This window comes from Bombina bombina, chromosome 5 (assembly GCF_027579735.1).
Source record: "Bombina bombina isolate aBomBom1 chromosome 5, aBomBom1.pri, whole genome shotgun sequence".
In the NCBI taxonomy this organism is placed as follows: Eukaryota; Metazoa; Chordata; class Amphibia; order Anura; family Bombinatoridae; genus Bombina; species Bombina bombina.
The window spans coordinates 673,247,509-673,319,597 of record NC_069503.1 but is presented as its reverse complement, the minus strand read 5'-3'; positions in this window follow the sequence as shown (position 1 = coordinate 673,319,597).

Below are 72,089 nucleotides of genomic sequence, written 5' to 3'. Positions count from 1 at the left end.
ATCTATCTAAAAATACAATTAAATTAACTAAACTAAATTACAAAAAAAAACAAACACTAAATTACAAAAAATAAAAAAAAGGATTACAAGATATTTAAGCTAATTACACCTATTCTAAGCCCCCTAATAAAATAATAAACCCCCAAAATAAAAAAAATTCCCTGCCCTATTCTAAATTAAACAAATTTCAAAGCTCTTTACCTTACCAGCCCTTAAAAGGGCCTTTTGTGGGGCATGCCCCAAAGAATTCAGCTCTTTTGCATACAACAAATACAATCCCCCCCCCATTACAACCCACCACCCACATACCCCTATTCTAAAACCACCCAAACCCCCCTTAAAAAAGCCTAACACTACCCCCCCTGAAGATCTCCCTACCTTGTCTTCACCACACCGGGCCGAACTCCTGATCCGATCCGGGCGATGTCTTCCTCCAAGCGGCAAAGAAGAATTCTTCCTCCGGCGATGTCTTCCTCCAAGCGGCAAAGAAGAATTCTTCCTCCGGCGATGTCTTCCTCCAAGCGGCAGCAAAGTCTTCATTCTTCCGGCGGCATCTTCAATCTTCTTTCTTCGCTCCGCCGCCGCGGAGCATCCATCCCGGACGACTGCTGAACTTGGAATGAGGTACCTTTAAATGACGTCATCCAAGATGGCGTCCGCCGAATTCCGATTGGCTGATAGGATTCTATCAGCCAATCGGAATTAAGTTAGAAAAATCTGATTGGCTGATTGAATCAGCCAATCAGATTCAAGTTCAATCCGATTGGCTGATCCGAACAGCCAATCAGATTGAGCTCACATTCTATTGGCTGATCGGAACAGCCAATAGAATGCGAGCTCAATCTGATTGGCTGATTGGATCAGCCAATCGGATTGAACTTGAATCTGATTGGCTGATTCAATCAGCCAATCAGATTTTTCTAACTTAATTCCGATTGGCTCATAGAATCCTATCAGCCAATCGGAATTCGGCGGACGCCATCTTGGATGACGTCATTTAAAGGTACCTCATTCCAAGTTCAGCAGTCGTCCGGGATGGATGCTCCGCGGCGGCGGAGCGAAGAAAGAAGATTGAAGATGCCGCCGGAAGAATGAAGACTTTGCTGCCGCTTGGAGGAAGACATCGCCGGAGGAAGAATTCTTCTTTGCCGCTTGGAGGAAGACATCGCCCGGATCGGATCAGGAGTTCGGCCCGGTGTGGTGAAGACAAGGTAGGGAGATCTTCAGGGGGGTAGTGTTAGGCTTTTTTAAGGGGGGTTTGGGTGGTTTTAGAATAGGGGTATGTGGGTGGTGGGTTGTAATGGGGGGGGGATTGTATTTGTTGTATGCAAAAGAGCTGAATTCTTTGGGGCATGCCCCACAAAAGGCCCTTTTAAGGGCTGGTAAGGTAAAGAGCTTTGAAATTTGTTTAATTTAGAATAGGGCAGGGAATTTTTTTTATTTTGGGGGTTTATTATTTTATTAGGGGGCTTAGAATAGGTGTAATTAGCTTAAATATCTTGTAATCTTTTTTTTATTTTTTGTAATTTAGTGTTTGTTTTTTTTTGTAATTTAGTTTAGTTAATTTAATTGTATTTTTAGATAGATGTTTGTAGTTTAGTAAATTTATTGATAGTGTAGGTGTATTTGTAACTTAGGTTAGGATTTATTTTACAGGTAATTGGGTAATTATTTTAACTAGGTAGATATTAAATAGTTAATACCTATTTAATATCTATTATACCTAGTTAAAATAATTAACAATTTACCTGTAAAATAAATATTAACCCTAACATAGCTACAATGTAATTATTAATTATATTGTAGCTATCTTAGGGTTTATTTTATAGGTAAGTATTTAGTTTTAAATAGGAATATTTTAGTTTATAAATGAATTAGATTAATTTAATATAAATTTAGTTAGGGGTGTTAGGGTTAGATAGAGTTAATATAGTTAATATAAATACTATAGTAACTATATTAACTATATTAACCCTAATATAATTAGGGTTAATATAGTTAATATATATAATGTAATAACTATATTAACTATAATATACTTAGGGTTAATATAGATAATATAGCTGGCGGCGGGGTAGGTAGATTAAATTAGGGGTTAATCATTTTAATAGAGATGGCGGCGGTGTAAGGGGCTTACATTAGGGGTTAATAATTTTAATATAGATGGCGGCGGTGTTAGGGGCTCACTTTAGGGGGTTATAGATATAATATAGCTGGCGGCGGGGTACTGGAGCGGCGGTTTAGGGGTTAATAACTTTATTAGGTTGCGGCGGGGTACGGGAGCGGCGGTTTAGGGGTTAATAGCTTTTTTATTGTTAGGATAGTGAGGGGGGATAGCGGATAGAGGGTTAGACAGTGCGGGCTATGTTAGGGAGGCGTGTTAGACAGTGCGGGCTATGTTAGGGAGGCGTGTTAGACAGTGCGGGTGTTTTAGACTTTAGTCAGGTTTTATAGGCGCCGGCAGTTTCTAACGTGCCGCAAGTCACTGGCGACGCCAGAAATTTGTACTTACGCAGATTTCTGGACATCGCTGGTTTATCCGACTTACGGCACGTTAGCATCTGACGGCGACCTATATGGGATAGCTCGAGTTGCGAGCTGAAACTGTGGGCAACGCCGGTTCCCTCGCTTGCGCCGCAAACTGCGATCTATATCGGATCGCGCCCCATTTGTATTTAGCTAGCCTTCAGTAGAGCATTGCAAGAGAACAATTACATTTTTCTTGCTTTTTGTCATAACTTTTGTGTCATAACTTTTATATATTCCACAGTAAAATCCTGAAAAAAACTTATTTGATCAACTTAATCAAAGTTTGGCTAAACAGAAGTTGATTTTTTTTCAAATGATAATTCATTACAACTTGTATACATTAGTGTATTGCAAATCTTATAAAACAGGGTGGATAATTAATTAAATTATCGATGATGACTCCCTGATGTGTATGAATGCAGTTTTTTTCAATTAATCAAATATTTCCCTTTTGGTTCTATTAAGAAGCATCACATTACTGTAATAAAATAAAATTATTGAGATTGCTCATTATAGTTTACATAAGAAATGAAAAATACAACATAATGTATGAGAGTATAAATATTTATTGAAAGAAAACAACAGCAAACAAAATCCCAGATATTGCTTTCTATTACAAATACTACCCCTGGTATGAGTCCTATTATGGTATGGGAGGCGCAAAGATGCTATAGAATGGAGTTTATTAACCAAAAGCACATTTGTTAAACAAGCGTAATGCAAATACACTGACCTTTCATCTCAGTATACGGATTTAGACTAAAAACCAATGTAGAAATCTCTCAACAATTAGAAGCAACTAGAACCCTCCAAGGCCTCCTACACTAGGATTGCCAAAAACAAGGTTTTAGATTGGGACAAACATATTTCTATGAGGGAAATAGAGCCAGGAGAATGCTAGCGTATGCATTACAACACAAAAAGTTCAAATCATATGTCTATAAACTTACCAACCCAAAAAAACACCATAGTCCATACTACCTCTAAAATAGCAAATTTATTCCATCAACATTTCACTCATCTCTATAACATTCATCCCCCAGACCCTATGCACATCAGAAATGCTACAAATATACTCAAAAAGATCCCCCTCTTAAAATACCTTTGGAGATAGCTAATCACTTAGGCAGACCAATTACATCTTCTGAAATACTAACCTGTATTAAAGACCTTCCTCTTAGTAAAAGCCAAGGACTGGATGGATACACTGCCTGGTACTACCACACATTTTCTTTAGAACTGGTCACACATCTCACCACACTATTCTCCTCCACTGATATTAATAATCCATTCCCTTCCAGCATGCTTAAAGCCTATATTATCGTTCTACCAAAGCTAGGCCACCCCCAATATTTCACCCTATCTTATTTTTGAATGTGGAATTAAGATTTACTCAAAGATATTGGTGTTCCATATAAATGCAATGTTACCAATGTTAATACATACAAACCAGGTTGGTATTACACCATGTAGGAAAACAAGACAATACATATAAAGCCTATATGCTATTTAAATATGCCAACTCTTTTAAGATACTTACAATATTCTTATCCACAGAGACAGAGAAGGCATTTGACAGGTTAAACTGATACTTCCTTAAAGCAGCCCTGATTCAGTTTGGGCTTGGAGACACTGTAATTGACAAAATATTTGCCCTTTATAATTACCCTTCAGCTAAAATTAAAGTTAATAATACCTTGTCACATTCATTCTAGATATCTAACGTAACATGACAAGGCTGTCCCCTTTCACCTCTCCTGTTTGTACTGGTTATGGAGGTACTTGCCATCAAAGTTTGTAATAATGACAACATTCATGGTATAAATATTGGCTCACAGACTTACAAATTAATGCATTATGCAGATAATACTTCTCTCTGTTTTTTAACTGAAATTACTCAGATCATTGATGGTTATGGAGCATATTCTAATTATAAAATTATATATAGAAAATCTGACTTTCTATCAATAGCCTTATATGCTTAAGATTCACAACAAATACAGAACCGAACCACTTCCTTTTTAAACTTTAACTTAACTCCATCAAATATTTAAGGATTCATTTTACATCAGATAAACTGTTGCTATTTTTGCTTGATTACCAACATTTATTACAAACTATCCAGCATGATTTACAAACTTGGCATCATAAACATCTGTCATAGATAGGAAGGATACATTCTGTAAAGATGATGATCCTTCCGTGGATTTAAATCCTCCTGATTCCCCTGACCCTGACATTTCATAAACAATTAATGAACACTAATAATACATTTATATAGCGCACCAAATCACCTAGAGTAGCTCAAAACAAACTATATAGAACAAAAGTGGTTTGGGAGTGCCTAATCTTATTATCTATAGGATAACATCTTTTATTCAATGTATAATTGACTAGAGGAAGCACTCTACAGATAAAGAATGGGTTTTCCTAGAACATCTTTTCACTGATTGCACCCAATTAGGAAGCTTATGTTGGCTCCCTGATTTTCCTTGATACCTTAGCAACAAACATATACAATACACGATAATAGGCTACATTACGAGTGGCACGCTAACTGTTGCATGCAAGCTATAAAGGGATTTATCATGGCTCTTTGCAAGCATCAGAAGTACTACAAGTTGAAAGTAATGCATTCTCTTGAGCACAATTACATTTAATGCGCGTTGGGTTAGCGTGACTTCAGAGCCCTGGTTTTTCACTTACATTTGGTAAGAGTGAGCTATATTTTTGCATTTGTTACTCAACCATCAATCCTCTTGATTACATTCCTTCATACTGACAAATGGCCAACTAACTTGGGCCTTTTCATTGGAGAGAAAGAATAGACAAATATATTCCAATCTTTGGCCAGATCCTCCATTTTATCACGTATTGTAGAAACTAACTTTAAATTATTAACTAGGTGGTATCTGTCACCAAGTCATCTTCATTTGCTGTATCCAGAAGCTTCTAATTTATTTTGAAAAGAATGTGGAGAAGTAGAAACCCTAGCACGTATCTGGTGGACATGCCCCTTATCTGTTCCTATTGGGTTAGCATTGCTAAAGAAATGGAAAAGTTGCTCTCTCATAAAATACCTTTAGATCCTCTCACATTTTTGTTTCACTCCTGCATCCATATTTAATATAAGCTTTGTATAAACCTATTCCACATATGCTTAAACAGTGTAATGCTCGTGAAATATTCCTCTATCAAACCAAGCTTGGACAGTAGTCTTCTTATCCCGGCTTCAAGTGGAGTGATAGGGAATATCCCAGAGCAGAGAAAGTTTGTAAAATGAGGTATGCAGTACTCACAGTAGGCAGGGCAGTCCTTAGCAGCAATAGGAAGGAAATCCAGCATAATAGCAATTCAGGGGAAAACCAATAGAAGGACCGGAACAAGCAGGAGTCAGCAACAAAGGGAAATCCAACAGTATAAGGGTTTAGGCAGGCAGAGTGGTCAGACAAGCAGAGTTTAGCAACAGTATATCAATCCAGCAATTTAGGGGTTAACAGGCAGAGTGGTCAGACAAGCAGAGTTCAGCAACAGTATATCAATCCAGCAGTTTAGCAACAATAACACCCAGGAGCACACTAAGTAACACCTATACTTGGGCAGTGATAGGTGGAAAGTGAAGAAGTTACATAGGCGCAGGATTCGCGCCACAGGAGATCCTGACCGGCTTCAGATGGAGAAGACGTGCATCGATGACGTCACTGCCGCACACACACAGGAGCCAGTTCAAGATGCTTACACTATCTCCCTTGAAAGAGATCAATAAATGATACAAAACCGTGTACCCGACTATGACTCCATTAAGTTTTATGGGTAGAATATGTAAATCCCACTACCCCCTAATATCAGGTATTTTAATTGTGCCTTATATTACTTGGTACTAATCTTCCATCATCTCTTTCTTTTTTCTCTTTTAAAAATGGGGACTGCTTGCATTTGTGTGATGGGGAGACCTAGCCTTTTCACTGGTGAGTTTGTAGAATAGCTTTTTAGCTAATAACCTGTGTGCAATGTGGGCAGATATTATTTGTGCATTGTTTTAGCGTGTTTTTTTTATTCCATATACCTTTCTCTTTAATTTTTAATTTTAATTTTTTTTGTTTTGCTAATATCTTTGTTATCGATGTCTTTGATATCATTATCCAAGGCATTTTCTACTTTATTATTAATTGTTAAAACTTTTCTTTCAATAATATAAATATATATATATATATATATATATATATATATATATATATATATATATATATATATATATATATATATATATATATATATAAATAACACAACATGGAAGGGAACTGCACTCCAAGACCGGATCAGGTACACATCCTGTGACTCAGTAACATCCAGCCCTGGGTGCTAAATAGCACTCCAAAAAAGCTGTGATGTCACCAGAGCCACAGGCAGTTAACCCCAGTCCGGAATGGGTGCAAGAACCAAGGGAGATTACAAATAAAAAGTAATACAACACATAGAAACACCCAGCACTCACCAACTAGCTCACAGCTAAGATAAAATCACAACTGGAAAGGTTAGTCACCGCATCTGGCCAAATGGGAAAGCTCAGGCACCACGTCAAGGTCCTTTCCTTAGCCTGAGTCCCTAACACAGGCACACCATCATGCGAGCTCACAAAGCTAAACAAACTGAGAACAAAGAAGGGGTGCACAGGTGGCTGTAATCACCCATAGAAAATACAAAACATGGAAGGGAACTGCACTCCAAGACCGGATCAGGTACACATCCTGTGACTCAGTAACATCCAGCCCTGGGTGCTAAATAGCACTCCAAAAAAGCTGTGATGTCACCAGAGCCACAGGCAGTTAACCCCAGTCCGGAATGGGTGCAAGAACCAAGGGAGATTACAAATACAAAAAAAAGTAATACAACACATAGAAACACCCAGCACTCACCAACTAGCTCACAGCTAAGATAAAATCACAACTGGAAAGTGTGATGATAGCAGGATGTGATGTCACTAGCATGTGGGCGGGGCTTAGGTCCGGTGTCTGTGTCGCAGTTAGTTTAGTACAATCAACCTGTCTGGATGTGTATTGCTATGCTCTGTAATAAAATAGAGTTGTACCATCATTGCTGTGTCCTGCATATGTCCTGCATCTCATGACATGGTGTCAGAAGTTCTGGACTGCGCTTCTGTTCCTGATCGATTGCAATGTCAAAGTTTACCCCACCTGAGCCTTTTGACTTTTCTCAGCCTGCAGCTTGGCCCACATGGCGTCAGCGGTTTCAGCGCTTCAGGATTGCATCCAAACTGAACAAGGAGAGTGGTGAAGTACAAGTTAATTCTCTTTTATACTCCATGGGGAAAGATGTAGAGCCAGTGTTCAATGCTTTTACTTTTCAAGAAGGGGAAGAAGTTAACTTTGATATAGTTATGGATAAACTCAGTGCCCACTTTGTGCCCAAAAGAAATGTGATTCATGAGAGAGCTTGTTTCCACAAACGTAATCAGCGTGTGGGAGAATCTGTGGAGTCATTTGTGCGCAGCCTGTATGAATTAGCTGAATTCTGTGAGTTTGGTGTTGCTAAAGAAGAGCAAATCAGAGACAGAATAGTTATTGGAATTGCAGATGCTGAAGTCTCCCTGAAGCTGCAGTTAGAACCTGATTTAACGTTAGAAGGGGCTATTAGGATGGCCCGCCAGAGTGAACTGGTGAAAAAGCAAAGTGCTGATCTGAGGTCTGAGAGTATTGTGGATGAAGTGCAACAGTCTAGAAAAATTACTAGTGAAAGGCACAGTGTGAGCGGTAGATCAAAAGTATTGGAAAGGCCTAGAAGTGGATGGGCGCAACATGGCCGATGCACACGGTGCTACCGGGCTCATGATCAGAGTGCTATATGCCCGGCCAGAGATAAAAGATGCAGAAAATGTAACAGAATAGGCCATTTTGAAGTGGTGTGTAAAACTGAATACATTAAGGAGATGCAGGTGGACAGTGACCAGGAGGGTCAGGAAGTGTCTTTTGTGGGGTCTGTTGTGGAACGGACAAGCTCAGAGGAAGATTGGAAAGTTACTTTTACTGTAATGGGAGCCAAAGTTGATTTTAAGATTGACACAGGAGCTGATATCACTGTAATGTCTTTTGCTGAATTTATGAAACTGCCTAGACAGCCCCAGCTGGCGAAGGTTACTACAAATGTTCATAGTCCTGGTGGCCGCATTGATTGTGTGGGGAAATTTCTTGCCAGCTGTGAGTACAAACAAAAAAAGTTCACCATGTGGGTGCATGTGATCCGAGGTCAGTGTGTTAACAGTTTATTGAGCAGAAAAGCAGCCTGTGACTTGGGCCTCGTGGCCAGAGTGAATGAGATCTCTGAAGATATGTTTGGCGAGTTGGGCCTACTGAGCTGCAAACCTGTCCGTATAGCACTTAAAAGTGACGCAGTCCCGTACAGTATTTCTACTCCTCGTAGAATTCCGTTCCCGCTCATGCCTCAAGTGGAGAAAGAGCTCATGCGCATGAAGTCTATGGGGGTTATTGAAGAGGTTGTTGAAGCAACTGATTGGTGTGCCCCCATTGTTCCTGTTGCAAAGAAAAACGGAAAGGTGCGCATCTGTGTGGACCTGAAAAGGTTGAATGAGGCAGTGAAGAGGGAGAGATTTGTGCTGCCGACATTGGAAGATATAGCCCCGAAGTTGGCTGGGGCGAAGTTCTTTTCCACATTAGACGCTTCTAGCGGCTTTTGGCAGATCCCCCTGGATCCAAAGTGCCGCAAACTGACTACCTTCATCACTCCGGTAGGTCGGTTCTGCTTCTGCAGACTTCCCTTTGGGATATCCTCCGCTCCTGAGATCTTTCAGAGGGAAATGAGTTCTCTCCTGAGTGGCCACGTGGGCACAGCAGTCGTCATGGACGACATTCTAGTGTATGGGTCTACAGTGGAAGAGCATGATCAGCGTTTGAGTTGTGTGCTGCAGGCTATCAAAGAGTCTGGGCTGAAGCTGAATAAAGAAAAATGTCATTTTAGGAAAACTGAATTATGCTACTTTGGGCATATCATCAACGGGGATGGCATCAAGCCGGACCCCGAGAAAATTCGGGCTATCGAACAGATGAAAAGCCCTTCGGATGTACATGAGCTGAGACAGATATTGGGCCTTGTAAATTACGTGGGCAAGTTTCTTCCAGATTTATCTACAGTTTTGCACCCTATCACAGAGTTGCTTAAGAAAGATGTTGCCTGGGTCTGGGGACCCTCACAAGAAAAAGCGTTCCTGCATGCTAAGTCCCTGCTGGGGTCTGCCCCAGTGCTGGGGTTCTACGACCCTTCAAAAAAGACTGTGGTTAGTGCTGATGCAAGCAGTTATGGGTTGGGGGCTGCACTCCTGCAGCCGAATGACAACAAACTACAGCCCATCGCCTACTGTTCCCGCACACTGACGGCTGCGGAGTCTAAATACGCTCAAATTGAGAAAGAGTGCCTGGCTGCAGTTTGGGCCTGTGAGCGCTTTCAGCGTTATCTAGTGGGTTTGGAGAAATTTAGTCTGGAAACTGACCACAAACCGCTAGTCCCTCTTATCAATTCTTATGACATCGACAAAACACCCTTGAGATGCCAGAGACTTTTAATGAGACTACTCAGGTTCAATGTTCAGGCAGTGCATGTGCCGGGGAAGCAGCTGGTTGTGGCAGATACACTGTCCAGGCTCCCGCTGGCTGCTGCTGAAGAATCCTCCACAGAATCGGATGTAAAAGTGTATGTTGATTCAGTTCTGGCCTCTAAGTCCATTTCTTCAAGGAAACTGGAAGAGATAAAGAAAGAGACATATTTGGACACAGATCTGCAAGAAGTTATAAGGTACATAAGAGATGGCTGGCCCGAGAGCCGGGCAGCCTGGATGTCTTTAAATGCTTACCAGCCAGAGAGGTCGCAGCTCACGGAGCTGGAGGGGTTGGTGCTGTTCCAAGACCATATTGTAATTCCTGTCAGCATGAGGAAGGAGATGTTAAACAGGATTCACGATGGCCACTTAGGCATTACAAAGTGCAGAGAAAGAGCAGCTACAGCTGTGTGGTGGCCTGGGATCAGCTCCGACATTGCAAATCACGTGTCTAAATGTGCCTTTTGCCGGGAACGCCGGCCTACTCAGAGAAGGGAGCCCTTAATGTCTACTCCGCTGCCTGCGGGGCCGTGGCAGAAAATAGCTGCTGATTTGTGCGAACTGCACGGGAAAAAGTTTCTTGTTGTTATCGACTACTATTCCAGGTATTTGGAAATAGCACCCCTGAATGATATCACAAGTCAGGCCGTTATCATTCGCCTGAAGAGCTTGTTCGCCCGCTGGGGCATTCCAATGGAGCTGGTGAGTGATAATGGCATGCAGTTCGCTTCTACAGAGTTCAGTGCTTTCAGCAGGGAATATGATTTTGTACATTCCACGTCAAGTCCACATTATCCGCAGGCCAACGGAATGGCTGAAAGGGCAGTTCAAACAACAAAATTCATTCTAAAGCAATCTGAACCGTACCTAGCCCTCTTGTCATACAGGGCGACGCCCATTCAAGCCACCGGGTTTAGCCCGGCACAGCTGATGCTAGGACGCCAGATTCGCACCACTTTACCCTCAGTGGGTGTCTTCAAGCCGCCTGGCCCTGTTCCTTGGGACGAAGTCCTTAGGAGGGATGAAGAGGCCAAAAAGGGTTATCGTTTCTTCTACGACAGGAGACATTCTGTCAGGCCTTTACAGGAACTGAAAGCGGGCCAAAGTGTCAGAATTAAACTGGATGATGAGAAGAAATGGAAGACGCCTGCTACGGTAGTGGGCCGCTCTCCAGAACCAAGGTCTTACACAGTCCTTACAGAGGGAGGGACGGTTACACGCCGTAACCGAAGACATCTTCAGCCTGTACCTGAGAGTCTGGAACCGGATACCTCAATACCACCGCCGGTGGGATCCCCTGTTCTAAGAGAGGTGCCTTCCCCTCAGCAAGATCATAGCGGGGATATATCTTTGCCTCCAGCAGACTCTTGTTCACCATCTTCTGTATCAGAGGACAGTTCATGCAAAGTTACATCAAGCGGAAGAGTGGTGAGGCTTCCGGCCCGATACAGGGACTGACTTTAGCTAGAACAGTGACCGGAAGTATGGGCAGAATAATCCCATGGTCACTGTGGACTAGGGTAGTCTACCCCGATGTCCAAGTCAGGATGTAATTTATTTGTTCATGTTTTCTAATCTATCTGTTTTTATAATGTTCTAAAACAAAATGTTGTTGTATACCCTGTTGGTGTACCTTGTTAGTTAATATATGCGAATGTATGCTTTGTCTTTGAAAAAGGGGAAGATGTGATGATAGCAGGATGTGATGTCACTAGCATGTGGGCGGGGCTTAGGTCCGGTGTCTGTGTCGCAGTTAGTTTAGTACAATCAACCTGTCTGGATGTGTATTGCTATGCTCTGTAATAAAATAGAGTTGTACCATCATTGCTGTGTCCTGCATATGTCCTGCATCTCATGACAGAAAGGTTAGTCACCGCATCTGGCCAAATGGGAAAGCTCAGGCACCACGTCAAGGTCCTTTCCTTAGCCTGAGTCCCTAACACAGGCACACCATCATGCGAGCTCACAAAGCTAAACAAACTGAGAACAAAGAAGGGGTGCACAGGTGGCTGTAATCACCCATAGAAAATACAAAACATGGAAGGGAACTGCACTCCAAGTACCATCCGGTTTAGGAATTAACACAATTGGACTGCTCCAATCACTGTATGATTCTTTAATCACCCCAAGTTTTAACATTTTTCCACCTCCAATTTAGTAGCCTACCTACGGGCTTCAGGAACTCTATAGGGTTTAAGGGGAAAAAAAATCCCTGGTTCTGTAACTATGGAAAAAACTCTGTTCCTTCTAATAAAGTCCTTGACCTCTTGCTTTTGATGCACAGATAGGGTTTCAGAAACATTTACCTCTGGCTCAGTAACAGGTATCTCTGTTGTATTTACTGCACACAAACCTCCCTATCCTTCCAGGGCTTCAGTAAATGAATGTGATATATCTGCTATGGTTTTCCTCTCCCTGGCTGACTCACCTTATAGTTTACATCACCCACCTTTTCAATTATCTCATATGGGCCGTGCCAAGTAGCCAAAAATCTACTACTACTGTAGGGACTAAAACTAGTACCCTGTCACCAGGCTGAAACACTCTAACCCTGTGCTTCTAGGGCTTTTCCCATATGATCCCTAACTATGGGCTTGACAGCCTCCATTTGATCCTGCATTTAAGATATATGCTCAATAACACTTCTATAGGGTGTAGCTTCCTGTTCCCATGTCTCTAACAATATCAAGTAACCCACGTGGATGTCGACCATACAAATGTTCAAAAGGTGAAAACCCTGTTGAGGCCTGAGGAACTTCCCTGATAGAAAACATTAAATATGGCAATAAAAGGTCCCAATTTTTTCCATCCACATCAATTGCCTTCCGTAACATACTCTTTAGGGTCTTATTGAACCTCTCTACTAGCCCATCAGTTTGAAGGTGATATACTGAAGTTTTCAGATGCTTAATATGGAGCAGTTTACACAATTCTTTTGTAACCTTAGACATAAAAGGAGTCCCTTGATCTGTCAAAATTTCATTTGGTATACCCACTCTACTAAACATAAGCATAATTTCCTTAGCTATGAATTTTGCAGAACTATTACGTAGAGCTACTGCCTACGGATAGCGGGTTGCATAATCCAGGACAACCAGAATAAACTGGTGTCCTCTGGATGACTTCACCAGTGGACCTATTAAGTCCATGGCAATTCTTTTGAATGGCACATCAATGATTGGTAAAGGCACTAATGGACTAGGAAAATCCTTAGTGGGAGCAGTTAGCTGTCACTTGGGACATGAAGAGCAATAATTATTAACAACCTTAAACACACCTGGCCAGTAAAACCTTCTAAGGACACTTTCTTTAGTCTTATCCATTCACAGGTTCCCCCCTAGTATGTGACTATGTGCAAGATTTAACACTGTATTACAAAAAACTTGAGGTACCAATAACTGTTTTAAAATATCTGTGCCCTTTTTGTCTACTCTGTATAGCAGGTTATTATTTACTTCAAAGTGAGGATAAGGTAATGTATTTTCTGGCTTTGAAATAACACCATTTACAACCCGGATATAATTTCTTGCTTCAGCCAAAGTAGATCCTCCCATTGGGCACTTTTAAAATTACCACAATTAACCTCCAAATCTAATAAATCATTGTTGCTTTCTGTACTAAAACCTGGTTCGTTATTTCTGGAGAGGCTGGTCTCCTATCAACACAGGCATAGTACAATAAGTTTTACCTTTAGTGTTTTCTTCCAAATCAATTTCAGAAAAAGGAAACACAAAATCCTCAATTGTTTCATTCCCTTTGGACTCCTTAGCTGAATTTACTATTAAAGCCCATAATTCAAAAAACTTAGGAAAATCTCTTTCTATCACCACCTCATGAGCTAATTTGTGTACTACACCTTCCCAATGTTTTAAAGAACCACATTGTGTTTTGAAATTTACATCAGCTGTAGCATATTCACGTTTATCACCATGAACACAAAGAATACCCATTTTATGCATTTGATCTATAGTCACATCAGCTACTATACATTTTGACACTAATGTAACCATACTACATGAATCAAGTAATGCTTTACATATTCTATCATTTACAGTCACCAAACACATGTGAGAGACATCATTATTATCAGGATGAATACAGTTAGACACAAATGAGTGCGACCCTGTATTATCACTTTTACTATAGTTCATCAGTTAATCTTTAAGGTCCCAGTCTCTGGCAACATGACCAACCTCATTACACTTAAAACATTTAATACTAGACATGTGCAGCCACGAAAAATTTTGTTCAGTTCGGATCGATTCGGTCAGATTCGAATTTCGGTTCGGATTGATTCAAATTCGGAAGAAATCGAATGAATTTGTTTCGGATTCATTCGGATTCTTTCGGATTCGTGTGAAATTCGGTTCGGTTTGATTCGGTTCGATTCGGTTCGAATTGATTTGGATTTTCGGAATTTCGGCACTGTTAAGTGGGATGTGCTGTGTATTACACTAGTATACTGTACAATACTAGTGTAATACATGGCCATCCGAATCCATCCGAATCCATCCGAATAAATTCAAATCGATTCGGATTTATTTGGTAGATTCGGCACTGTCGCAATTCGGAAATTCGAATCGATCCGAATTCCGAATTTGACAAAATTCGTCCGAATTTCGATTCAGACCGAACCGAATCGCACATGTCTATTTAATACTATAATTAGATTTCCTTACAGGTTGGTTATATTTAAATGTTCCTCTATCTCCCAGAGGAGTGTCCCTTGTATCTTGTAAATATAACTGCTGGTTTCTCACCCCCTTCCCCCTTAAACAGTCTTACCAGTTCTTGTAGAGTTCTGGAAAATAGGAGAGGAGGGTAAATCTGCTGTAGGTAGATGCAAAACTTCTCCTGCCGCAATATACCTTTCCACTAAAGCAATCAGTTGGTCTGCAGTTTGAGGGTCACCCTGACTGACTCATCAACGCAGGGAAGCAGGTAATCCTTGTTGAAAGTGATCCATCACAAATAACTCCACAATCTTATTAGTGGAGTTAACCACTGGTTAAGGTCTTGCAGCCTTATCAGATGCATATCTCCAAGAGTGGAATCTTTGAGCACGTACTGCAGATGTCACTCCTAGGTGTGCCAGGATCTCAGCCTTCAGATTGTCATAGTCACTGGCTTGCTCCGGCTCTAGGTCAAAGAAGGCCTTTTGAGGTTCTTCACTTAAAAAAGGTGCAAGTATGCTCACCCACTCATCTGCTGGCCATCCTTCTCTTTCCGCTGTTCTCTCAAAGACAAGATACGCCTCAACATCGTCCGTTGCAGACATCTTTTGAATATAGTGACTAGCTTGTATAACTTTAGAGCCTTGACAGCCACCAGCAGTATCAGAGTTCAGTCTCTCAGAATCTCTTGCCGCAAGGTGCATGTGGCGTTCTGCTGTTCCTCACAAACCTTCCTGAATGATTCTGCTTGAAATGTGATCATCTGTTGCACCAGCACTTCAGTACTCTATTTCTGGGTTATTTCCATAATCATAGCATTCTCCGTCTGTGCCAACACCAACTGCTGCAGAGCTGCACTGTTTGCAGCAGCTTTTCTATTGGCATCCTGTTGCACAGTGGTAGACAGAATCAGTGCTTTAATAACTTCCTCCATGTTGCTTGCAAATTATAAAACCCACAGACATAAAATGTGGCGGCCCGCCTTCTCCACCATATGTAACAAGAATCCTTGGCAACCACTGTCTTCTAGGGTTAAATGCAATAGAGGACAATCCAGTTAAAGTTTTCAAAACTTTATTTTCTTCCAAAATAGCAAGGGGACTTTAACAGCAGCATACAGTTTGTTCGCAGGTAAGACAAAAGGACAAGCTTCTCTGCACAGCTTCCAAAATAGCAAATATCTGTCTGCATTGTCTGCAGCAATACAAATGTCCTTTACAGAATGTAACAACAAACAGAAATCCAGCAAAATGTTTAGTACATAATATTTTTCACAACACATCATATCAGGCCTCCTGCCTGGCTGTAATCTACTTAGCTAGAGAAATGCTTCCCTTTTAAACCCTAGGAGCAGTAATCATGAGCCACACCTGAGTTTAATTGCCTTAAACAGCTGTAAGGTATTCACAACTAAAAAACACTAATCACTTCCCTGGGGTATCTTAGCAAAATTGTAAAGTGAAATGTATACACTATATAATGATAACGGGAAAACACTTGCACTCAGTGGTCTTTCAGGTTAAATCTTTTACCAGTGAATGCAAGTTTTTACCATTTGTCATTATTATTTCCACTAGCACTATGGCAGTCATTGGATGGAGTGAGAGTGCACATCCCAGCTATATCTACAGTTGTGCTCATGAGTTTACATACCCTGGCAGAATTTATGATTTCTTGGCCATTTTTCAGAGATTATGAATGATAACACAAAAACTTTTCTTTCACTCATGGTTAGTGTTTGGCTGAAGCCATTTATTATCAATCAACTGTGTTTACTCTTTTTAAATCATAATGACAACAGAAACTACCCAAATGACCCTGATCAAAAGTTTACATACCCTGGTGATTTTGGCCTGATAACATGCACACAAGTTGACACAAAGGGGTTTGAATGACTATTAAAGGTAACCATCCTCATCTGTGATCCGTTTGCTTGTAATTTGTGTGTCTGTATAAAAGGTCAATGAGTTTCTGGACTCCTGACAGACCCTTGCATCTTTCATCCAGTGCTGCACTGACGATTATGGATTCTGAGTCATGGGGAAAGCAAAAGAATTGTCAAAGGATCTGCGGGAAAAGGTAGTTGAACTGTATAAAACAGGAAAGGGATATCAAAAGATATCCAAGGAATTGAGAATGCAAATCAGCAGTGTTCATACTCTAATCAAGAAGTGGAAAATGAGGGGTTCTGTTGAAAGCAAACCACGGTCAGGTAGACCAACTAAAATTTCAGCCACAACTGCCAGGAAAATTGTTTGGGATGCAAAGGCAAACCGACAAATAACTTCAGGTGAAATACAGGACTCTCTGAAAACATGTGGTGTGGCTGTTTCAAGCTGCAGAATAAGGAAGCACTTGAAGAAAGATGGGCTGCATGGTCGAGTTGCCAGAAGAAAGCCATTACTACGCAAATGCCACAAAGTATCCCGATTACAATACGCCAAACAGCACAGAGACAAGCCTCAAACCTTCTGGCACAAAGTCATTTGGAGTGATGAGACCAAAATTGAGCTTTTTGGTCTCAAACATAAACAATACATTTGGAGAGGAGTTAACAAGGCCTATGATGAAAGGTACACCATTCCTACTGTGAAACACGGAGGAGGATCGCTGATGTTTTCGGGATGTGTGAGCTACAAAGGCACAGGAAATTTGGTCAGAATTGATGGCAAGATGAATGCAGTATGTTATCAAACAGAGCACCTCATTTTCCACTTCTTGATTAGAGTTTGAACACTGCTGATTTGCATTCTCAATTCCTTGGATATCTTTTTATATCCCTTTTCTGTTTTATACAGTTCAACTACCTTTTCCCGCAGATCCTTTGACAATTCTTTTTGCTTTCCCCATGACTCCGATTCCAGAAACTTCAGTGTAGCACTGGATGAAAGATGCAAGGGTCTGTCAGGAGTTCAGAAACTCATTGATCTTTTATACACACACACTAATTACAAGCAAACAGATCACAGGTGAGGATGGTTACCTTTAATAGCCATTCAAACCCCTTTGTGTCAACCCCTTTGTGTCAACTCAATATATATATATATACTATCTATCTATCTATCTATCTATCTATCTATCTATCTATCTATATATATATATATATATATATATATATACATATACATTAGTTTTATAAAGAAAGAGCAAATCCTAGGAAAAATATATACCTGGATTAAAGACAGGGAATTCAGCACTCTTTTAAGGAATTTTATTTAGCTCATAAAAGTATTAACACGGTGTATCCAAAAAAGAACTTGGATTGCTGGAAGAGAGGGTGATCTCTGACACCCTCTAACTACATCACTAGGTATATGTGACAATAAATTTGTAACACAAAAGAATACTCAAATAGTATATATAGTCAACATGAAAAGATAGAATTACATAGAAAAAAATCTACATTCAAACCTGACCGGTCAGGGGACAGTGTTCATGTCTGTACAGTAAAGTTGCATGCAAGATAGTTTTGTTTCTACATCGATAAACAGCAAATAAAGTATTGTATAGAAAAACACTTCTTATACCATTACAATGCAAGCATAGGCATCTCAAAATATATACATGGATTCAATGAAAATATATTGATGGGGACAGTGACCGAACTACTACACCCTGCTGCGTACGGCACCTTAATATATAAGGCTTAATGCCAGGCAGGTTTTAGATATGGGATCTAAGTAGTTCCAGGTAATGTACCCCAGAATATGTACATATATTTAGTTCCAGTCACGTGACAAACAAGGCTAAAGGCAGCGTTAGAAATAAAGTTACTCAGCAGAAAAGGTGAGTTTGTGATCACGTAAGTTTCTGTAGGTCGTTATGTTAGATGTTAAAGTCCTTTGGATTAATCATGCAAGCAGGCAGTGTATTAGCCATAAAGCAAGAAAAAGCATGATGCGCAGTGCAGGATAGCAAATGTGTAATTAGTATGCCTCAAGCATTTGTCAAAGATTGCAGTTTCCTTTCACAGTTAAGGACTTGTGATAAGCCCCCTCGACAGGGTAGCAATATCCAGTTCAGTGACGTGTATGCCTATCAATCAGGCAACAGTTATAACAATATACGACCTGTCTCCGTATATATCTTCAAGCTGGTACTTTGTATTTGAGCCTTAGTGACCTCCGAGAAACTCCGTGATTGGAATCCATCAAGCGCCAATGCTTGCGATGTGTCTGTTCTTTGGCATGAACACAGACCACATGTTCCGGATCGGCTTGACCAATGCCGACACGCGTTTCACCCGCTAGGTGTGTCGGGCTTCATCAGGGCGTGATGACGTGAGGAGCATTTCATCTCCCTTTTAAACTTGCTGGGTTATACGCCCCTACTGGGGAATGCCAAGAATCAAATATTACCTCTATGAGAAAGAAAGTTAAAAAGGTACAGACTACCTCGGACATACCTTAGCCAAAATAGGCTCATATTGAAGAAATCTGATATTTAGCTTAAAGTGTTTAAGCAAAAAAAAATATACATATAAGAATTTGTCAAGGTTTAAATCATGGATATATATACATATTAGTAAAGACAAAAAAATGGAAAATAGATTTACTTGTTAACCTAAACTGCCCTAATCTCATATATCATTGGAACATTCTAATGCATAAGATATTATTATTATAGGTTAGATACAAGTCTGAGCAATGGTAGATTTGTTTTGGATCACTATTAGAACGATATCTATGTCTATAAGAAGCAAGCCATATCTAATCTATCATTCAACCCTTTAGGTATCTGGGTTTCTAGAATCAAAATCCACCTGCATTCTTTTTGAAGGAGGGCATTATCATTGTCACCCCCCCTATTGTTTGTGATGCCCCTGTCAATGCCAATAAAGGAGAGAGAGTCAGAATTGCAAGCATGAGCATCTTCAAAATGCCTTGCCACATTGCTTTTGGGATTTTTATTTTTGATATCATCCCGATGCTCTGTTATCTGGTCTTTTATAGCTCTCCTGGTTTTACCCACGTAAAAACGTGGGCAACTGCAGGAGAGAAGATATATGACACCTTCAGTACTGCATGTTATGTGATGTTTTAATTTGTATATTTTCCCTGTGTGGGTAGAAAATACTTTGGTTTTCACCATATATTTACACGCCACACATTTTCCACATGGATGGTTTCCAGTGGATCTATGTTTTGTTAGCCAGTCAGTTTGTTTTTTGGGTGAAACATACTGGCTTCTCACAAATTTATCTTTGAGGTTAGGTGCCCTTCTGGCGGTGATATTAGGGTGGTTTCCCACCTCCCTAGATACCCCTTTATCACTTGTTAAGACATGCCAGTTATTTTTAAGTATCATCCTCAAGGCTGTCCAATGACAGTTATAGTCTGCAATCAATCTTATAGGACCTTGTAAAGTTTTTTCCTTGGGCATTAGAAGATGCTCACGATTCAAGTGAGCTGCTTCATTCAAGGCCCTTTTAACAACCCTCTTTGAGTATCCTCTGTCTACAAATCGTTTTTGCATTTCTGCAGCATGTTCATAGTATTTTGTTTTGGTTGAACAGTTTCGACGCAGTCTGATGAACTGTCCCTTAGGTATCCCCTTTTTGAGGTGGTCTGGATGATGTCTGGTTGCCAGTAGCAAACTGTTCGTTGCCGTAGTTTTTTGGAAATTCTCAGTTTCTATAGAACCCTGTTTGAGGTTAATTTTTATATCCAAAAAGGATATTTCCTCCTTACTGCTCTGCAGAGTGAGAAAGATATTTCTATCATTTTGATTCAGAGTTTCTACAAAGTCAAGAAGACTTTGTTCAGAGCCCTCCCATATGAGGAAAATGTCATCCACATATCTAAGCCATATGTGGATGTTTTCCTCAAAGGAAGGGCTCTGATAAACATCCTCCATCTCCCATGCTCCCAGATGTAGGCACGCATAGGTGGGGGCACATGTTGCCCCCATGGCCATCCCTTGCTGCTGTACATATACTTTGTTGTCGAAGAGAAACACATTATTTGTCAGTATAAACTCCAACAACTCCATTACGAAGTCAGTATGTTGTTGTGTATGTATTCCTCTCATCATCAAAAAATGTTTATATGCTTTCATGCCAACCTTATGTGGGATTGATGAATACAATCCCTCCACGTCCAGACATGCCATTATTGCTCCTGGGGGGACTGATAGACTGTCAATTTTTCTTAGGAAATCGGCTGTGTCCAGGATGTACCATGGCAGCGTACTTAAAAAAGGCCTAAGGAAATGATCTACATAGTTGCCTAAATTTTCCGTTAAGCTGCCAATTCCTGCAATTATAGGATGGCCTGGCGGATGGTTTGCATTTTTGTGTATCTTGGGGATACAATAAAAGACAGGCGTAATTGGATACTCAGGGTAAAGATTCTTCTGCTCCGAGATTGTAATGAGGCCATTACTCTTAGCCTTTTTTAAGATATTAAATAGTGTATATTGCAGGGAAGACGTCGGATTATATGTCAATGATTTGTAGTGCTTTTTATTCAAAAGCTGACGTTTTACTTCGAGGACATACATGTTTTCATCCCAGAGGACAAGGTTACCACCCTTGTCCACCGGCTTAATTATGAACCCTTTAGCATTCATAAGCTCATTAAGTGCTTTACGTTCAGGTTTTGATAGATTATCGTCTACTATTCCTGTAAAGGATAGTTGATTAACCTCCTTCTCAACCTGTTTAACGAATATATTGACCGCTGGCACCATTGAAAGTTGTGGCATATACTTTGATTTTGCCTTGAAGTTGGAGGTAATTTTTTTGAGACACGGATCTAACTGTGTGGGAGCGTACTGACTTCCCTCATTCTCTTCTAGAAGGCTTTGTAAGTTTTCTATCATGGACTTGTCTTCCATAGTGATGGTAACATTGTCCACTAAATGTTTACTTTTGCCCTTCATTATCTGCGAAAGTACTATTCGTCGGGCAAATAAATGGAGATCTTTTATAAAGTTAAACTTGTCAAGGGAGTTCGTTGGACAGAAGGAAAGACCTTTCTTAAGCACCTCTATGTGTGCAAGATTCAACTTAAACGAAGATAAGTTTATTATCTGAGGTCTGCCCCTCGAGAAATTCCCCTGGTTTTGTTCTTGTCTCCGTTGTCTGGAGGGATATCTCCTCTCTTGTGAGTCTGAATTTTTCCCTCCTCCGCCTTCTCTTCCTACCTCCTCTCCTCCTTCCCCTAAAAAAGTATGTGGTTTTTCAGTAGTTTGTCTATGATGTTCTGATTCTACATCTGAAGCGTCAGTCATACATGCCTCTTACCGACAGGTAATTGTATACTTTGTTGTTCTTGTAATCATCATTATCTCTAGAAAGCTTTCTACCTTTTCTCAGTTTGATGTCGTTTTGTAATCTAGCAATTTGTTCCTTAATTTCCTCATTAAGTTTTGCAAAATTAGAGTTACTGGAAAAAGTGTTAACTACTTTAAGGCACTCTTCTGCCTGTGTGATCGTCTTATCCAGTCTCTCTTTATTTCGCTTGACCATTTTTCCCATCAAAATGATGGAGCATTGAGTTAGACTGGAATTCCAGTCCTCCATAAATGCGTCTCCTCCTTCATCTTCCCTTAAATTTGTCCCAGGGTCTAGTCTCAGACGTAGCCCCCTTGGTATAATATTGTTTTTTATATAGTTCTCTAGGCTTGATGTCTCAGCCCTGAGCTTAACTTGTTTGACCAGAAGTTTTTTTATAATTTTTAAAAGCACCATATATGTTAATCGGTGCACTGTTCTCAATCTGAGTCTCCTCCAGGCTTGACATAGACAGTGACACTGTTAATTCAGCTTCCCAATTCTCATTAGACAATGTAAATGCCATATTAAAAACGTATTAGAATATAGGGCGCAAGTGTCAAAGATTCATCTATCTCTTGCAGCCACCAAGCACAGGATACACCCAAGGGTTTTAAACTCTTGAAAAAACAATTTTTTGCACTAGGGGATCACCACTCCGAAAACCTATAATGTGGTCCTAAGGCCAGGTGAAATAGGTATATATATTGAAAAAATAGAGGAGTAATACAGAGGGGACGCAACTGCTTTGAGCTAAAAAATGAGCAACCTACCAGTTCTTAATCATATGCTGGTTTAGGTATGTATTGAAACTGTGATGTAGACCCTTAAATAAGATACATGAGTTTTATAAAGAAAGAGCAAATCCTAGGAAAAATATATACCTGGATTAAAGACAGGGAATTCAGCACTCTTTTAAAGAATTTTATTTAGCTCATAAAAGTATTAACACGGTGTATCCAAAAAAGAACTTGGATTGCTGGAAGAGAGGGTGATCTCTGACACCCTCTAACTACATCACTAGGTATATGTGACAATAAATTTGTAACACAAAAGAATACTCAAATAGTATATATAGTCAACATGAAAAGATAGAATTACATAGAAAAAAATCTACATTCAAACCTGACCGGTCAGGGGACAGTGTTCATGTCTGTACAGTAAAGTTGCATGCAAGATAGTTTTGTTTCTACATCGATAAACAGCAAATAAAGTATTGTATATAAAAACACTTCTTATACCATTACAATGCAAGCATAGGCATCTCAAAATATATACATGGATTCAATGAAAATATATTGATGGGGGACAGTGACCGAACTACTACACCCTGCTGCGTACGGCACCTTAATATATAAGGCTTAATGCCGGGCAGGTTTTAGATATGGGATCTAAGTAGTTCCAGGTAATGTACCCCAGAATATGTACATATATTTAGTTCCAGTCACGTGACAAACAAGGCTAAAGGCAGCGTTAGAAATAAAGTTACTCAGCAGAAAAGGTGAGTTTGTGATCACGTAAGTTTCTGTAGGTCGTTATGTTAGATGTTAAAGTCCTTTGGATTAATCATGCAAGCAGGCAGTGTATTAGCCATAAAGCAAGAAAAAGCATGATGCGCAGTGCAGGATAGCAAATGTGTAATTAGTATGCCTCAAGCATTTGTCAAAGATTGCAGTTTCCTTTCACAGTTAAGGACTTGTGATAAGCCCCCTCGACAGGGTAGCAATATCCAGTTCAGTGACGTGTATGCCTATCAATCAGGCAACAGTTATAACAATATACGACCTCACCGGTCTTTAGTTCCGCGGTTGCTGGTCTTCAGTTCGGCGGTCCTGGATGAAAATAGAAGAGGTCGCTGCAATGGAAGAAGATGTCGCCGCTTGGAAGAAGACTTCATCGCCGGACTTCAGGAATCGTGAATACCTATCTGGGGGTTAGGGCTGAATGCCCTTTTAAGGGTAATGCCTTTACAAATAGCTTAGGTTTATTAGTGTCAGTTTTTTTTTTATTTTGGGGGTTTGGTGGATGGGGGGGTTACTGTTAGGGGGAATTAGTATTTTTTAAAGGTAAAAGAGCTTTTTAACTTAGGGCAATGCCCTACAAAAATCCCTTTTAAGGGCTATTGGTAGTTTAGTATTAGATTAGGGAGTGTTTTTATTTTGGGGGGGCTTTTTTATTTTAATAGGGATTAGGTTGAATTTTTTTATTTTTGATAATTTTGTTTATTATTTTCTGTAATGTTAGACTTCTAATTTTTGGTAATTTTAGATTTAATTTAATCTTTTTTTTTTTTTTAAGTACTGTTAGGATTTTTATTTTAATTGTAATTTAGTATTTTATGTAATTTGGGGTTAATTTAGGGGGTGTTAGGTTAGGGAGCTTAGTGATTAAATTAGTTATTTGCATTGTGGGGGGTTGGGTAGTTTAGGAGTTAATAGATTAATTAGGTTTATTGTGATACAGGGGTTTGGAGGTTTAGGGGTTAATAAGTTAATTAGTTACTTTGTGATGTTGGAGTTTGGCGGTTTAGGGGTTGATAAGTTAGTTACTTTGCAATGTGGAGGTTTGGCGGTTTAGGGGTTAATAAGTTAATTAGTTACTTTGTAATGTGAGGGTTTGCTGGTTTAGGGGTTAATAAATTAATTAGTTACTTTGCAATGTGTTTTTTTTTCCGCGATTTAGGGGTTAATAAGTTAGTTACTTTACGATGTGGGGATTTGGCGTTTTAGATAGGTTAGGTATATTAGGTAGTTTGCGATTTTAGGGTTGGCAGATTTTGGGGTTAATACTTTTATTAGGTAGATCGCGATGTGGGTGAATGGGGTATTAGGTGTTAAAAATGTAATTAGGCATATTGCATTGTGGGAGGTTGTCGGTTTAGGGGTTAATACTTTTATTATTAGTTGCGATGTGGGGGGTTTGCCGATATGGGTTTTTTTTACGTGTCGGGTTTATTTTTGAGAGGCAGGTTAGACTTTTACGGGAGATTTAACTTTTTTTTTTTTTTCTTAGGCGCCGGCAGTTTTCTAAAGTGCCGTACGTTACTGGTGACTCCAGGAAATGTGTATTTACGCACATTTCTGAACATTGCTAGTTTATCAGACTTACGGTACTTTATGAACTGTTAGCGGGGTTTATGTGATTCCCCGATGTGCGAGGTGAAATTATGGGTGGCGCGGGTTTCAGCAGTAACGCTGAAGCCTGCACCGCATATGTAATCTCATACAAATGATACAATGTACAGATATTGTAAGATGGTAAAAAAACAATAATCTCCTTAGTGTTTAGACGGATGCCTTCTTTCAATCTCTCCCCAGGGACTATGATAATTACAGAGTTTTGATAGTAGATGGCGCAGATCTTAGTATTCAATTTAGGATATGTAGATATCTTTAAACCTTCTGGTGGCAAGAAGAAACAGGCTTGATGTGCATATAAAAGCCAATTAATAAGAGTGCAATATACTCACTCCATAAGTTGCATGGTATCCACTCGTCTGAAGAAAACCCCACAAATATGTTGGTTGTGGCTTGGTAAATGAAATGAAATGTATGTAAAAATTGCTTGAGTAAAACAAGTAGTAACTTACTCCATCATATATCGAATTCCGCCAATGTCACAGCATAAAGGCAAAGTGATACTTCAATGTTGATAAAAATGCTTTAATAGCTCAACGCGTTTCAACGTATGAAAACGTTTTTTACTTGCTCTTGAAAAAGATGTTTGCATACGTTGAAACGCGTTGAGCTATTAAAGCATTATATGCACATCAAGCCTGTTTCTTCTTGCCACCAGAAGGCATATGTAATCTTGTCCCAAATGTTAGGTTTTTGTTTTTTTAGCAAAGTGGGTTTGATTTGGGGCTCGTGCTAATTTAGGGGCTTATAGTGGCATTTTTGTCTGACAGTTTAAGGGTTAGTAGTTATTAGTTTTTTTTTAAAGAATGATAGAGGTTTGTGATATGGGTTGTGGCAGTTTATGTATCAATAGTACAATGAGGAAAGATGTTAGAGAATTAATGTTGGCTTTTCTTTATGTTTGCACTTTTTTGTGCTAGCCAAATTAATCCCACACATGAAATTATCACAAGATGCAAAAAAATAAATAACTCACTAAATCAAGCAAGCAAACAAAAAACTTGCAATCTGAGTGCAAAAATGAAATCATATGTATTTTAGGTGAACAGTATGAGCAATCCATACTACTTGCATTTTTGTACTTCACATAATATTAATCGTGAAAATAAAAAGCAATAAAATGCACACTGATGAAAAATATTGTGTTTTCAGCACTTTTTGAGTACAGCCCTTGAGCAACAAAGGACTGGATTACAAGTGGAGTGCTGTATCCGCAAACAGGCAAGTTTGCCCGTTTGCGGGCACATGATAAATAACCAGCCATTACAAGTGGCTGGTTATTGCTACCACAAGCTCGCTCGCTCTGAAAATTCAGAAAAGTCAGAGATCTGGTTAATTTACTAATAGCCCCCGGAATTCAGAATACTGTTATTTATTAAAAAAATTAAATATCAGCATTTTTCATTTTTAATAAAGTACCTGCATGAAGCAGTTAAAAGGGGCTAAATTTGTCGGGTGTGGGGTGTGATAAGTGCCTTTACATAACATTCTATGGGAACTGTGTGTTCTCTGTAAATCTATATGTCTATGCTTATTGCTTATATACTGTACATATATATTTATGTCTTAATATGTGTATATGAACACATATATATGTGCCGGCCATTGCTGTGAGACTTACCCCCTGTGCTGCGCTAGCTCTCATGCCGTGACTGAAAATTGTTATTCTTTGTTGAAAAGATACCTAGGTAGGAAGTGTGCACTTGGCTTAAGCACTACATGACAGGAAATACTGCTGCTATCTAGTGCTCTTGCTAATGTATAACATTGTTGCAAAACTCCTGCCCTATAGTGCTGCAAATACTTGCACAATCCTGAGCTTACATCGCTGCTTTTCAACAAAGGATAATAAGAAAACAAAGAGAAATTGATACTAGAAGTAAATTGGAATGTTGTTTAAAGTTATATGCCCTATTTCAGATTCATTAAAGGGACAGTATGCACTCATTTTCATTTAACTGCATGTAATAGACACTACTATAAAGAATAAGATGCACAGATACAGATATAAAAATCCAGTATAAAACTGTTTAAAAACTTACTTAGAAGCTCTCAGTTTAGCTCTGTTGAAAAGGTAGCTGGAAAGCCCACTGCAAGTGGAAAATAAGACCCTCCCCCTTCTTTTGCATATGAAAAGACCCTTTACACAAACAGGAGCAAGCTGGAGTAGGTAGCTGACGGTATTCACATAAAACTTTGGGGCTTGGTTAGGAGTCTGAAAATCAGAGCAATGTAATATAAAAATAAGCAAAACTATACATTTATTTAAAAAAAAAAAAAAAAAACAAACTTAATGGGCTATATAAATAGATCATCTACAAAACATTTAAAAATGAGTATATAATGTCCCTTTAAATTTTTGGTTTTTTTTATGTCCCTTCAGCACGTGCACAATATTGCTTTTTTCCCACAAATAATTTACAAATGTTCAGGGTATATTTCAAGCAGCCCAAGAATTTTTTTTTTTTATTAAAAGTTTTGACTACATCCATTTTGGTGACCTGATATTCAACAAGGTAAGAAAATGATTTGGGCAGCGTGCAATAAGACAAAAATGTTAATCTGATTAAGAGTTTCTGTGTAAGTGGTAGAGATAAAGAGTAGCTTCTGCTTTGAATACATAAATGATTTAGAAGTCATAAAAAATAAAATACCATACTTGAGTGATAACATGAATGATAACTAATTTACATTCATGCCTTTAGTCATTTTGACTGACTAATCTATTGTATGCTCAAGCAAGGATATTATTAAAACTTGGCTTGTTAATGGTCCCTGAGGACTGGAATTGAGAACTACTATCATAAAACATTAATTTAAATAAAATATACATTTTCCATTTTTATAAATTTCTTTGCAGTATCTCATTAAAAGAAAATATAAAATGTATTTTAGGTTTTACTTTAAATTAAAAATAGGAATTAATGTAAAATGCAAATCACAAAAAAAAAGAAAGTACTTACTAGGGCTTTTCAAGAAAATACATAAGCATTTTACTAAAATGTCTTTCAAGTAAATAATTGTGTGTAAATAACCTCTCCTACTAATGAGGTGTAATGTGAGATAATGAGGAAATGACTACAATTAATATAAAATGTTAATTCCAGTAAAATAAACACGGAAACACTACATAAAATCTATCTACTTTTAAAAAACATAATTTATGTAAGAACTTACCTGATAAATTCATTTCTTTCATATTAGCAAGAGTCCATGAGCTAGTGACGTATGGGATATTACATTCCTACCAGGAGGGGCAAAGTTTCCCAAACCTCAAAATGCCTATAAATACACCCCTCACCACACCCACAAATCAGTTTAACGCATAGCCAAGAAGTGGGGTGATAAGAAAAAAGTGCGAAAGCATAAAAAATAAGGAATTGGAATAATTGTGCTTTATATAAAAAAATCATAACCACCACAAAAAAAAGGTGGGCCTCATGGACTCTTGCTAATATGAAAGAAATGAATTTATCAGGTAAGTTCTCACATAAATTATGTTTTCTTTCATGTAATTAGCAAGAGTCCATGAGCTAGTGACGTATGGGATAATGAATACCCAAGATGTGGATCTTCCACGCAAGAGTCACTAGGGAGGGAGGGATAAAATAAAGACAGCCAATTCCGCTGAAAATAATCCACACCCAAAACAAAGTTTAAATCTTATAATGAAAAAAACTGAAATTATAAGCAGAAGAATCAAACTGAAACAGCTGCCTGAAGTACTTTTCTACCAAAAACTGCTTCAGAAGAAGAAAACACATCAAAATGGTAGAATTTAGTAAAAGTATGCAAAGAAGACCAAGTTGCTGCTTTTCAAATCTGATCAACCGAAGCTTCATTCCTAAACGCCCAGGAAGTAGAAACTGACCTAGTAGAATGAGCTGTAATCCTTTGAGGCGGAGTTTTACCCGACTCGACATAAGCATGATGAATCAAAGACTTTAACCAAGACGCCAAAGAAATGGCAGAGGCTGTCTGACCTTTGCTAGAACCGGAAAAGATAACAAATAGACTAGAAGTCTTTCGGAAATTTTTGGTAGCTTCAACATAATATTTCAAAGCTCTAACTACATCCAAAGAATGCAACAATCTTTCCTTAGAATTCTTAGGATTAGGACACAATGAAGGAACCACAATTTCTCTACTAATGTTAGAATTCACAACCTTAGGTAAAAATTTAAAAGAAGTTCACAACACCGCCTTATCCTGATGAAAAATCAGAAAAGCAGACTCACAAGAAAGAGCAGATAATTCAGAAACTCTTCTAGCAGAAGAGATGGCCAAAAGAAACAAAACTTTCCAAGAAAGTAATTTAATGTCCAGCGAATGCATAGTTTCAAACAGAGGAGCTTGAAGAGCCCCCAGAACCAAATTCAAACTCCAAGGAGGAGAAATTGACTTAAAGGGACAGTATACACTCATTTTCATATAACTGCATGTAATAGACACTACTATAAAGAATAAGATGCACAGATACTGATATAAAAATCCAGTATAAAACTGTTTAAAAACTTACTTAGAAGCTCACAGTTTAGCTTTGTTAAAAAGGTAGCTGGAAAGCCCACTGCAAGTGGCAAATAAGACACCCCCCCTTCTTTTGCATATGAAAAGACCCTTTACACAAACAGCAGCAAGCTGGAGAAGGTAGCTGACTGTATTCACATAAAACTTTGGGGCTTGGTTAGGAGTCTGAAAATCAGAGCAATGTTATTTAAAAATAAGCAAAACTATACATTTATTTAAATAAAAAAACTTTATGGGCTATATAAATAGATCATCTACCAAACATTTATGCAAAGAAAAAATGAGTGTATAATGTCCCTTTAATAACAGGTTTTATACGAACCAAAGCTTGTACAAAACAATGAATATCAGGAAGACTAGCAATCTTTCTGTGAAAAAGAACAGAAAGAGCAGAGATTTGTCCTTTCAAGGAACTTGCATACAAACTTTATCCAAACCATGCTGAAGAATCTGTAAAATTCTAGGAATTCTAAAAGAATGCCAAGAAAAATGATGAGAAAAACACTAAGAAATGTAAATCTTCCAGACTCGATAATATATCTTCCTAGATACAGATTTATGAGCCTGTAACATAGTATTAATCACAGAGTCAGAGAAACCTCTATGACTGAGAATCAAGCGTTCAATCTCCATACCTTCAAATTTAAGGATTTGAGATCCTGATGGAAAAAAGGACCTTGCGATAGAAGGTCTGGTCTTAACGGAAGAGTCCACGGTTGGCAAGTGGCCATCCGGACAAGATCCGCATACCAAAACCTGTGAGGCCATGCTGGAGCCACCAGCAGAACAAACGAGCACTCCTTTAGAATCTTGGAAATCACTCTTGGAAGAAGAACTAGAGGCGGAAAGATATAGGCAGGATGATACTTCCAAGGAAGTGACAATGCATCCACTGCCTCCGCCTGAGGATCCCTGGATCTGGACAGATACCTGGGAAGCTTCTTGTTTAGATGAGAAGCCATCAGATCTATTTCTGGAAGTCCCCACATTTGAACAATCTGAAGAAATACCTCTGGGTGAAGAGACCATTCGCCCGGATGTAACGTTTGGCGACTGAGATAATCCGCTTTCCAATTGTCTATACCTGGGATATGAACCGCAGAAATTAGACAGGAGCTGGATTCCGCCCATACCAGTATTCGAGATACTTCTTTCATAGCCAGAGGACTGTGAGTCCCTCCTTGATGATTGACATATGCCACGGTTGTGACATTGTCCGTCTGAAAACAAATGAATGACTCTCTCTTTAGAAGAGGCCATGACTGAAGAGCTCTGAAAATTGCACGGAGTTCCAAAATGTTGATTGGTAATCTCACCTCCTGAGATTCCCAAACCCCTTGTGCTGTCAGAGACCCCCAAACAGCTCCCCAACCTGTCAGACTTGCATCTGTTGAAATCACAGTCCAGGTCGGAAGAACAAAAGAAGCCCCCTGAACTAAACGATGGTGGTCTGTCCACCACGTCAGAGAGTGTCGTGCAATCGGTTTTAAAGATATTAATTGAGATATCTTTGTATAATCCCTGCACCACTGGTTCAGCATTCAGAGCTGAAGAGGTCGCATGTGAAAACGAGCAAAGGGGATCGCGTCCGATGCAGCAGTCAAAAGACCTAGAATTTTCATGCATAAGGCTACCGAAGGGAATGATTGAGACTGAAGGTTTCGACAAACTGAAACCAATTTTAGACGTCTCTTGTCTGTCAGAGACAGAGTCATGGGCACTGAATCTATCTGGAAACCTAAAAAGGTTACCCTTGTCTGAGGAATCAATGAACTTTTTGGTAAATTGATCCTCCAACCATGTTCTCGAAGAAACAACACAAGTCGATTCGTATGAGATTCTGCTAAATGTGAAGACTGAGCAAGTACCAAGATATCGTCCAAATAAGGAAAAACCACAATACCCTGTTCTCTGATTACAGACAGAAGGGCACCGAGAACCTTTGTAAAAATCCTTGGAGCTGTTGCTAGGCCAAACGGCAGAGCCACAAACTGGTAATGCTTGTCTAGGAAAGAGAATCTCAGAAACTGATAGTGATCTGGATGAATTGGAATATGCAGATATGCATCCTGTAAATCTATTGTGGACATATAATGCCCTTGCTGAACAAAAGGCAGAATAGTCCTTATAGTTACCATTTTGAATGTTGGTATCCTTACATAATGATTCAATATTTTTAAATCCAGAACAGGTCTGAAGGAATTCTCCTTCTTTGGTACAATGAAGAGATTTGAGTAAAAACCCAGCCCCTGTTCCAGAACTGGAACTGGCATAATTACTCCAGCCAACTCTAGATCTGAAACACATTTCAGAAATGCTTGAGCCTTCACTGGATTTACTGGGACACGGGAAAGAAAAAATCTTCTTGCAGGAGGCCTTATCTTGAAGCCCATTCTGTACCCTTGTGAAACAATGTTCTGAATCCAAAGATTGTGAATTGAATTGATCCAAATTTCTTTGAAAAATCGTAATCTGCCCCCTACCAGCTGGGCTGGAATGAGGGCCGCACCTTCATGTTGACTTGGGAGCTGGCTTTGGCTTTCTAAAAGGCTTGGATTTATTCCAGACTGGAGATGGTTTCCAAACTGATACCGCTCCTGTAGGGGAAGGATCAGGCTTTTGTTCATTATTGTGACGAAAGGAACGAAAACGATTAGTAGACCTAAATTTACCTTTAGATTTTTTATCCTGTGGTAAAAAAAGTTCCTTTCCCCCCAGTAACAGTTGAAATAATAGAATCCAACTGTGAACCAAATAATTTATTACCCTGGAAAGAAAGGGAAAGCAAAGTTGACTTAGAAGACATATCAGCATTCCAAGTTTTAAGCCATAAAGCTCTTCTAGCTAAAATAGCTAGAGACATATACCTGACATCAACCCTAATGATATCAAAGATGGCATCACAAATAAAATTATTAGCATGTTGAAGAAGATTAACAATGCTATGAGAATTATGATCTGTTACTTGTTGCGCTAAAGCTTCCAACCAAAAAGTTGAAGCTGCAGCAACATCCGCTAAAGATATAGCAGGTCTAAGAAGATTACCTGAACATAAGTAAGCTTTTCTTAGAAAGGATTCAATTTTCCTATCTAAAGGATCCTTAAAGGAAGTACTATCTGCCGTAGGAATAGTAGTATGTTTAGCAAGAGTAGAGATAGCCCCATCAACCTTAGGGATTTTGTCCCAAAACTCTAATCTGTCAGATGGCACAGGATATAATTGCTTAAAACGTTTAGAAGGAGTAAATGAATTACCCAAATTATTCCATTCCCTGGAAATTACTTCAGAAATAGCTTCAGGGACAGGAAAAACTTCTGGAATAACTACAGGAGATTTAAAAACCTTATTTAAACGTTTAGATTTAGTATCAAGAGGACCAGATTCCTCTATTTCTAATGCAATTAAGACTTCTTTAAATAAAGAACGAATAAATTCCATTTTGAATAAATATGAAGATTTATCAGCATCAACCTCTGAAACAGAATCCTCTGAACCAGAGGAATCATTATCAGAATCAGAATGATGATGTTCATTTAAAAATTCATCTGAAAAATTAGAAGTTTTAAAAGACCTTTTACGTTTACTAGAAGGAGGAATAACAGACATAGCCTTCTTAATGGATTTAGAAACAAAATCTCTTATGTTAACAGGAACACTCTGAGTATTAGATGTTGATGGAACAGCAACAGGTAATGTAACATTACTAAAGGAAATATTATCTGCATTAACAAGTTTGTCATGACATTCATTACAAACAACAGCTGGAGGAACAGATACCACAAGTTTACAGCAAATACACTTAACTTTGGTAGATCCAGCATCAGGCAGCGATTTTCCAGAAGTATCTTCTGATTCAGGGTCAATCTGAGACATCTTGCAATATGTAATAGAAAAAACAACATATAAAGCAAAATTGATCAAATTCCTTAAATGACAGTTTCAGGAATGGGAAAAAATGCCAGTGAACAAGCTTCTAGCAACCAGAAGCAAATAAACAATGAGACTTAAATAATGTGGAGACAATAATGACGCCCATATTTTTTAGCGCCAAAAAAGACGCCCACATTATTTGGCGCCTAAATGCTTTTAGCGCCAAAAATGATGCCACATCCGGTTACGCCGACACTTTTGGCGCAAAAACGTCAAAAATGACGCAACTTCCAGTGACAAGTATGACGCCGGAAATAACAAAGAAAATATTTTGCGCCAAAAAAGTCCGCGCCAAGAATTACGCAATAAAATGAAGCATTTTCAGCCCCCGCGAGCCTAACAGCCCACAGGGAAAAAAAGTCAAATTTTAAGGTAAGAAAAAAATTGATTATTCAAATGCATTATCCCAAATAATGAAACTGACTGTCTGAAATAAGGAATATTGAACATCCTGAATCAAGGCAAATAAATGTTTAAACACAAATATTTAGAACTTTATATAAAAGTGCCCAACCATAGCTTAGAGTGTCACAAAAATAAGACTTACTTACCCCAGGACACTCATCTACATGTAGTAGAAAGCCAAACCAGTACTGAAACGAGAATCAGTAGAGGTAATGGTATATATAAGAGTATATCGTCAATCTGAAAAGGGAGGTAAGAGATGAATCTCTACGACCGATAACAGAGAACCTATGAAATAGACCCCGTAGAAGGAGATCATTGAATTCAAATAGGCAATACTCTCTTCACATCCCTCTGACATTCACTGCACGCTGAGAGGAAAACCGGGCTCCAACCTGCTGCGGAGCGCATATCAACGTAGAATCTAGCACAAACTTACTTCACCACCTCCACGGGAGGCAAAGTTTGTAAAACTGATTTGTGGGTGTGGTGAGGGGTGTATTTATAGGCATTTTGAGGTTTGGGAAACTTTGCCCCTCCTGGTAGGAATGTATATCCCATACGTCACTAGCTCATGGACTCTTGCTAATTACATGAAAGAAATAATAAGGCATTCATTCATACAACAATGTTCCACATCCATAAAATTAATACCAAATTTAAACTTTCATGAGTCAAATAGAGCATGCAATTTTAAGAGATTTTTCAATTTACTTATTACCAAATTTGCATAATATTCTTAAAGGGACATGAAATCCAATTTTTTTTCTTTCATGATTTAGAAAGAGCATGCAGTTTTAAACAACTTTGCGATTTACTTCTATTATTTAATTTGCTTAATTGCCTTGTTGCTTTTGTTAAAAAGCATATCTGAATAGGTTCAGTAGCTGCTGATTAGTGGCTGCACATAGATGCCTTGTGCAATTGCTTACCCATGTGCATTGCTATTTCTTCAACAAAGGATATCTGATAATGAAGCAAATAAAAAAAATAGAAGAAAATGGGAATGCTGTTTAAAATTGTATTCTCTATCTCAACCATAAAATAAATATTTTGGGCTTCATCTCCCTTTAATATCTTTTGTTTACAAAAAACATATCTAGGTAGGCTCCGCTGCAGCAATGCACTACTAGGAGCTAACTGGTGGATACAGACATATGCCTCTTGTCATTGGTTCATCAGTGCTGCTCTTGACATTATTCACCTCTTGCTTTGTGTAAAAATTGTGCTTTGTCCCAGGCTCCCTATGGAGGCCAAATTCGGTAATCTAGGTTTACAAAATGCTGCAAAATGTCTAAGTAAGATATTTGAGTTGTAGGTTAGATAATTTGCTTTTTTGGCTTCTCCACAAAGCACATTGTTTGTATTAAGCAAAAGGCGTTAATGACTTTTTTTTTTACTATGTTTTTAACCTATTTGCAGGTGTAAAACACAATTTTATTTGAGCAAAGGTGCAATAATAAAATGCTCTGACACAATAGAGCATTTTTTTGCAATATTATGGCCCATTTGAATGCAATTTGTCTAAGGGTTCCAGTGTGTTTGTTAAATGACTGTAGAATAAGCTTACTAGGACAGTGTTTCTTGATGATTCTGTCATGAGACACTTCTATAGCTTTAAATACTAGAACGTCAGGAACACAATTTGTCTACCAAGAAAACTATTATCCTTGCTTATTTTATGCTATTGGAAACAATTTTTCAGTGGGAAAAACCTGTGTTATTTTCGGTACACTCTCACACAAAAGTGAGCATTGTTGTTTTCCATAACACCATTTGACACACTTGATTACAAGTGGAGCACAAATTAGCGTTCCCACTTGCGCTTTAACTCCAATAGATAGAGGCTTTTAGCGTGCGCCAAGGTTGCACTCTTATTACAAGTTGAAATTAAAAACTTTGCGTGCGAGCCTAACCCGACCGCATATATTTTATTTATTTATTTATTTATTATATTTTAATATATTTCATTCACATTGCAGAATATGTTCTATTTATTCCTAAATACATATGAAATGAGGAAAAGGAAACACACTGGGTCGTCAAAGTATATCCACTGGTTTGAAAACTCTTTATCTGACGCATTTTGCGCATGCGTACATGTGCTTCATCAGAGATCAGAGAATATATATATAAAATGAATGCACTCTCAGGGCTTCTTAGTTGTGAGTAAAAAAAAAATAATTTATTGACGTTTCGGGGCTCAAATGGACCCCTTCATCAGATTCTACAGAGTGCATTATTTTGCTACATATGTACTACATTTTTGCACCCAGGCAGACGGCCCAGGAGGGTGGATTCACTTTAAGGAGTTTGCTATATATATATATATATATATATATATATATATATATATATATATATATATATATATATAAGTGTGTGTGTGTACATACCTATGTATTTTACATACATTATCAGATATATAGAAATATATATTTGATAATACAAAGTCCAAAGAACATAGGAATTAAAATATATATTAAAAAATTATTAAACATACTATAAATTTTTTTAGCTACATTATATGGATTATTAAGAATATTTTACAGTATGTTTAATCACTTTAAACAATTTTTACTATTTTTAAAATATTATATATATAATATTTCAATAACACGCCTTAAGAGTTCTAAGTTTTCATGTACACAACCCAGACCACGTTAAAATCTAAAGCGCAAAACCCAATGCATGTTTCGCATATATTACAATCCTATGTTCTTCACATAGAAAATAATACTTTTTATTATGTAATATATATTTCAACATATATCTGATACTGTTCATGTAAAATACAGATCTATACCTATATATCTATAGGATTAGATAAATAGATATACAGGTATAGGTATATACATATATATACTATATATATATATATATATATATATATATATATATATATATATATATATATATATATACAATAAAAATTACATTATCCTGTAAGTGAAGAACATTGGAATGGGAAATATGTAGAGTACATATAAATACCCACCCCTCACATTTTTGTAAATATTTTATTAAATATTTTCAAGTGGCAAAACTGAAGAAATCAAGAAAATAGAGAGACGCACTCACTGAGACAGAACAATAGCTAGAAAAACTTCTGTGCTTGTCCACAAGGCCAATGCCACTCAGGGTGCAGTCTCTTTTTGCACACTATGCCTTTTCACAGAGAAAAAAATATCCTGTAGCATATTAGTCTGATCATGCCCAATGACAGTCCAGCACCGAAATACCAGGCAATTCTTCTCTGAACAAGACAAACAACAAACCCCAGACATACGTTTCGGCCTCTCTTGGGCCTCATCAGTGAGGTGCAGTTGCATATCTCTAGTGCATGTGTGTGTGCCCGGAGTCCACGTCTGGTTTCCCCCTTTTACTCTTAGGGAGACCTAAGAGCAATTTACATAAAATAAAGAAAATAGAGAGACACACTCACTGAGACAGAACAATAGCTAGAAAAACTGAAATACTGAAGAAATGACACTTTGCTACAATGTAAAGTAGTGAGTGTACAGCCTGTATAACAGTGTAAATTTGCTGTCCCCTTAAAATAACTCAACACACAGCCATTAATGTCTAAAGCATTGGCAACAAAAGATACTACACCCCTAAGTGGAAATGTCCAAATTGGGCCCAAAGTGTCAATATTTTGTGTGGCCACCATTATTTTCCAGCACTACCTTAACCCTCTTGGACATGAAGTTCACCAGAGCTTCACAGGTTGCCGCTGGAGTCCTCTTCCACTCCTCCAAGATGACATCATGGAGCTGGTGGATGTTAGAGACCTTGCGCTCCCCCACTTTCAGTTTGAGGATGCCCCACAGATGCTCAAAAGGGTTTAGGTCTGGAGATATGTTTGGCCAGTCCATCACCTTTACCCTCAGCTTCTTTAGCAAGGCAGTGGTCATCTTGGAGGTGTGTTTGGGGTCGTTATCATGTTGGAATACTGCCCTGCAGCCCAGTCTCCGAATGGAGGGGATCATGCTCTGCTTCAGTATGTCACAGTACATGTTGGCATTCATGGTTCCCTAAATGAACTGTAGCTCCACAGTGCCAGCAGCACTCATGCAGGTCCAGACCATGACACTCCCACCACCATGCTTGACTGTAGGCAACAAAACAAAACACCAGAGCACCTCTACGGGAATTGATGTAAAATAATAATCATTATTCCGGATTCGTTAAAATTTTCACAAAAAGCCACAACATAGCAAAGGTCAGGGGATAATGGTTAAATCCCAGTGACCCACTGGGTCACTGGGATTTAACCATTATCCCTTGACCTTTGCTATGTTGTGGCTTTTTGTGAAGATTTTAACGAATCCAGAATAAAAAGATTATTATTTTACATCAATTCCCGTGGAGGTGCTCTGGTGTTTTGTTTTGTGCTCTGTTTGGAACTGTCAATTGAGCACTCGATGGGATTGGTTCTCCTTCACCCCCAATGCCGCCCACGTGACCTGAACTTCTTTGGTCGACCATGGTGAGGCCAGTTCTAAGTGGAACCTGTCCTGTGAAACTGCTGTATGGTCTTGCCCACCATGCTGCAGCTTAGTTTCAGGGTCTTGGCAATCTTCGTATAGCCTAGGCCATCTTTATGTAGAGCAACAAGTCTTTTTTTCACATCTTTAGAGAGTTCTTTGCCATGCAGTGCCATGTTGAACTTCCAGTGACCAGTATGAGAGAGTGTGAGAGCAATAACACCAAATTTAACACATACAAAAAGATTGTGGAACTAGAATTGTTCCACTGGACAGTATGCACTTCTAGCACTCTAATGCCCAGACTCAGAAGGCATGGCTTTACAGAATAAGTTAAAATGTAACTTTTGTTTTATTAAAAACTATGTTAGAACAAAAACACTCAAATAGTTAAAATCACAAATGTTAGATAGGACCAGGGTAATGATAAATGTGATACTATTATATCAATACTTAATAAAGTTAATTTTATAATATCACCGTAAAGTTTATGGTATATTCTACTACCTAGTGCTTGCTTAAGTTGTGGAGATGTATTATCTAGCTTGACTTAGTGTGTTATAATGGCTGGGACATGCTGATCTCTTGCATAAAAATGGATAATATCTCAAAAGATTAATGTAGTACAAAGTTGTACTGTTATTGTTTTGTGGATTGATATTACGTATGTAAATTATCAAATATTGGGCTGCTTAGATCACCATGTTTTCTTGTGGTATATCCACAGTATACATCAATATCAATAATATTCCACTAATAGGAGGGGATTATATGTGTGGATTATCAGATATCGGTCTGGTTTGGTCCCCATGACCTAGATTTGGAGTTTGGCGTTAGCCGTGAAAACCAGCGTTAGAGGCTCCTAACGCTGGTTTTAGGCTACCGCCGGTATTTGGAGTCACTCAAAATAGGGTCTAACGCTCACTTTTCAGCCGCGACTTTTCCATACCGCAGATCCCCTTACGTAAATTGCGTATCCTATCTTTTCAATGGGATCTTTCTAACTCCGGTATTTCGAGTCGTTTCTGAAGTGAGCGTTAGACATCTAACGACAAAACTCCAGCCGCAGGAAAAAAGTCAGTAGTTAAGAGCTTTCTGGGCTAACGCCGGTTTATAAAGCTCTTAACTACTGTACTCTAAAGTACACTAAAACCCATAAACTACCTATGTACCCCTAAACCGAGACCCCCCCACATCGCCGACACTCAAATAATTTTTTTTAACCCCTAATCTGCCGACCGCCACCTACGTTATCCTTATGTACCCCTAATCTGCTGCCCTAACATCGCCGACCCCTATATTATATTTATTAACCCCTAATCTGCCCCCCACAACGTCGCCTCCACCTGCCTACACTTATTAACCCCTAATCTGCCGACCGGACCGCACCGCTACTATAATAAAGTTATTAACCCCTAATCCGCCTCACTAACCCTATAATAAATAGTATTAACCCCTAATCTGCCCTCCCTAACATCGCCGACACCTAACTTCAATTATTAACCCCTAATCTGCCAACCCAATCTCGCCGCTATTCTAATAAATGTATTAACCCCTAAAGCTAAGTCTAACCCTAACACTAACACCCCCCTAAATTAAATATAATTTAAATCTAACAAAATTAATTATCTCTTATTAAATAAATTATTCCTATTTAAAGCTAAATACTTACCTGTAAAATAAATCCTAATATAGCTACAATATAAATTATAATTATATTATAGCTATTTTAGGATTAATATTTATTTTACAGGTAACTTTGTATTTATTTTAACCAGGTACAATAGCTATTAAATAGTTAAGAACTATTTAATAGCTAAAATAGTTAAAATAATTACAAATTTACCTGTAAAAGAAATCCTAACCTAAGTTACAATTAAACCTAACACTATGCTATCAATAAATTAATTAAATAAACTACCTACAATTACCTACAATTAACCTAACACTACACTATCAATAAATTAATTAAATACAATTCCTACAAATAAATACAATTAAATAAAATTGCTAAAGTACAAAAAATAAAAAAATATTTACAAACATAAGAAAAATATTACAACAATTTTAAACTAATTACACCTACTCTAAGCCCCCTAATAAAATAACAAAGCCCCCCAAAATAAAAAAATGCCCTACCCTATTCTAAATAACTAAAGCTCAAAGCTCTTTTACCTTACCAGCCCTGAACAGGGCCCTTTGCGGGGCATGCCCCAAGAAGTTCAGCTCTTTTGCCTGTAAAAAAACCATACAATACCCCCCCCAACATTACAACCCACCACCCACATACCCCTAATCTAACTCAAACCCCCTTAAATAAACCTAACACTAAGCCCCTGAAGATCTTCCTACCTTATCTTCACCTCACCGGGTTCAACGATCTGTCCAGAAGAGCTCCTCCGATGTTCTGATCCAAGCCCAAGCGGGGGGCTGAAGAGGTCCATGATCCGGATGAAGTCTTCTATCAACGGCATCTTCAATCTTCTTTCTTCCGGATCCATCTTGCAGACCTCCGACGGGGAACATCCTGCTGGCCCGACAGACTAACGACGAATGACGGTTCCTTTAAGGGACGTCATCCAAGATGGCGTCCCTCGAATTCCAATTGGCTGATAGGATTCTATCAGCCAATCGGAATTAAGGTAGGAATATTCTGATTGGCTGATGGAATCAGCCAATCAGATTCAAGTTCAATCCGATTGGCTGATTCAATTAGCCAATCAGATTGAGCTCGCAATCTATTGGCTGTTCCGATCATCCTGCTGGCCCGACGGACTAGCGGCGGTTTACGGAGCGGCAGATTAGGGGTTAATAATAATATGCAGGGGTCAGAGATAGCTGGGGCGGCAGATTAGGGGTTAATAAGTGTAAGACTAGGGGTGTTTAGACTCGGGGTACATGTTAGGGTGTTAGGTGCAGACGTAGAAGTGTTTCCCCATAGCAAACAATGGGGCTGCGTTAAGAGCTGAACGCGGCTTTTTTGCAGGTGTTAGGTTTTTTTTCAGCTCAAACAGCCCCATTGTTTCCTATGGGGGAATCGTGCACGAGCACATTTTTGAGGCTGGCCGCTTGCGTAAGCAACTCTGGTATCGAGAGTTGAAGCTGCGTTAAAAATGCTCTACGCTCCTTTTTTGGAGCCTAACGCAGCCTTTTTGTGGACTCTCAATACCAGAGTTATTTTTATGGTGCGGCCAGAAAAAAGCCGGTGTTAGTTTTTCGGGTCGTTACCGACAAAACTCCAAATCTAGCCGCATGTTTTATTATGGTATATACATAGTGTACATCAACATCATATATATTCCACTATACTAGTCTGTCCGGCTAAAAGTATTAGCCGTCACAGCTCATTGTATTTACTCACACATAATAATAAATCTCTTGTTCTGTATGCATGTATTTCTCTTGTCACATAAATCTGACTGGTATGATGACCATATTCCACTATATTTGTCAGTCTGGCTGGAATTAGCCGTCGCAGCTCGTTGATCAGGTTCCTATGTATGGTCATAGGTAAGGTTTTAGTCTATGTGCTGTTATTTAGCCAACAACATATTTCATTTTGGATTAATTCCCACCATTTCTAAGGGTGTCTCAGTATTGCTTGGATCATTTCATGCTGTTATCAATTCGCTGACAATGAATAGTTAATGCACACCTCTTTTGGTTGTGTTATATATTAATGCGCTTTATCTCACTAGTAGCTGCTAGATGCTATTATCAATTCGCTAACAACGGATAGTTATTGCACACCTCATAGGGTTTTGTCTCACTAGTAGCTGCTAGATTTGTATGTCACTATTGTGATGGTTAATATGTCTCATTATGATCATCTTTATGTAGAGCAACAATTCTTTTTTTCAGATCCTCAGAGAGTTCTTTGCTGTGAGGTGCCATGTTGAACTTCCAGTGACCAGTATGAGAGAGCAATAACACCAACTTTAACACACCTGCTCCCCATTCACAACTGAGACCTTGTAACACTAACGAGTCACATGACACCGGGGAGGGAAAATGGCTGTTTGGACCCAATTTGGACATTTCCAATTAGGGGTGTACTCACTTTTGTTGCCAACGGTTTAGACATTAAAGCTAAGTGTTGAGTTATTTTGAGGGGACAGCAAATTTACACTGTTATACAGGCTGTACACTCACTACTTTACATTGTAGCAAAGCTTCATATCTTCAGTGTTGTCATATGAAAAGATATAATAAAATATTTACAAAAATGTCAGGGGTGTATTCACTTTTGTGAGATACTGGTATATACAGGGAGTGCAGAATTATTAGGCAAGTTGTATTTTTGAGGATTAATTTTATTATTGAACAACAACCATGTTCTCAATGAACCCAAAAAACTCATTAATATCAAAGCTGAATAGTTTTGGAAGTAGTTTTTAGTTTGTTTTTAGTTATAGCTATTTTAGGGGGATATCTGTGTGTGCAGGTGACTATTACTGTGCATAATTATTAGGCAACTTAACAAAAAACAAATATATACCCATTTCAATTATTTATTTTTACCAGTGAAACCAATATAACATCTCAACATTCACAAATATACATTTCTGACATTCAAAAACAAAACAAAAACAAATCAGTGACCAATATAGCCACCTTTCTTTGCAAGGACACTCAAAAGCCTGCCATCCATGGATTCTGTCAGTGTTTTGATCTGTTTACCATCAACATTGCGTGCAGCAGCAACCACAGCCTCCCAGACACTGTTCAGAGAGGTGTACTGTTTTCCCTCCTTGTAAATCTCACATTTGATGATGGACCACAGGTTCTCAATGGGGTTCAGATCAGGTGAACAAGGAGGCCATGTCATTAGATTTTCTTCTTTTATACCCTTTCTTGCCAGCCACGCTGTGGATTACTTGGACGCGTGTGATGGAGCATTGTCCTGCATGAAAATCATGTTTTTCTTGAAGGATGCAGACTTCTTCCTGTACCACTGCTTGAAGAAGGTGTCTTCCAGAAACTGGCAGTAGGACTGGGAGTTGAGCTTGACTCCATCCTCAACCCGAAAAGGCCCCACAAGCTCATCTTTGATGATACCAGCCCAAACCAGTACTCCACCTCCACCTTGCTGGCGTCTGAGTCGGACTGGAGCTCTCTGCCCTTTACCAATCCAGCAACGGGCCCATCCATCTGGCCCATCAATACTCACTCTCATTTCATCAGTCCATAAAACCTTAGAAAAATCAGTCTTGAGATATTTCTTGGCCCAGTCTTGACGTTTCAGCTTGTGTGACTTGTTCAGTGGTGGTCGTCTTTCAGCCTTTCTTACCTTGGCCATGTCTCTGAGTATTGCCCACCTTGTGCTTTTGGGCACTCCAGTGATGTTGCAGCTCTGAAATATGGCCAAACTGGTGGCAAGTGGCATCTTGGCAGCTGCACGCTTGACTTTTCTCAGTTCATGGGCAGTTATTTTGCGCCTTGGTTTTTCCACACACTTCTTGCGACCCTGTTGACTATTTTGAATGAAACGCTTGATTGTTCAATGATCACGCTTCAGAAGCTTTGCAATTTTAAGAGTGCTGCATCCCTCTGCAAGATATCTCACTATTTTTGACTTGTTGAGCCTGTCAAGTCCTTCTTTTGACCAATTTTGCCAAAGGAAAGGAAGTTGCCTAATAATTATGCACACCTGATATAGGGTGTTGATGTCATTAGACCACACCCCTTCTCATTACAGAGATGCACATCACCTAATATGCTTAATTGGTAGTAGGCTTTCGAGCCTATACAGCTTGGAGTAAGACAACATGCATAAAGAGGATGATGTGGTCAAAATACTCATTTGCCTAATAATTCTGCACTCCCTGTATAATCGAATGCAAAAGTTTAGGCACCCCTGACAATTTCCATTATTTTCATTAATAAATAATTGGGTGTTTGAATCAGCAATTTCATTTTGATCTATCAAATAAATAAAGGACACAGTAATATTTCAGTATTGAAATGAGGTTTATTGGATTAACAGAAAATGTTTAATGTGCATCCAATAAGACAAGTGCAATAAGCAATAAGACAGGTGCATAAATTTGGGCACCCCAACAGAAATATCGCATCAATATTTAGTACAGCCTCCTTTAACAGAAATAACAGCCTCTAGACACTTCCTATAGCCTGTAATAAGTGTCTGGATTCTGGATGAAGGTATTTTGGACCATTCCTCCTTGCAAAACATCTCCAGTTCAGTTAGGTTTGATGGTTACCGAGCATGGACAGCCCGCTTCAAATCATCCCACAGATTTTCAATGATATTCAGGTATGGGTACTGGGTAGTGTTTTGGGTCATTGTCGTGTTGCAATATCCAGCCCCGGTGTAACTTCAACTTTGTGACTGATTCCTCAGCATTATTCTCAAATATCTGCTGATATTGAGTGGAATCCATGCGACCCTCAACTTTAACAAGATTCCCAGTACCGGTACTGGCCACACAGCCCCACAGCATGATGGAACATCCACCAAATTTTACTGTGGGTAGCAAGTGTTTGTCTTGGAACGCTGTGTTCTTTTGCCACCATGCATTATGCCCCTTGTTATGACCAAATAACTAAATCTTTGTTTCATCAGTCCACAGCACATTCTTTCAAAATGAAGCTTGTCGAAATGTGCATTTGCATACCTCAAGCGACTCTGTTTGTGGCGTGTGTGCAAAAAAGGCTTATTCCGTTTCACTCTCCTATACAGCTTCTCCTTGTGCAAAGTGCGCTGAATTGTTGAACGATGCACAGTGACACCATCTGCAGCAAGATGATGTTGTAGGTCTTTGGAGGTGGTCTGTGGGCTGTTTTTGCCCGTTCTAACCATCCTTTGCCTCTCCGATATTTTACTTGGCCTGCCACTTCTGGTCTTAACAAGAACTGTGCCTGTGGTCTTCCATTTCCTCACTATGTTCCTCACAGTGGACACTGACAGCTTAAATCTCTGTGATAGTTTTTTGCAGCCTTCCCCTAAACCATAATGTTGAACAATCTTTGTTTTCAGGTCATTTGAGAGTTGTTTTGAGGCCCCCATGTTGCCACTCTTCAGAGGAGAGTCAAAGAGAACAACAATTTGCAATTGGCCACCTTAAATACATTTTCTCATGATTGCATTCACCTGTCTATGAAGTTCAAGGTTTAATGGGCTCACCAAACAAATTGTGTGTTCCAATTAATAAGTGCTAGATAGTTACAGGTATTTAAATCACTACTGAAATATTACTGTATGCTTCAGTTATTTGATAGATCAAAATGAAATTGCTGATCCAAGCACTCAATTATTTATAAATGAAAATCTTGGAAATTGTCAGGGGTGCCTAAATTTTTGCATACAACTGTGTATATGTATATATGTGTATATATATACAGGGAGTGCAGAATTATTAGGCAAATGAGTATTTTGACCACATCATCCTCTTTATGCATGTTGTCTTACTCCAAGCTGTATAGGCTCGAAAGCCTACTACCAATTAAGCATATTAGGTGATGTGCATCTCTGTAATGAGAAGGGGTGTGATCTAATGACATCAACACCCTATATCAGGGGTGCATAATTATTAGGCAACTTCCTTTCCTTTGGCAAAATGGGTCAAAAGAAGGACTTGACAGGCTCAGAAAAGTCAAAAATAGTGAGATATCTTGCAGAGGGATGCAGCACTCTTAAAATTGCAAAGCTTCTGAAGCGTGATCATCGAACAATCAAGCGTTTCATTCAAAATAGTCAACAGGGTCACAAGAAGCGTGTGGAAAAACCAAGGCGCAAAATAACTGCCCATGAACTGAGAAAAGTCAAGCGTGCAGCTGCCAAGATGCCACTTGCCACCAGTTTGGCCATATTTCAGAGCTGCAACATCACTGGAGTGCCCAAAAGCACAAGGTGTGCAATACTCAGAGACATGGCCAAGGTAAGAAAGGCTGAAAGACGACCACCACTGAACAAGACACACAAGCTGAAACGTCAAGACTGGGCCAAGAAATATCTCAAGACTGATTTTTCTAAGGTTTTATGGACTGATGAAATGAGAGTGAGTCTTGATGGGCCAGATGGATGGGCCCGTGGCTGGATTGGTAAAGGCAGTGAGCTCCAGTCCGACTCAGACGCCAGCAAGGTGGAGGTGAAGTACTGGTTTGGGCTGGTATCATCAAAGATGAGCTTGTGGGGCCTTTTCGGGTTGAGGATGGAGTCAAGCTCAACTCCCAGTCCTACTGCCAGTTTCTGGAAGACACCTTCTTCAAGCAGTGGTACAGGAAGAAGTCTGCATCCTTCAAGAAAAACATGATTTTCATGCAGGACAATGCTCCATCACACGCGTCCAAGTACTCCACAGCGTGGCTGGCAAGAAAGGGTATAAAAGAAGAAAATCTAATGACATGGCCTCCTTGTTCACCTGATCTGAACCCCATTGAGAACCTGTGGTCCATCATCAAATGTGAGATTTACAAGGAGGGAAAACAGTACACCTCTCTGAACAGTGTCTGGGATGCTGTGGTTGCTGCTGCACGCAATGTTGATGGTGAACAGATCAAAACACTGACAGAATCCATGGATGGCAGGCTTTTGAGTGTCCTTGCAAAGAAAGGTGGCTATATTGGTCACTGATTTGTTTTTGTTTTGTTTTTGAATGTCAGAAATGTATATTTGTGAATGTTGAGATGTTATATTGGTTTCACTGGTAAAAATAAATAATTGAAATGGGTATATATTTGTTTTTTGTTAAGTTGCCTAATAATTATGCACAGTAATAGTCACCTGCACACACAGATATCCCCCTAAAATAGCTATAACTAAAAACAAACTAAAAACTACTTCCAAAACTATTCAGCTTTGATATTAATGAGTTTTTTGGGTTCATTGAGAACATGGTTGTTGTTCAATAATAAAATTAATCCTCAAAAATACAACTTGCCTAATAATTCTGCACTCCCTGTATGTGTGTATATATATATATATATATATATATATATATATATATATATATATATATATATATATATATATATATATATATATATATATATATATGGATCCAAAAATAGGAAGCACTCCTTGGGGCTTGAATTAAAAATATTATTTAATTCACAAAGTTCTGTGACGTTTCCGAGATGTTATCTCTGTCCTCAGACCATCTGAGGACGGAGATAACATCTCTGAAACGTTACTGAACTTTGTGAATTAAATAATATTTTTAATTCAAGCCCCGGCGAGTGCTTCCTATTTTTGGATCCATGTTTATACTTTGAATGCACCCGGGCAATTGCAGTGTTATGAAAGTGTGTGTAGAGCTCTCTGGATAGTGTTTATATATATATATATATATATATATATATATATATATATATATATATATATATATATATATATATATATATATATATATATATATATATACATGTGTATGTATATGTTTCTATGTTAAAGCCCTTTGCAGCCTTAGTTCTCTAATACCTGAGACCTCATATTTTTGAGCCCTTATAACATTTTAATGCAATATTTTTTTTTAATATCTTTTTATCAGTTATTGTTATTATTTTATTATCAGTTATATGTTATTATTAGTGTAACTGTACGGTTAAAAGTATTTTTGATGTGATTTGAGCCACTTTTTTATCTTGGGTAACAGTTAACCAGAGGTCTAAAGTAGCGCTAATCTGATGCGTGTTAAATTTGATTACGCTTAAGCGGACGCGTTTACTTTTAACTCGTAATTCGTGCACTACTTCAGACGTGTGCAAAGAGCTGCAATATACCCCTTATCGCTCGCGTGCATTAGTAAGAGCTCCGCTCATAATCTAGCCCTAAATAAGTGTAAACAGAGAAGTCAGTCTAAAACATATTCAACACAATTACAGTTTATGTCAGAGAACTTTTATGGAATCTGTACGATTTTTTTAAGGAAAAAAATGCACAAAGTTTAATCCATGGTTTTATTATGAATAGTGTTGTATATGATTTTATGTGCACTCTTAATCATGACAATAAATAAACTTGGTATTTATTACTATGCTGAAGAACACGTTTCCACTTATAAAAATGTGACATGGACTATATATGTTTAATAGAACTCTGAAATTATTTGCATAATTTCTTTCTTTCCAAAATCTACTCCTCTTCCACCAAGTAGACGTCCATAGATCCTAACTAAGCATTTAATTGTAAAAAATATATACTTTACTCATACAAATGGTACTCAGTTCACACATTGCAGAAACAAATGGTTTAACAAGGTCAACTGGTTGTACAGGAAAAATGTTCTTAAAAAATGGTCTTTGACAGTTAACACTGACCTTTATACCAGCACTACAGAAAAAACCCAGTCTCTATTAAATTGCTCAATTTTACATCACCTTTCCTTAATACATCTAATGGAACACACTATTCCCGGTTTCATCTATCTTATTGTAATTCATCTATTAGCAGCAAATGTAAAAAAAAAACACCTTAATAACACAGTCTAACAAGTAGGAGCAGCAGAGCTCAGTGGAGGTATAGGGGGGTAGTTATCAAGCCGTCTACTTTTCTGGCTTCGCCGGCCCAATACGCCCGCCTAAGCTCGCCTACCTTCGCCGCCGCGGACCTGAAAAAATACGCCTAAGTTATCAAATAAAGCTGTCAAAAAGCCGCGGGGCGATGAGCAGCGGACTGTGACAGTTATCACTCATCCGATCTCGCTGCTCTTCGGCTTTTTCCCAGCTTTATTGCTAGCCTGTCACTAAGCACTCACACTAAACTACACTGTTCTACCCCCTATACCGGCGCCCCCGGAGCCTCCCGCAACTCAATAAAGTTACTAACCCCTAAACCGTCGCTCCTAGACCCTGACACAACTCTTATAAATGTATTAACCCCTAAACCGCCGCTCGCGGAGCCCACCGCCACCTACATTATACCTAGTAACCCCTATCCTGCCCCCCCTATACCGTCGCCCTCTATAATAAAATTATTAACCCCTATCCTGCTGATCCCACACCTCGCCGCAACTAAATAAATAGTTTAACCCCTAAACCGCCGCTCCCTGAACCCGCCGCAACCTATAATAAATTTATTAACTCCTATCCTGCCCCCCCTACACCGTCGCCACCTATAATAAATTTATTAACCCCTATCCTGCCCCCCACTACGACGCCGCCACTGTAATAAATTTATTAACCCCTCAACCTAAGTCTAACACTAACCCTAACGCCCCCCTAACTTAAATATTAATTAAATAAATCTAAATAATATTTCTCTTATTAACTAAATTAATCCTATTTAAAACTAAATACTTACCTTTAAAATAAACCCTAATATAGCTACAATATAAATAATAATTATATTGTAGCTATCTTAGGATTTATTTTTATTTTACAGGCATCTTTCAATTTATTTTAACTAGGTACAATAGCTATTAAATAGTTATTAACTATTTAATAGCTTACCTAGCTAAAATAAAGAGAAATTTACCTGTAAAATAAAAACTAACCTAAGTTACAATTACACCTAACACTACACTATACTAATTATTTCTATTTAAAACTAAATACTTACCTGTAAAATAAACCCTAAGATAGCTAATAATTACATTGTAGCTATCTTAGGATTTATATTTATTTTACAGTTAACTTTGTATTTATTTTAGCTAGTTAGAATAGTTATTAAATAGTTATTAACTATTTAATAACTACCTAGCTAAAAGAAATACAAAATTACCTGTAAAATAAATCCTAACCTAAGTTACAATTAAACCTAATACTACACTATCATTAAATGAATTAAATAAACTACCTACAAATAACTACAATTAAATACAATTACATAAACTAACTAAAGTACAAAAAATAAAAAAAGCTAAGTTACAGAAAATAAAAAAATAAGTTACAAACATTTTACAAATATTACAACAATTTTATGCTACTTACACCTCATCTAAGCCCCCTAATAAAATAACAAACCCCCCAAAATAAAAAAATGCCCTACCCTATTCTAAATTAAATAAAGTTCAACGCTCTTTTACCTTACCAGCCCTTAAAAGGGCCATTTGTGGGGGCATGCCCCCAAAAGTTCAGCTCTTTTGCCTGTAAATGAAAAATACAACCCCCCCAACATTAAAACCCACCACCCACATACCCCTAATCTAACCCAAACACCCCTTACAAAAACCTAACACTAATCCCCTGAAGATCATCCTACCTTGAGCCGTCTTCACTCAGCCGAGCAGCGATGGAACCCAAGTGGACATCCGGACCGGCAGAAGTGATCATCCAAGGGGCGCTGAAGAAATCTTCCATCCGATGAAGTCATTATCCAGGCGGCGCTGAAGAAGTCTTCGATCCGGGCGATGTCATCTTCCAAGCCGGGTCTTGAATCTTCCTTCCGCCGCCGCGGAACATCCTTCTTCACCGACGGACTACGACGAATGAAGGCTCCTTTAAGGGACGTCATCCAAGATGGCGTCCCCTCAATTCCGATTGGCTGATAGGATTCTATCAGCCAATCGGAATTAAGGTAGGAAAAATCTGATTGGCTGATGGAATCAGCCAATCAGATTCAAGTTCAATCCGATTGGCTGATCCAATCAGCCAATCAGATTGAGCTCGCATTCTATTGGCTGATCGGAACATCCCCTTGGATGATCACTTCTGCCGGTCCGGATGTCCACTTGGGTTCCATCGCTGCTCGGCTGAGTGAAGACGACTCAAGGTAGGATGATCTTCAGGGGATTAGTGTTAGGTTTTTGTTAGGGGGGTTTGGGTTAGATTAGGGGTATGTGGGTGGTGGGTTTTAATGTTGGGGGGGTTTGTATTTTTCATTTACAGGCAAAAGAGCTGAACTTTTGGGGGCATGCCCCCACAAATGGCCCTTTTAAGGGCTGGTAAGGTAAAAGAGCGTTGAACTTTATTTAATTTAGAATAGGGTAGGGCATTTTTTTATTTTGGGGGGTTTGTTATTTTATTAGGGGGCTTAGATTAGGTGTAAGTAGCATAAAATTGTTGTAATATTTGTAAAATGTTTGTAACTTATTTTTTTATTTTCTGTAACTTAGCTTTTTTTATTTTTTGTACTTTAGTTAGTTTATGTAATTGTATTTAATTGTAGTTATTTGTAGGTAGTTTATTTAATTAATTTAATGATAGTGTAGTATTAGGTTTAATTGTAACTTAGGTTAGCATTTATTTTACAGGTAATTTTGTATTTGTTTTAGCTAGGTAGTTATTAAATAGTTAATAACTATTTAATAACTATTCTAACTAGCTAAAATAAATACAAAGTTACCTGTAAAATAAATATAAATCCGAAGATAGCTACAATATAATTATTATTTATATTGTAGCTATATTAGGGTTTATTTTACAGGTAAGTATTTAGTTTTAAATAGAAATAATTTATTAAAGTATAGTGTAGTGTTAGGTGTAATTGTAACTTAGGTTAGTTTTTATTTTACAGGTTAATTTCTCTTTATTTTAGCTAGGTAAGCTATTAAATAGTTATTAACTATTCAATAGCTATTGTACCTAGTTAAAATAAATTGAAATTTGCCTGTAAAATAAAAATAAATCCTAAGATAGCTACAATATAATTATTATTTATATTGTAGCTATATTAGGGTTTATTTTACAGGTAAGCATTTAGTTTTAAATAGGATTAATTTAGTTAATAATATAAATATTATTTAGATTTATTTAATTAATATTTAAGTTAGGGGGGTGTTAGGGTTAGTGTTAGACTTAGGTTTAGGGGTTAATAACGTTATTATAGAGGGCGGCGGTATAGGGGGGCAGGATAGGGGTTAATAGGTATAATGTAGGTGGCGGTGGGCTCCGGGAGCGGCGGTTTAGGGGTTAATACATTTATTATAGTTGCGGTGGGCTCCGGGAGGCGGCGGTTTAGGGGGTAATAACTTTATTATAGAGGGCGGCGGTATAGGGGGGGCAGGATAGGGGTTAATAGGTATAATGTAGGTGGCGGTGGGCTCTGGGAGCGGCGGTTTAGGGGTTAATATGTATAGAGTAGCTTGCGGTGGGCTCCGGGAGCGGCGGTTTAGGGGGTAATAACTTTATTTACTTGCGGTGTAGGGGGGACAGATTAGGGGTGTTTAGACTCGGGGTACATGTTAGGGTGTTAGGTGCAGACATCTCCCATAGGAATCAATGGGATGTCTGTCAGCAGCGAACTTGTACTTTCGCTATGGTCAGACTCCCATTGATTCCTATGGGATCCGCCGCCTCCAGGCTGGCGCTTTGAAAACCAGGTACGCTGGGCCGTAAAAGTGCCGAGCGTACCTGCTAGTTTTTTGATAACTAGCAAAAGTAGTGAGATTGTGCCGCACTTGTGTGCGGAACATCTGGAGTGACGTAAGAATCGATCTGTGTCGGACTGAGTCCGGCGGATTGAAGCTTATGTCACAAAATTCTACTTTTGCCGGTCTCGAGCCTTTGATAACTAAGGCGAATCAGCCTCGCCACAAATACGCTGCGGAATTCCAGCGTATTTGAGGTTGACGGCTTGATAACTAGGCCCCAGCGTATTATGCCTGGCAAATACTGTCACAATGTTATCAATTCTTTGTACATTTGCTTAAAAAAATATAGTAATGCATCTTGTAAGAAATGAAATTTAGTAAAGGCCAGTAATGAATGTCTGTTTATCGGTCATTATTTAACTAACCTTAAAGACAGCGATGCGGCGCGAGGCGAAGCAGCTGCTTCGCTCCACGACGAATCACTTCTGAAGATCAAATATTTCATCTCTGAGCACTCAGCTATGCGACCTGACGCAGCAGAGTTCTCAGAGAAGAAAAGACAGGACACACTGAGCGCGCATAGCCGCATCTACACGCTGCGTGCCGCTCCGTTTGCAGTGTGTCACAGCCTTAATTCTCATTAATGCAACGCTTATCTAAGCAATAGATCACTGTGCTCCAAGTTAATCTAGCTCAGTGTTTCTTTAATTTGTAACAGAAAGAGACTTCAATACAAAGCCTTATTGTAAATATTATGGGTTAACTGGATAAACAATGTAAAAAAGGATATATTTTCTAAAAATATAAACGTTACCCAGGACTATCTATGAATTCTTGTCAATACTGAGAGATCACTCATAGAATTTTAGAAAGGTAAATTGTCAAGAAAAGACACATACATTACAATATAATGCTAAATAACCCCCCCCCCCCCAAAAAAAAAAAAAAAAAAAAAAAAAGATTTAGCTCGATTGGTGAGTCATAAAGCCCACAGTGTTTATGACTGCAAATTAAAGGCCAGATTATGAGTGGCACACTTACAGTTACGTGTGAGGGATAAGGGGTTTATCATGGGTGTTTGCACATGTTGTCTGTATCGCTCGTATTACAAGTTGAAAATAAATGCAATCACTTGAGTGCAATTGAAGTTAACGTGAGTTGGGATCCTTAGAACTCTCGTTAACTGTTTTGCAAAACATACAAGTGTCACAAAACACATAAAAAATACATATAACAGTACAGATACACTCATAATAACACTATCTAATATAAATTATATATTAAAAATGGCACAAAAAAGTGATAAGGGTTTAAATATATGAGGTCTCAGGTTTTAGAAAAGGCAGGCAAAGGACTTTAACATTAAGATACATACATATACGTGTCTACATAAGGGCATTTGGATGGGCATTGCCCTTAAAAGGGTATTTAGCTCTTTTACTGCCCAAACCCTAATCTAAAAATAAAACCCACCCAAAAAAACCATTGGTAGTTTATTCTAGATTATATTTTTTATGGGGGGGGGGGGGGGTTTAATGGGTATTAGAATAGGAATCATTTTTAGGGGGTGTTTGTTTTTTGTAGCAAAATAGCTGTTTAACTTAGGGCAATGCCCTACAAAAGGCCCTTTTAAGGGCCCTTGGTAGTTTGGAGGCCAGGGGTTACGGGGTGTTTGTTTTTTGTAGCAAAAGAGCTATTTAACTTAGGGCAATGCCCTACAAAAGGCCTTTAAAGGGACCCCAATGGCCTTTTAAAGGGCACTTGGTAGTTTGGCGTGTGGGGTTTGTATACTGTTAGGGGGTCTTTGGGTTTTTTTGTAGCAAAAGAGCTGTTTAAATTAGGGCAATGTCCTACAAAAAGCCCTTTTTTGGTAGTTTATTTTAGATTAGGCATTTTTTTTTTTTTTAAAAAAAGGGTACTAGAAAAGGAATAATTTTTATTTTTTTGGATAATTTCTAGGATTTTTTTGTAATAGTAGTTTTTTTTATTTTTTGTAATTTTAGGTTTTAGTGTAAGGTAGCTTAGGTTTCATTTGACAGGTAAGTTTTTTTTTTAAATTAGGTAGTTATTAAATAGTTAATAACTATTTACTAACTAATCTACCTAGTTAAAATAAATACAAACTTACCTGTGAAATAAAAATGAAACCTAAGATAGCTACTATATAACTATTAGTTATATTGTAGCAAGCTTAGGTTTTATTTCACAAGTAAGTTTGTATTTAGTTTTAAATAGGAATTATTTAGTTAATAATTGTAAGTTTAATTTAGCTCTATTTTAATTATGTTAAAGTTAATGGGGTATTAGAGTTAGGGTTACGTTAGGGTTATGGTTAGGTTTAGGGGTTAATATAGTTTCATTTAGGTTGTTGCGATGTGGGGGCCTGGCGGTTTAGGGGCTAATAAGGTTATTTAGTTAAAAATTGTAAGTTTAATTTAGCTATATTTTAATTATGTTAAAGTTAGGGGGTGTTAGGTTTAGGCTTAGGTTAGAGTTAGGGCTACGTTAGGGTTAGGTTTAGGGGTTACTAGATTAAATTAGATTATTGCGATGATGGGGGCTTTCAGTTTAGGGGTTAATAGTTTAATTTATTATATATTGTTGTGGGGGCTTTCGGTTTAGGGGTAAATAGGTTTATTATAGTAGCGGCTTTGTAGGGCTTAATAACTTTAGTATAGTGGGGGCGATGTGGGTGGACGGCAGATTAGGGGTTAATAATATTTAAATAGCGCTTACGATGCGGGAGGGCGACGGCTTAGGGGTAAATAACTTTAGTATAGTGGTGACGATGTCGGGGAGTGGAGGAATAGTGATTAATACATTTTATTAGTGGAGGCAATATCAGGAGCGGCAGATTAGGGGTTAATACATTTATAATAGTGTTTGCTATGCGGGAGGGCCTCGGTTTAGGGGTTAATATGTAGTTTATGGGTGTTAGTGTACTTTTTAACACATTAGTTATGAGTTTTATGTTACAGCTTTGTAGCGTAAAACTCATAACTACTGACTTTAGATGGCGTTACGGATCTTGTCGTTTTAGAGTGTTACGCACGCTTTTTAGCCTCACCACAAAACTCGTAATACCAGCACTATGGGAATCCCATGAAAAAACATCATTTTTACAAGTGCGGTACTGACGTTGCGCTACAGGCTAAAAGGCTTGCGGTACACCTATACCGACAAGACTTGTAATGGCTGCGTTGCTGTTTTAATGCTGAAAATACCATATATTCAGCGTTAAAAGAGGAACGCACAAACTTGTAATCTAGCTGATATTGTGGTACACTTCACACCCAAAAACATCCAATGTTTCGGTCCTCCACCTGGGACCTTTATCAAGGTCCCAGATGGAGGACCGAAACGTTGGATGTTTTTGGTTGTGAAGTGTACTACAATATGTGAATAAAGTGGAAACATCCTTATTTAAGAAACCAGGTGCAAGTTATTTCTTTGGAGTATATATATATATATATATATATATATATATATATATATATATATATATAATCTATCTATCTATCTATCTATCTATCTATCTATCTATATATATATAAACCAAGAGTAGAGAAGGCGCTTGCGAGGGGTATGCCAAAAGAACCCCCACCAAAGGAAAAAGAATGAACAATGCATAAATGAGTATAAAAATCTATAAAAACGTTAATAAAGTCCAATAGATTATACAAATACGGAGTTAGTAAATTAAATTCCAGATTTAAATGAAATTCATATTCTTTTAGCTGTAGAAAAAGTCCTTGTGGGATTTCTACTTACAGACTTCAACCTCAATCCAATGAGGTAAGTGCTGCACACTTCTGCCACTCTGTGATCTTGCTTCGGTCCTCCCTGGGTATGGTATACTCCCCTTTACATGATATACAGCCAAAGGGAACAAGAAAAAAAAGACACAAACTAGTGCAACACTGTATGTAAAAGAAACCTATTTAATCTAAAGTTACCCTCAAAGGTTAAACATGCTCACATCTGTGCCGTATGGACTTGGGAAGAAGTTTAGCACATTTATATAATATGTTTTATTGGGTGCTTCTGATATCTCATATGTGATTGAGGTTTTAAAGTGTAAGCATTTTTAACCTTTCAGTGTAACTTTAGATTTAATAGGGTTCTTTTACATACAGTGTTGCACTATTTTGTGTATTTTCTTTCTTATTCCCTTTGGCTGTATATTGTGGAAAGGCAGAAAGAAAAGAGAAGGGCGCCTCCTAGTGTAGCCAATTTTTATATGGGAGATAATGCAAAAGTAAGCATACTCACAATGTGGAAAGGCAAAGGTAATGCCTAGATGAGCGATCTGGGAACTTCACAGTGTCCCAGCTGACTGTGCACTATGCTTAGAGGGCTGCTCCTCCCAAATGCAGAAGGGATATCTGTATTCTGAAAATCAAGAGCAAAAAACAAGAGGGCGACCCCTAGTGCAGATCAATGATGAACCAGTGGTGAAAATCTGTTAGTACTGACGAATGGATACTCACAAGATGAATTGCACCCTGAAGTGCAAATATGGCATACTAGGAATATTATAGTGTCCTAGTGCACAAATCCAACCCAAAAGAGGCACTGTCGTGATGACAAATGGACTTCAAATATATGAGATGGACATCAGGATGGTGGAAAAGATAAAGAGAACTCCAGTATCGATATAAAAATATTTAATAAAAAGATAAAAAATGAACATATACAGATCAACAATGATATCTGTTGTAAAATTGCTACGCGTTTCTAAGCGTTAACCACGCTTTTTCCTCAGGCAAATGATACTGAATGTGCTGGAGTCTCTTACATATATACCCCTGTGTAGGCTTGATGAAAACAGCTGTAGCTTATTTGAACAGGTGCTGCATAGATTAACTCCCTTGATAGTCTAACAGGTTGTTTAAAGCAAATAACAATGTTACAATCCAATGTGTATAGCCAAATATCTAATACAATAATGCTCAATAGTCCTTCTAAACATATATTAACTGAAATAAAAAACACATATAAATACCTCGAGCTTTAGGCTCTATAGATTGTCCAAAATATTTAAAAACCGTATTGGGAATAATCGTCATAGTATGTATACATGCAGGGTTTATTTCTGCCAATGCGCTATTTATGTATCTATTTATCTTCCTTGGTGGTATTTTTGGAGATGGCCCTACAAATAGATAATAAACTGTGAAAATACGATCCTATATTTCTAAATATAAGAGGGTGTGTATCATTGAACAAATTATAATGTTATATGACTGGCCTGTCCGATTGCTACGTCAGAACTGGGTGTGTTGCGCTAAGCTAATAGCCGTGTTGTATTCAAAATATCTCCATACTGTGTTGTGTTGCTTCACCTGATTGGGGCTAAGGTTGTATATCTAATGACGTGAAGGTGCGTACATATGCACCAATGTAAACAGAAACATTAACCTCTGTTGTTAGGTGTTTGTGATTATGGGTGTGTATCTAATGACGTGGAGATGCATACAAGAACACCCCTGGATACAAAATCAGTTACCTCTGTTGCTATGTAGAGATATAGCGTGTTAACCGTGATAAAAAACTGATACCTTAATGTGCAAAAAAGCTGAGTCGGCTTTGACTATAATATTAACATTAACTAACTACATTCCTAACAAGTGTGTATATGACGTGTATATGAGAACGTGAATATAAGGACCACAATGCGAATTAATATATAAAAAATAATATAAGTGTGTATAAATCTGTGTCTTAGTGATAAATGATGAGATTTATTGCATCGTTGTATCTAAACTAAAGTTATGTGATAGATAGAGATCTACCAGAATTTTATGTGAACGGTATGATATAATGAAATTGGAATACTAGGTGGGTATAGAGTCTAATATAAAATGATAGTGAACATTCATGAGTATGACAAAAATGAAAGAGAAATATTATTGGATATATAATCTAATATAAAATGATAGTGTAGGATTCATTCAAAATTGTGAATAAGTGATGAATTTAAATATTTAAATTTAATGTGAAGATATATAATGATGAAATAAGTCCGATATTATTATTTTTTTACCCATATCACAACATCGGACTTATTTCATCATTATATATCTTCACATTAAATTTAAATATTTAAATTCATCACTTATTCACAATTTTGAATGAATCCTACACTATCATTTTATATTAGATTATATATCCAATAATATTTCTCTTTCATTTTTGTCATACTCATGAATGTTCACTATCATTTTATATTAGACTCTATACCCACCTAGTATTCCAATTTCATTATATCATACCGTTCACATAAAATTCTGGTAGATCTCTATCTATCACATAACTTTAGTTTAGATACAACGATGCAATAAATCTCATCATTTATCACTAAGACACAGATTTATACACACTTATATTATTTTTTATATATTAATTCGCATTGTGGTCCTTATATTCACGTTCTTATATACACGTCATATACACACTTGTTAGGAATGTAGTTAGTTAATGTTAATATTATAGTCAAAGCCGACTCAGCTTTTTTGCACATTAAGGTATCAGTTTTTTATCACGGTTAACACGCTATATCTCTACATAGCAACAGAGGTAACTGATTTTGTATCCAGGGGTGTTCTTGTATGCATCTCCACGTCATTAGATACACACCCATAATCACAAACACCTAACAACAGAGGTTAATGTTTCTGTTTACATTGGTGCATATGTACGCACCTTCACGTCATTAGATATACAACCTTAGCCCCAATCAGGTGAAGCAACACAACACAGTATGGAGATATTTTGAATACAACACGGCTATTAGCTTAGCGCAACACACCCAGTTCTGACGTAGCAATCGGACAGGCCAGTCATATAACATTATAATTTGTTCAATGATACACACCCTCTTATATTTAGAAATATAGGATCGTATTTTCACAGTTTATTATCTATTTGTAGGGCCATCTCCAAAAATACCACCAAGGAAGATAAATAGATACACAAATAGCGCATTGGCAGAAATAAACCCTGCATGTATACATACTATGACGATTATTCCCAATACGGTTTTTAAATATTTTGGACAATCTATAGAGCCTAAAGCTCAAGGTATTTATATGTGTTTTTTATTTCAGTTAATATATGTTTAGAAGGACTATTGAGCATTATTGTATTAGATATTTGGCTATACACATTGGATTGTAACATTGTTATTTGCTTTAAACAACCTGTTAGACTATCAAGGGAGTTAATCTATGCAGCACCTGTTCAAATAAGCTACAGCTGTTTTCATCAAGCCTACACAGGGGTATATATGTAAGAGACTCCAGCACATTCAGTATCATTTGCCTGAGGAAAAAGCGTGGTTAACGCTTAGAAACGCGTAGCAATTTTACAACAGATATCATTGTTGATCTGTATATGTTCATTTTTTATCTTTTTATTAAATATTTTTATATCGATACTGGAGTTCTCTTTATCTTTTCCACCATCCTGATGTCCATCTCATATATTTGAAGTCCATTTGTCATCACGACAGTGCCTCTTTTGGGTTGGATTTGTGCACTAGGACACTATAATATTCCTAGTATGCCATATTTGCACTTCAGGGTGCAATTCATCTTGTGAGTATCCATTCGTCAGTACTAACAGATTTTCACCACTGGTTCATCATTGATCTGCACTAGGGGTCGCCCTCTTGTTTTTTGCTCTTGATATTGTGGAAAGGGGAGTATACCATACCCAGGGAGGACTGAAGCAAGATCAGAGTGGCAGAAGTGGAGCCTCTCCATGAAGTGTTAGGCACTTGCCTCATTGGATTGAGGTTGAAGTCTGTAAGTAGAAATCCCACAAGGACTTTTTCTACAGCTACAGTATATGAATACAAATTTAATTTAAATCTGGAATTTCATTTACTAACTCTGTATTTGTACAATCTATTGGATTTTTATACTCCTTTATCCATTGTCCATTGTGTGCGTTCTATTGGCATACCCCTCACAAGCGCCTTCTCTACTCTTAGTCTTTATGTTTTATTGTGTTTAAGTGTATGTGTTTTGGTGGGGTTCTTTACATTTTCACTTTATAGTTATAGGCAGCTGCTTGGGTTTTATTGCCTGTAAGATACTAAGGGGTTTTTACACTTTTTAGCGCTGGTTTATTATTTTCCTCTTTGAAAAAATTTCTTCTAAGTGAAGAACATAGATATTTCAAGTATTTCTTAACGCTATTTCTTTAGCTTTAGCGCAGTTGTCCAAGTGCACCTTCGGGATAACGCTTGAGCAAAATACATTAAAGGCTTTTGTAGCATGCCCCATATAGTCTATGGGAAAAGAGAGCTACCCAGTTGCATTATCCGACATCTAGATGTTATCACGTGAGTCTTTTGATTGCTAACATTCTACTTTCAACTTGTAATACAAGTGCAATTTACTTAACTTGAGCAGTGTTAGCAATCAACGGCACTAATATTATTGCTCTCAACTTGAAATCTAGCCATATATATTATATATATATATATACTGTATATATATATATATATATGTGTGTGTGTGTGCAGTATATGTACATATACACTGTATATATATACATATATATATATATATGTGTATTTTTTCTTCTTCACTTTTTTAAAGTTGACTATTTTTAAAGAAGCATACGATCTACTCTAACCTTTCTTACTCCATTTCCTCTCATTCCGTTGTACTCTTTCCCCCCTTAGCATGTTAGCGTGTAAACGTACAAGCTCATCTGCTCTGTGGATTACCTTCTTGAAAGAAATCTACAATTGGCAACTCATGCCAGGACCCTCTATTTAATCTTCTGGTCCATTTTCCTCTTATAAATGTTAACTATTGTATAGTATACCTATAGTATACCAGAGTCTGTTGGCACTTACATAAATGATGATAAAATCAATAACTATTTTACAGGAAACTTTTCTGCTAGAACATGATTTGTTGTAATAATGAAACTTTTTTAGTTCATTAGGATAATCCAAATTATCATCTTTTTAATATGTACATTTAAAATGTTAATAACACTTTTTTTCACTTCCCTTTATATGTTCAAGAATAATATTTAAACCTGGAGTGGATTGTTAAAGATCCCGATGGACTAGAGATGAAAATATCTGTCATACAACATTGATTTAAATAACGTATACATTTTGTCTTTTTATGCATTTTATTGCTGAAGGGAATCATAATGTTCTACTGCTCAGAAATACATAGATAAAATGCATTATTAGGTTACACTGTAAAACTAATATTAGTGTTACATGGCATAACATTAGCGAAATGGATTTACCAGCTTGGAAAGACAGAAAAAGAAAAAATGTCTTCTTCAATCAATCTTGTTTGGAAAGTAATATATGCCCTCATTCATAAGCATAATATCGTAAAATTAGGATACAGGTGGTTAATGAAAGCAATATAGATGGAGCATAAAGGGAAAATCAGAAGAACTTGCATTTATGGTCCCTTTTGTGGATTTTTTAAAATACATAAAATGTTCTAATACTTTAAAAAATCCATACTGAGGTGATGTAACCAAGGATTAGGAAGGATGAATATATAAAAAATGTTTACTGATCCTATTATTATAAGTAATAATTGTAGTTGTTTTCAGGCTTGAATTGCCCAGAAAGTTAAACATTTTTAAACACTACATACTAATTTCATTTTAGATTGTGCTAATATAACGTTTTTTGGTTTATTAATGGATTGGTGAAACAGGAAGTCATGTCAATTAATTTATTGATAAAGTAAAAAGTGATGCCAGTTCCAGCTGAATTTCTTAGGTTTTCTTACGTTATAAAATGTTTCTGTATGTGGATGTGTGTGCACACACATTATGTGTATGTGTAGTATGTGTTATTATGTGTATGTGTAGTATGTGTAAAATATATGTTATATATTGAAGATTAAAATATATATTTCTATTTATACCTATACAGTATATCTATAGTAATATATACAGGTATAGTTAAAATACTAAGAACATTTTCTACTATGTAAAAAAAAATTGTAACATAAAATAATTATAGTAAATATTATATATATATATACACACAGTGGATATAAAAAGTCTACACACCCCTGTTAAAATGTCAGGTTTCTGTGATGTAAAAAAATGAGACAAAGATAAATAATTTCAGAACTTTTTCCACCTTTAATGTGACCTATAAACTGTACAACTCAATTGAAAAACAAACTGAAATCTTTTAGATAAAGGGAAATAAAAATGTTTTTACATCAACGAAACCTGACATTTTAACAGGGGTGTGTAGACTTTTTATATCCACTATATATGTATATATACATACTGTATATATATGTACATACACTCACCGGCCACTTTATTAGGTACACCTGTTCAATTGCCTGGTAACAAATTGTTAATCAGCCAATCACATGGCAGCAACTCAATGCATTTAGGCAACTAGACGTGGTGAAGATGAATTGCTGAAGTTGAAACCAAGCACCAGAATGGGAAAGAAAGGGGATTTAAGTGACTTTGAACGTGGCATGGTGGTTGGTGGTATGCAGAATACCATCTCTGAATGCACAACAAGTCGAACCTTGAAGCAGATGGGCTACAGCAGCAGAAGACCACACTGGATGCCACTCCTGTCAGCTAAGAAAAGGAAACTGAGTCTACAATTTGCACAGGCTCACCAAAATTAAATAGTAGATTAGAAAAAATGTTGACTGGTCTAATGAGTCTCAATTTCAGCTGCGACATTCAGATGGTGGGCTCAGAATTTGGCGTAAAAAAAAACATGAAAGCATGGATTCATCCTGCCTTGTATCAACAGTTCAGGCTGCTGGTGGTGGTGTAATGGTGTGGGGGATATTTTCTTGGCACACTTTGGGCCCCTTAGTACCAATTGAGCATTGTTTAAATGCCACGGCCTACTTGAGTATTGTTACTGACCATGTCCATCCCTTTATGACTACAGTGTACCCATCTTCTAATGGCTACTTCCAGCAGGATAATGCACCATGTGACAAAGCTCAAATCATCTCAAACTGGTTTCTTGAACATGACAATGAGTTCACTGTGCTCCAATGGCCTCCACAGTCATCAAATATCAATCCAATAGAGCACCTTTGGGATGTGGTGGAATGGGAGATTAGCATCATGGATGTGCAGCCGACAAATCTGCAGGAACTGCGTGATGCTATCATGTCAATATGGACCAAAATCTCTGAGGAATGTTTTCCAACACCTTGTTGAATCTATGCCACGAAGAATTAAGGCAGTTCTGAAGGCAAAAGTGGGTCCAACACCTGGTACTAGCAAGGTTTACCTTATAAAGTGGCCAATGAGTGTATATACATATATAAATAAATTTACATATATGATACACATATATGCACATATATGTGTGTGTGTGTATATATATATATATATATATATATATAAAACAAGAGAATGCACTCTCAGGACTTCTTCAAAAAAACAATTTAATGGAATGTTTTCGGGGTTCACAACCCCTTCATCAGCTGATGAAGGGGTTGTGAACCCCAAAAACGTTCCATTAAATTGGTTTTTTGAAGAAGTCCTGAGAGTGCATTCTCTTGTTTTCTATTTGATGCTGTATTTTTGCACCCAGGCAAGCTGTCTATTGGTGGGCTGAATTGGAAATTGTTTAATATATATATATATATATATATATATATATATATATATATATATATATATATATATACACATGCATACACATATTTAGATTTTATTTATGTTGTGTTTGATGAACATTTTTTTGAACTCTTACTCTTTATACTTGGAGGCCGATTTATCAAGGCCTGAATGCATCCGTATGCATCTGTTTCCATGCGAGCCTTCAGACTCGCTGGAAACAGGAGTTAAGAAACAGCGGTCTTAAGACCGCTGCTCCTTAACTCGTCTGCCACCTCTGAGGCGGCGGACAGCAATTAGCCCGATCATATACGATCGGTTTGATTGACACGAGAAATCCTTGTGCAATGATTAATGCCAACAGCATATGCTGTTGGCATTTATCGATGTGTGGCAGACATGATCGCATGATTATCGCAACCCATGCTAACAATAGAACACCACTTGTAATCAGACCCTGTGTGTAGTGTTTAACTTGTAAATTACTTCTATTGTGCTGAATTTTCAGACATTGTGGGTGCCCACAAAAATGCTAAATCACAAAGCAATTCAAACATGCAATTTAAAATTGCCTAAAAACCAAGTTAACCATTAAACATTCTGGCAGACATAAACTATAGTTAAAGTTTTCTTGACCACTTTGGCTGCACATTGCTACAGTTATATTTATTGTATAACCAAAAGTGTGCCTGAACGTCTCTTTGTAAGTTTTGATAATTTGCATAAGAGCTGTAATATATAAGTATTAAAAATAGAAAGAAATATTTACTTAGTTGGGAAACCTCAAAGCAGGGAAGGGTTATAGATTTTGATCTACCTGGTCCATCAATGAGCTAGATTATAAGTGGCACACAAACTGTTGCACGCAATCGATATTGGGTCTTTGCATGCGTCAGAAATAAAACTTGAATTACAAGTTGAAAGTAAACGGGTTCATGAGAGCGCAATCACAGTTTACACTCGTCGGGTTAGCGTGACTATATATTTATGCCTGCATTTATTCATATAGCTATATACATTTATTTTTTTAATAAAAAGAACATTTTCTTCTATGTGAAGAACATAGGAATGTAAAATATTCATAGTTACCTTCGGCCTTAGCGCTGTTGGTCCAATGCAGTGTTGAGTTAGTGAGCAAGCAATAATTTAGTTTTTTTCTTTTTAATAGTACGTCTGTGGGTGTGGTTGCTTTATCTGAAGCCCTAAAATTAGCGTGCATTGGACTTTCGTTCACGTGCTAACTTTTTAATATTGTCTTGTAATACGCACACTAATCCGCACACAATAACATTTTACTATGAGCGCAGTTATTGCAAGAGCAAATATTTTAGTTAGCGTACCACTTGTAACTTGGGCATTAATGTTTGGCTTATTTGATTTTTTTGCATTATACAGTTATAAAAAAGAAAATCAACATCAAAATTGAACACAAAATAATCAGCATCAGTTATAAAGCCGAAAACTGCTAACAGTACATTACCTAAGATATACAAAATGTACATCTCTCTATCTGTGCTATTGGCAAAACTTTTAACAAACTATTCCAGTACGTGTGAGTATGAGGACTCTGCACAGAAAGTGTTAACAGATTGCCATTAATCAGATTCCTTATTTTTTTAAAAAGTGGGAGAGGAAGTGGAAATATATATATTTATAATAATAAAGTCAGAGAAAAAAAGACCACTATTATCCAGCACTAGACTATTACCAAAAATATATATAAAATGTCCCCTAAAGGAGAACGGGGAGACTAAAGGAGGCTAGTGGGCAGAAAAAGACAAGGACCACCTTAAAATTAAAAGACACAGCAAAATATATTGATCATTGGCAACATAATAACAAATTGTATCAAAGGGCAATATCAACTGCAATTTAAACAAGATCCTACAACAATGTCCATATGTCATACTAAATTGTGGTTTCAATTGTTGAGCAACCTTTAAATAATGCAGTTCATCAAACTATCTCCCAGAGTATTTCAGAGAACAGGATTCAAATCCCATTAATCGAAATTAACTTCTTCCCCTGACTATCTTCGCAGAGGATATATTTGTATTGTTGGGTTATGTTGAAAACTTTGTTTTTGTAATCCACCAATATGCATTTATATGCACTGAATCAATGCTGTAGACACATTACTGTGTATTGTATAGTAAACTGTCCATCACACCCTCTGACTAACAGACCATAGGTTTACTTAATAAACTGCTTCACAGAGGTAGTAGTGTGTATATAGTTACAGTATATTCATGTGCAGCTTGTGCAAAAAAATTGCAAATAACGTATAATAACATTCAGGCAAATGAAGACATAAGAAGTGTGTGTTAGCATGCAGCAAATGAAACAAACATATTAGGCTTCAATTTACAAAAGGTCATGCATGCAAAGCAATCCTTTAACACCCTCTGACTTATAGGTTACACAAATCATTCCTTGTCATAACCGCTTCACAGAGGCCTCAGCGTATGTATTGCAAGACAACGAAAGGATTACCTGCTCCGAAGTGGACACGAACAGACGCTACATTTCTGCCTCAATATCACCTGTAGTGGTAGTCCCCAAACACATCGAACATTCTTAGTTCTTTCAAGCTCTGGTTGATGGGTAGTTTGAAGGCACTTAAGTGCACAGCATGCCTTCACTCATACGCCCCAAATAATCTTTGGGAATATCCTCTTTCCTTAAATCTTCTTTTTAGGTTATTCACCTCAAATTTATACTGATCAAAATCTGTACAGTTACGTCTATGCCTTAAATATTGTCCATATGGAATATTCTCAATTAGTTTCTTTGGGTGATGGCTATCAAAAGATAGTAGAACATTCCCTGCAGTATTTTTCCTGTGAGTAGCTATTTTTAGTTATTGATATTCATAGGATTGCTTAGCATGCATGACTTTTTTTGTGGATTGAAGCCTAATATGTTTGTTTCATTTGATTTAGATGGGCATGTGCTATGTGTGCAGTAAGTTATGTTTTGTTTGTTCATAAGCCACCAAAATAATATTACTTTAAAACTTCACATCTCTGCAATGGATTTAGTACTTTTTTTACCCCAAGCTAGTAATACTCTACCCCGTAATATAAATACCCCTGCTGAATTTCATGCTGGTTGGTACATCTATTTTACATTTGAGCCGATTTATCAAGGCCTGAATGCATCCGTAGGCATCTGTTTCCACATGAGCCTTCAGACTCGCTGGAAACAGGAATTGAAAAGCAGTGGTCTTAAGACCTTAACTCGTCTGCCTCCTCTGAGGCGGCAGACAGCAATCAGCCCGATCGGATATGATCGGGTTAATTGACACCCCATGCTAGCAGCCGATTGTCCGTGAATGTGCAGGGGGTGGCATTGCACAATCATTTCACGAGAATTGCTTGTGCAATAATAAATGCTGTCCGCATTTATCGATGTGCGATGGACATGATCCGCTATAGCGGATCATGTCCGTCCGCACATTGTTAAATCGCCCCCCTAATATGTAAGATGCTCTCCTCATCACAAGCTATCCAACTCTGGTCTCATTTATAAATTATATTTTTATTCTATCTCCATATACAGAAAACTATGTAAAAGCAAAAATATTTAATAATAATTTTGAACTAATAAAATATTTAGCAAAAAATAAATATTTAAAAAGTTTTCATTTGTAAAACATAAAAAATATGAAACCAAGGTTATTTTTTCTCTGTGAAGTAAATTATAGAAATTAACACTTTTGAAATTTCTCCTATAACTCTGTCTGCTTTCCTTTTTGCTGTTTAACTGCGTTTCCTAACATTGTGCTCACCTTGATGTTACATGTAATATTCCACTGTACTTATATTTACTGGTTGTTATAGTTATATCCCTAAAGACAGAATAATGGCATTTCAAATGCATTAATATCCACATAAATCTGTCCCAGCAGCCCCTTCAGTCTGTTTTCTTCACTAAACCTGTCATTACAATCAATCCAGTCACAAAGGCTGATGCCTTAGGTGTTACATTTGAATGCTTCCTTTTTTCTATTATAATAATGCTTTTGTGAAATATACCTGCTAAAATGCACCTCTTCTGTTGGAACTCCTATAATTTAACTAATTCCTTTATCCAACCATGCCTTGATCAAAGTACTTTATTAGAAGCAGAGCCCTACCAAACCAGCATGTTTCAAAATCATTGTACTCTCTTTAATGCTAAGTCACATTAACTATAAGGGGCCTATTTATCAAGCCGCCAAACGCAAATACGCTGGAATTCCTCAGTGTAATTGTGGCGAGCTTGATTCGCCTTATTTATCAAAGCCTACAGACTGGCAAAAGTAGAAATCTGTGACGTAACATACGATCCGCCGGTTTCAGTCCGACACAGATCGATGCTTACATCACTACAGATGTTCCGAATGCAAATTCAGCACTGACTACTTTTGCTAGTTATCAAATAACTACCAGGTACACTTCCCACTATTCCGGCCCAGCGTACATGGTTTTCAATCCGCCGCCCTGGAGGCAGCGGATGCCATAGGAATCAATGGAAGTCTGAAAGCAACGAAAGCTTATGTTCGCTGCTGCCCGATATTCAATTGATTCCTATGGGAGAATAAACTGTATGTTTACACCTAACACCCTAACATGTACCCCGAGTCTAAACACCCCTAATCTTCTGCCCCCTACACCGCCGCCACGTACATTATACTTATTAACCCCTAATCTGCCACCCCAACACCGCCACCACCTACATTATACTTATTAACCCCTAATCTTCCGCCCCTACACCGCCGCCACCTACATTACTTATTAATCCCTAATCTGCAGCTCGCGCTACCGCCACCACCTACATAAAGTTATTAACCCCTATCCTGCCGCTCCCGGACCCCAATGCAACAAAATAAATGTATTAACCCCTAAACCGCCAGCCCCCCCTTTGCCATAAACTAAATTAAACTATTAACCCCTAAACTTAACCAGCTAACCTTATATCAAATATTAACTCATCCCTATCTTATAATAAATTTAAACTTACCTTTAGATTTAAATCAAACTATATTAAACTAATAATTAACCTACCCTAACTATTATACTAAAATTACATTAAACTATATCAAACTATTAATTAACCTACCCTAACTATTGTACTAAAATTACATTAAACTACAAATTAAATTAACTATATTACATATTTAAACACCTAACCCTACTCAAGTAATTAAAATCTACACTAAAAAAATTACAAAAAACTAACAACTAAGTTACAAAAAATAACAAACACTAAGTTACACAAAGAAATAAACACTAAGTTACAAAAAATAAAAAATAAATTATCAAAGATTTAAACTAATTACACCTAATCGAAAGGCCCTATGAAAATAAAAAAGCAACCCAAAATAAAAAAAAACCTAACCTACAATAAACTACAAATAGCCCTCAAAAGAGCCTTTTGCAGGGGCATTGCCCCAAAGATATCAGCTCTTTTACCTGTAAATAAAAAATACAAATACCCCCCAACAGTAAAACCCACCACCCACACAACCAACCCCCCAAATAAAAACATAATCTAAAAAAACTAAGCTTCCCATTGCCCTGAAAAAATGTCTTGAAGATGGAGACGCTCCGTGCCGGATGGATGAAGATAGAAGATGCCGTCTGGGTGAATACTTCTGCGGGCTTGGAGGAAGACTTATGCTGCCGGCTTCATGGAGGATGGATGTCGGATTTTCAAAACTGTAAGTGAATCTTCTGGGGTTAGTGTTAGGATTTTTTAAGGGTTTATTGGGGGGGGGGTTAGTTTTAGATTAGGGTTTGGGCTGCAATAGAGCTAAATGCCCTTTTAAGGGCAATGCCCATCCAAATGCCCTTTTCAGGGCAATGGGGATCTTAGGTTTTTTAGATTATGTTTTTATTTGGGGGGTTGGTTGTGTGGGTGGTGGGTTTTACTGTTGGGGGGTTGTTTGTATTTTTTTATTTACAGGTAAAAGAGCTGATTTCTTTGGGGCAATCCCCCGCAAAAGGCCCTTTTAAGGGCTATTTGTAGTTTATTGTAGGTTAGGGTTTTTTTATTTTGGGGGGACTTTTTTATTTTCATAGGGCCCTTAGATTAGGTGTAATTAGTTTAAATCTTTGATAATTTCTTTTTTCTTTTTTGTACCTTAGTGTTTATTTTTTTGTGTAACTTAGTGTTTGTTATTTTTTGTAATTTAGTAATTTTTTAGTGTAGATTTTAATTATTTGAGTAGGGTTAGGTGTTTAAATATATAATATATTTAATTTAATTGTTAGTTTAATGTAATTTTAGTATAAAAGTTAGGGCAGATTAATTATTAATTTAATATAGTTTAATGTAATTTTAGTATAATAGTTAGGGTAGATTAATTAATAGTTTAATATAGTTTCATTTAATTTTAAAGGTATGTTTAAATTTATTATAAGATAGGGATGAGTTAATATTTAATATAAAGTTAGCGGGTTGTTAGGTTTAGGGGTTAATAGGTTAATTTAGTTTATGGCGATGTGGGGGGTTGGTGGTTTAGGGGTTAATAACTTTATTTAATTGCAGTGGGCTCCGGGAGCGGCGGGATAAGGGTTAATAACTTTATTTAGTTGCGGTGGGCTCCGGGAGCGGCAGGATAGGGGTTAATAAGTTTATTAGAGTGTCGGTGGGCTAATAATAACTTTAGTTGCGGCGGGGTCAGGGAGCGGTGGGATAGGGGTTAAACAGTTTAGTATAGTGGCGGTGTTTAGTGACAGTATACAAATAAAGCTGTGAAAAAGCTGAAGAGCAGCGAGATCGATGACTGTTAGTTAACAACAGTCCGCTGCTCATCGCCCCGTACTTGGTGCGCGGCTTTTTAAATATCACTTGTTAGGATACAAGATGCAGAAAAAGAGTTAGGTGCTAACCTTGCCTCTTGTGGCCCCACAGTATTCCCCCAAAAAATGGCACCTACCATGAACTAATGAGCTGAAAGGGACCTGTATTGGGATTCATTTCTGAGCCTTTTTCTCTCAGTTTGTTTATTTTGAGGTTAAAGGGACATTATACACTCAATTTTTATCTGCATAAATGTTTTGTAGATGATCCATTTATATAGCCAATACAGGTTTTTTTTTTTTAACTATATAGTTTTGCTTATTTTTAAATAACATTGCTCTGATTTTCAGACTCCTAACCAAGCCACAAAGTTTTAGTAGAATACTGATGTATTCCTCCTCCAGCTTGCTCCTGTTTGTGTAAAGAGTCTTTTCATATGCAGCGGAAGGGGGGGTGGGGCTGATATTTCCCACTTAAAGTAGATGTTCTAGCTACCTTTTTAACAAAGCTTAACTGGGTGCATCTAAGTAGGTTTTTAAATGGTTTTATACTGGATTTTTATATTAGTATCTGTGCATATTATTCTTTATATTAGTGTCTATTACATGCAGTTATATGAAAATTGGTGTATACTGTCCCTTTAATAAAGAAAGAGAAAAGCAAATTTGACCCAAGGATGCATGGCCAACTGTGTGCTATAGTATAAATCTTAGAATATGACAAGATCTGTCATAAAACAAAAAACTCAAGACAAACACTGTCAAAATAAATGTAGGTCTTCAGCAGATCGCCCTCATAACAAAACCTCACATACAGGTAAGACTGAGTGAAACAAGTGATTATAAATGCAACATGTAGTCCAGCAGACTGCTCTCA